This window comes from Chrysemys picta, chromosome 20 (genome assembly GCF_011386835.1).
Source record: "Chrysemys picta bellii isolate R12L10 chromosome 20, ASM1138683v2, whole genome shotgun sequence".
In the NCBI taxonomy this organism is placed as follows: Eukaryota; Metazoa; Chordata; order Testudines; family Emydidae; genus Chrysemys; species Chrysemys picta.
The window spans coordinates 3,701,206-3,771,197 of NC_088810.1; the positions used below are offsets into that span (position 1 = coordinate 3,701,206).

General features: G+C 53.5%; 3 protein-coding genes across 3 annotated transcripts; 2 read left to right on the forward strand and 1 right to left on the reverse strand.

The window, feature by feature from the left end:
- Positions 1–449: 449 nt before the first annotated feature.
- On the forward strand, positions 450–1,511 carry LOC103306787 (chemerin-like receptor 1). The gene has a single exon (XM_065574583.1). It carries the CDS (start codon positions 453–455, stop codon positions 1,389–1,391), a length of 939 nt encoding a protein of 312 aa, XP_065430655.1. The 5' UTR covers positions 450–452; the 3' UTR covers positions 1,392–1,511.
- A 1,516-nt stretch (positions 1,512–3,027) lies between these two features.
- On the reverse strand, positions 3,028–17,980 carry PPP2R1A (protein phosphatase 2 scaffold subunit Aalpha). The gene is made up of 15 exons (XM_065574582.1): positions 17,822–17,980; positions 12,831–12,921; positions 12,269–12,369; positions 11,825–12,057; positions 11,275–11,422; positions 10,934–11,089; positions 10,517–10,631; positions 9,867–9,937; positions 9,305–9,439; positions 8,796–8,969; positions 8,232–8,292; positions 6,107–6,261; positions 5,731–5,873; positions 5,375–5,466; positions 3,028–4,689 (listed from the first exon to the last, which is right to left on the reverse strand). Exons 1-15 carry the CDS (start codon positions 17,972–17,974, stop codon positions 4,673–4,675), a joined length of 1,845 nt encoding a protein of 614 aa, XP_065430654.1. The 5' UTR covers positions 17,975–17,980; the 3' UTR covers positions 3,028–4,672.
- A 15,274-nt stretch (positions 17,981–33,254) lies between these two features.
- Positions 33,255–48,883, forward strand: LOC101949319 (myeloid cell surface antigen CD33). The gene is made up of 4 exons (XM_065574639.1): positions 33,255–33,324; positions 47,362–47,523; positions 47,873–48,277; positions 48,411–48,883. The coding sequence occupies exons 1-4, from the start codon at positions 33,255–33,257 to the stop codon at positions 48,737–48,739; spliced, it is 966 nt and encodes a 321-aa protein (XP_065430711.1). The 3' UTR covers positions 48,740–48,883.
- Positions 48,884–69,992: the final 21,109 nt, after the last annotated feature.

Here is a 69,992-nt window from a genome sequence, read left to right on the forward strand (position 1 = left end):
GTTTGGGAACAAAGCAGGGACGGGGGCTTGCGGTCAATGCAACTGCGCCCATTAGCGTCACTAAGTGAGCGGGGCTTAGAGCGAGGGACGGGGGTGGGGGAGCCATCTCTCTCTCTCTCTCTCTCACACACAGACAGACACACACACACACTCTCCTTCCAGCAGGGGGACACACAGTGCCCACAACCATTAGTTTAGTTAGTACATGGGTAATGGTGGGGGTGGAGGTTCGGATCATCCCAGCATTCAACTGAGACTGGGACCTCAATGGTGGCCCAGTTAATGAGTCCTGGCTCCCAGCCCCCGCCAGCTCTAAGCTACCAGACCCCACTCCCCTCCCAGCGTCAGGGATAGAACCCAGGAGTCCTGGCTCCCAGCCCCCAATCCTACCCCCAGGGAGAGAACCCAAGCATAGGGCCTTTCACAACCTACACTGTCTCTTCAGCAGGGCGATGCTGCCCATCAACGCCACATCTGGGGAGGCCACACTGCGCCAGGCCATGAAGGTCACCACGGCTGTCGCCTTCGGCTTCATTTTCTTGGCCGGGGCGGCCGGGAACGGGGCAGTGCTGTGGGTCACAGGCTGGAAGCTGCGCTGGACCCCCAACACCGTGTGGTTCTTCAACCTGGCTGTGGCCGACGTGGCCTCCACCTCTCTGATCCTGGTCACCGTCCTGTACCTGGCCCTGGATCTGGACTGGCCCTTCGGCTCCGTGGCCTGCAAGTTGGCCAACTGCCTCTTTGGCTTGAGCCTCTGCAGTGGGGTCCTGCTGCTCAGCGCTATCAGCGTGGACCGGTGTGTGGTAGTGGTGGCCCCCGTCTGGTGCCGCAATCACCGCACGCCGCGGCTCAGCTGGGTGGCCTGCGCCGCTATCTGGGCCCTGTCGCTGGCCACCTTCGTGCCCAGCTCCTTCCTCTTCTCCGAGCTCTCCTTCGAGAGGAACCGGAGCTCCTGCAGCAACCTGGATGTCTTCCAAGATTGGAGGCGCCAAGAGGCCGAGATATTGACCGTGTTCATCTTCCTCTCTCAGTTCCTCCTGCCCTTGGTGGTCATCTCCGTGTCCTACTCCATCCTGGTGGTGGCCATGAGGCGAAAGAGGCTGGCCAAGTCCAGCAAACCCCTCTTGGTGGTCACAAGAGTCATCTTCTGCTTCTTCCTCTGCTGGTCACCCTACCATGCCTTGGCCTTAGCCAGGATCTCCACAGCCCAAATGCCCAGCGCCGTCCGCCTGGTGGCCATCCCCCTCTCCAAGTGCCTGGCCATGTTCAACAGCTGCATCAACCCCCTGCTCTACGTCTTTGCTGGGAGGGAGTTCCAGGACGCCGTGCGGAGGCCGCTGGTGCAGGCCTTCAAGGCAGCCTTCGAGGAGGCACCACCAACTCACGTCTGAAGGGGGAGCCACCATACTGCAGGAAACTGGCTGGGGGAGCTCTCCCCTGGCAGTCAGGGCTGGTCCTGGTGCCCAGCATGGCACTAGGAGGCGTGCTGCAGGGAGCTGGCTGGGGGTGCTCTCCCCTGGCAGTCAGGGCTGGCCCTGATGCCCGTGTGGTGCTAGGGGGTGCTGTGCTTCAGGGAGTGGGCTGGGGGGCACTCTCCCCCTTATGAACCAGAGATGCTGCCTGGGACATGGACATTTTCCCATGTCACCTACCCCGGGTCCTTTCCTCTTAGGCTGGGGGCAAAGACATGGCTAGAACCAAGATCTCAAGCCCCATGTCCTGCCTTATCTCTACCAGCCTCGGGTGGGAGCTGGCCAGGAAGCACAAGTGCGCTTTGGAAGGAAATCCCCCCAACTTGGTTCCGAAATGGAAACAAAAGAGATATATAAAGATACCAGATTGTGAAACTCGCCACAACATTTCTGAAAAAAAGAACCCCAAGGTTGGTTTGGATGCATTGAGACAATTGATAAAATACCAATTGTTTATCATATAAAAATAGACTATTGGCCAAAACATGACTGCCCCCCGTCCCCCCCCCCCGAAAATACAAAAACGGGGACTTGTTTGCCTTTTATGTATTACAAAAAAACCAATAGACCCCATTTTGGACTTTCCATTTCCCCCATTCCACAACCAACCCAGATCAGTCGCTGCTTTGGTTCCTGTCTTAAAAACAGCAAAATCATCAAATCCATCCGGCAACCAAAAAAAGGGTCGTTTTGAAATGAAACAACTCCGCTCAGTCCATTCCGTTCGGACTGGCCTCCCCCGCCAGGGAATTGTCTCCAAACAGACGCGTTCCCCAGCTTGTGTCGATTTCAATCGAGCTGCATTTTCTGACACAGCCGCCGCCCTTTGGAAAACCTCAGCCAGCTCTCCCGGAGGGGCCAGCCTCTGCTGTGGGTACGAAGAGCCCCACGAGGGGTGACAGACCCGCCTCTACCCCCAACAGTCACGGTACTTACAGGGAGAGAAGGAAGGGATTTGTTAACCCTAACAGGCTGATCTCCAGGTGATTGTGGAGGGGACTTTCCCCTCTAAGGGGTGCAGCCCCAGACTGGGGGACTGGCTGGCCCATGAAATGGGACACAAGCCCTTTCCCCTATAGGGGGCAAAGCCCCAGGCTGGGGGGGACTGGCTGGCTCAGAGGGGGTCCCCAGCTACTGCAGTACTTGTCTGGGAGGAGACAAATTCCAGGGAAAGGGTCACAAAACCCTCAGCGCTTGGCCTGAGGCCCTCGACTTGCCAGCCCCAGCTCAAATCCTTTCCACCGCCCACGAGTCCCCACGGGGACACGGGATTTTCCATTACAGTCTGTCTCAGCTGCCTTGCTCTGGAGCTGGATAAAGTTACCCCACCCCAGAGCTGGTCGCATCTCAGCACCGCGTGAGGGGTTCCTGTATAACCAGCCCGTGCCCCACCCCAGAGGTGGCTGCATCTCAGCAGCAGGTGAGGGATCCCTGTATAACCAGCCTCTGCACCCCACCACACCTAAAATTGCTTCAGCACTTTAAGATCCTTTTGCTCCACCCTCCACCCCGCCCTGAGAACCCCGCGGCTCTGTCCACACCACAACCACGCAGGAACGATCGAGCCTTTTATTAATCATGGAGAAGAAAAAAAATAATAAAACAAGTTTTCACAAAAAAAACCATTAGCTTGAAAGTGACATTTCACTTACGGTGTGGAGGAGGAGGGGGGACGGTGGGACTTGTGTTAAAGGGTGCGGGGGGTACGGATCCCCCTGTGTTTGCTCAGTGCATGACCACCAGGGCAGCAGCGAAGGGAAGGGTCACGCTGGGGCACAGGTGTTTGCGTGGTGAGTGTGAGGGGTCAAACGGAGACCATCCCATTTCCCCACTAGACAGGTCTGTGATGCCCCGCCCCTTCCAGGTGAGGGGCACAACCCCAGAGAACTTAGGACTGACTGACATGGGGCTAGGACCCAGGGGAAATCCTGATCTAATTCCTGCCCAGTCACCTGAAGGGTGGGGCCTTTTCCTTACCCCCGCTGAGAGGCCATGGGGTGAACTCTGAGCAGATTTTATCCCCCCATGACCCAGATCATGGTCATGACCCCTGACCTCCAACCCCAAACGTGGCCTGTAAAATCCCAGCTCAATTCTCCCAACCCAGCTCCCCATGGGGGCTGGGGAAAGGGGCTCAGACCCTTGTGAGGGTTGATGGGCACAGAGGATTTGAGAATGTCGGCTGACCTGCTGCCACACGCCCCCCCTCCCGCCCCATGTTCTAATCAGCATCTCACACCCTGGAGAGATCGCCCCAGGGGGTTTCAGGCTCCAGCGTTTGGATTTGAAAGCCCTTTGCCCCACGGCTGAAAAGCGTTGCCAGCCTCCCTGAGGCTGGCATCAGGCGGGCGCCTGCCCGCATGAACCTGCCCAGAGGTGAAACTGACAAAGGAGACCCCTCAACCCCTCCAGTGTGAAACTGACCAGCGCCAAAACTGACATTAAAGAAACCTGTTTCCACAGGGAGGTTTGGTCTCTTCTCTGCTTACAACTTGCCCCGGGGGAGAGGCGGTTCGGGGTTTTGATTTTGGGGGCGAGCACTATTTACTAACCCCCCCCTCAGAGCTGCGAGGGGCTCTCTGGGAGGGAAGGGGGCCTAGGTGGCAAGGCTGAGTCTGGAGGGTGTTTAATGCTGCAGGGGAAGAGGAGAACGAGGCAGATTTCAGCGGAGGAGTGAGAAAACAGATGGATGAAGGAAGAGGAAGGAGGAGAGCAGGGACACGGGTGGCTGTGAAATAGTACAGCCCACAGACAGAGCCTTCCATAAAACCAGCTGAAAGCAGCCCCAACCCCCCATCTCCTCCTGTGCCCCTCACACTCAGATCACAGGGTGGGCAGGGACTGCTGAGAAGGGATGCAACGAGCCATCCAGAGGGAGAGGCAGCGCAGGGATGGGGGACTCAGGGAGCAACGAGCAGCCCCCCAAACTGCAGTGTTTGAGTGGGGGGGAATACTGGGGGGCCGAGTGCTGCGCCCCTGGTGAGTGACCAGGCAGGAGATGAACTGTTGGAAGGGGAAATGCAGTGATGCCCTGGCGAGCAGGGGGCTGATCGGAATATGGGGGGGGTGTCTGTATTGGGCCGTCGGGCACCCCCACCCAACAGGGGTTCATACACATGCACAGAGGCTTGGGGAGGGGCCGGGGAGCGAGGGGCCGACAGCGGCTGGAGGTCAGGAGACGACAGGGCACATCCTCGGGGTCAGGCCAGCGCCAGCACTGTGGGGAGGAGAGAGAGAGAGAGGGGGGGGGGGTCAGATCACAGGGCCACGGCTCTCAGCCCCAGAGGCCCTCCCCCCCCTTTCTGGATGGGGGGGTTCTCCCTGCAGGCCCATCTCCCCACAACTGGAGAATCCCAGAAGCCAGATGGGGTATCCCCAAGGCACACCCCACACTTGGGTCAGAGAGGGGGAAACCCAGAAGCCCCCACCCCAGAGCCCTAATCATATAACGCTGCCCCATATCTGACGTGGGGGAGGGGGTCAAGGCAGAGCCCAATCAGAGGGGAGCAGGGAACTCATTCAAACATGGGGGGGCTGCTGATTGCCCCGGGGGGAGAAGAGGACATCTGGAACCTCCCCTTTGAACCCCAACACCACTTGGATGTCTCCCTGCTCCATAAAGGAGCCCCCTGCTACGGTCACCCCACCGCACACAGCAGAGAAGGGGTCTTTGACCAAGACACCCCCAAACCCCACGCTCCCAGCAGGTCTGAGTCCTCCCACAGCTGGGGAGGATTGGTGACAGGAGGTAATGATTACAGACCTCGCCTAGCACCCCCCACACCACACAGGGCCCCACGAGGCTGAATCAGTCGGGCAGGGCCCAGCGACACCCCACGCCCTCCAAGAGGGAGGGCCCCAGGGGGCTGAGTGTGCAACCCGACCCCAGCCCCTCCCCTTACCGGTCAGGGCCTCCTGTGCGAAGTATTTGACGTCAACGTCCTGGTCCTGCGTGAGCTTCTCCAGCACGGGCTTCACCTCATTCTGCAGGGTGCTGCGGGGTGCAGTGGGGCAGTTAGAGGGACCCACAGAGCAAGAGACATGGGGGGCAGAGCAGACTGGAACCCTGGCCCGGGAATTCCCCCCCCACCCCCATCGCAGCTGCTCAGGTGGAGGCGAATGGGAGCTGAGAGTCCTGCCTCCCCACCCCGGTGCCCCCAGCCCTGCCTCCACCATCCCCACTCCACTAGCAGATCCCAACCTCTCCTCCCCCATCCAACCCTGCCCAGTGCCAGGTGTCCCCGCCCCTTGGCTGTACCTGTTGTCCAGGATTGGTCCTATTTTCTGCAGGGACTTGGCCACGTTGAAGCGGACGTTGGCCACGGCATCGCCCGCCATGCGCAGCACAGTGGGCAGCATGTGTTTGGTGGTGATCTCCTGCCCGCACACCTCCGAAAGCACCTGGGGGACAGGGGGAGAGCGTTATGCCAGCGCTGAATCTGTGCCAATCACGCAAAACAGGAATTGAACACAGGAGTCCTGGCTCCCAGCAGTAACCCCTAGACCCCACTTCCCTCCCAGAGCTGGGAAGAGAACCCAGGAGTCCTGGCTCCCAGCCCCCCCGGTCTAACCCCTAGACCCCACCCCCCCACCCCAGGCATCTGGGTTCCCCCTGCCCCCAGAGGGGCACTCACATTGATGCAGAAGAGCGTGGTCATGCGGTGCAGGTAGTTGGGGTCGTTAGACATGGCCAGCACTTTGGGGATGATGGTGGCGTGGGCCCAGTCTTTGCCGAATTTTTCCACCAGTTTCTTCAGGTTGCTGGTGGCTGCCTCCCGGATGGCGTAGACTGGGAAGGGAGGAGAAAACGCATCACCGGGGGTGGCCGGGGCTCTGGGCCAATCCTGGCTGCAGGCTACCAACAGCGGCACGCTAACCCCGATCCCTCCACCCTGAGATCTGGGCTAGAAAGAGTCACCTTCTGGATTTTGAGTTTCAGGGGTTACAATTCACCCTGCCCCCACCAGCCCACGTTCACCAGGTGCCCTGTTTATTCCCCATTTTCGGCAGTCGCCCCACAAAACACTGAGGAAAACACAATATTTGGCGAGGTTTCCCTCTGTTTTTGGGAATTCTCATTTAAAACACTGGCACCTTCTGCTTCAGCTTTCCCTGCCGTGCAAGAGCTATTGACTGTCCATAACAATCCCCATCAGATGCCATTAGAAATCCCCACCAGCCCCAGGGCTCGGGGTTTCTCGTGGCCAAGAAGTGGCTGTTCTTCTTAACCAAGAGCTGGGATTTTTGCATGATCCAAGTCCAGAAGTGCGGAATTAGATCACCACATAGCGCAAACTGTTCCATTTCCTCCAGCTCCCCCCGGGTTGAGTCCTTCAACTTGTGTGTGGCTAAAAGCATCTTCCAGAGAGGCCTCCAGTCCGGACCTGGGCCTTACTTCTCACAGGAATTTTTCTGGTGGGGACAAGGTGGTTCCCCTCTGGGAAGAACCCGAGAAAGCCAGACTGAGCCACCCCCAGGAAGCAGAGCAGGCTCTGGGGGGAGTAGGGGGGTGGAGTCCCGAGACAGGGCCCACACGGACCAGGAAGAGATGACCTGCAGGAGTCGCTGGTGAAGGGAAGCAGCGGGAGAACGCTGCTGGAGAAGACGCAAGGTGAGAGACGCTGGGCCAGGCAAAGCAGCAGAGGATTTCAGTGGAGCCCGAAAGGGGCTGAACTATTAATTTGGGCACCTGTGTTGGGCTCTAAGCAGGACCTTTTGCTATCTCGGAAGGGGAGTGAAGGGACAGGCGGAGACCCGAGCCACCGACTCCCCAGAGATGGAGTTGGGAGAAGACCCCAGCCGGGACTGGAAACAGCCACCGGAGGGGGACGTGTAGGGTACAAGAGGCAAAGTCTTATGCAATGCCATGTTCAGACACAAGGGGTGCCCTAGAGCTGAGGATGCCCCACCATTTTCACCCCAAGCGGAATCACACACGCAGGTCTAGGATGCTACATTTCTACCCCTCTGTCCCACCCACTGCCCTGCAGCTGAGGGGAATTCTCACCTCCCCCGCCCCCCACATAACCCCTTTCAGGAGTGGTTTCCCCCTGCAGAGCCCCCCCATCCCCCTCCAGAGCAGTGGCAGAGTGAAACTGACTATGTCTTGCTCACCCCAGAGCATCAACCTGAGATACACAGCTGAAGAGCCCAGTCAACTGCAAAGCTGTCCTGAAACTGACCGGACTCTTGTTAATTGGATTTCCCTGGGGGAAAGTGACCTAGATCTTGTCACTGTCATGTGGCTGCGACAGCTAGGATCAAGTGGATGGGGCTATAAAACCCCAAGCAGAGGATCTGGGAGCCCTTATAAGCCAATAGACCAAAAGGGCAATTAATCAGTGAAGGTTAATTTGTTTGTATTCGAGTAGGATGCACAGCCTCTGTAGTGCCAGGCGCTGCTCAGACACCGCCAGAGACCGCTCTGGCCCTGAAGAGCGCAGTCTAAACGAACACAGGAAGGGGTCAGAGCCTTGATTTCTAAGCACACCCACGACTTGCTGGAGGGTACACCCCAGTCCGTGGCATAGCCATGAACAGAGCCCAGGAATCCGGACACCCAGCCCTCCGCGTGAGTCTCAAGACCAGCCTTTGCCTTCTAGGACCGTAGAGCCCATCTCCCACGATGCACCATTGCTCGGTCAGAGTTATGGAGCTCCACCCTGCAGCGGTGAAGTCCCCACTCAAGCCAAGGGCCCTGGAGCCAGCACTGGCCACTGGGGGAGCCCTGGGAGGGCGGGTCCCCTGAGCGACACTCACCATGATCCACCAGCCAAGCCATGCACAGGGAATTCAGCTTCTCGTCAAAGAACTCCACCCCCTGGAAAGGAAGAGACTGTTAGTCCTGGAACTCTGTGCCAGAGCCGGGACCTTGTGGGAGAGACGGGGCCCCTGGAAAACAGGCACTGTTCTTATTTCACAGATGAGATGCTCCTGGTGGAGAGAACCCAGGAGTCCTGTCTCCCAGGCCCCCTGCTCTAACCCACTAGACCCCACTCCCCTCCCAGAGCTGGGGAGAGAACCCAGGAGTCCTAACTCCCAGCAACCCCAGGTCCGATGAATTGAGCTCCCTGCACCACAGTGCCCCCTAGCACCACCCAGGGCATCGGGGCTAGCCCTGACTGCCAGGGGAGAGCCCCCACCCCGCCCCCTAGTGCTATGCTGGGGCACCGGGGCCAGTCCTGACCAAGTGGGAAGCCTGAACCCTCTCATTCAAATCCTGACCAGGTGTTTCCCTGCTTAGCAAGAGAGACACCACCAGCAGGGCCTGATCCTTCCAGGCCTTTGATCCCGAAGCCCCCACGCTCCCCATGGCCTCCTTACCAGCTGCCCAGCCAGCAGGGGCATGTACTCGATGATGGCCAGCCTGACGCGCCACTTGGCATCCTCGGCCAGCTCCACGATGGCCGGCAGCAGCGACTGCGACAGCTGCCGGATGCCGATCACCTCATTGACGCAGTCCAGGTTCGAGATGATGTTGAGCCGAACCTCAGGGCACTAGGGAGAGGGGTAGAGCTCAGAGCAAAGGCTTTCCACACAAGATGGAACCCAGGAGTCCTGGCTCCCAGCTCCCCCATACTGTAACCACTGGGGCCCACTCCCCTCCCCAGAGCCAGAACCCAGGAGTCCTGTGCTCCCATCCCCCCACAACTAGGCCCCACTCCCCTCCCAGAGCCAGGAATTGAACCCAGGAGTCCTGGCTCCCAGCTCCCCATGCTCTAATCACTAAACCCCACTGAGATTTCTTCCCAAAGAGAAAAATCGATACCAACAAGACAGGAGCACAACACAGTGGCCCCGAAATGCAGCCACCTCTGGGGTGGGGCGCTCACCTCGTCCTTGAGCTGGGCCAGGAAGAGCGGCAGCAGGTGCTCAATGGTGTTGTCCTTGCCCAGGATGGGTGACAGCCCCATGATGACGGAGGCCAGAGCCGACTTGACGTGCTGATTGGCGTCCGACACCAGCTCCTGCTCGGGGAGGAAGGGGGGGGGGGTTAATATAGACGGGCCAACGCCAGCCTGATGGCACTGAACTGCTAGGACTGCCCCCCCAAACCCCCTGTACTTCCCTTAAGCCCCCCATGCCTCCTCCACCCCCAAAACCTCCCACCCCATCCACTACCCTTCACACTCCTGCCCTTGGTGGCACCCCGACCCCTCCCCCCACCATCCCCTTACGCCCCTGCCCCCCAGGCCTTCTACATCCCTCTCCCCATGCTCCCCTGCCCTTCCACCGCATCCTGTGCCCCCCATTCTCACATCTTCCTCCCCCCCACACCATGCTTACCCCTATCCCATTGTGCCCCTATGCTCCCCTGCCACCCATCCACTTTCCCCCCCATGGGGGGGATGCCAGCAGCAAGGGGATCAGGCCGAGCCCCCCCCACCCCCGTACCTTGATGCAGGGCAGTATCTGGGTCATGATGACGTTCTCACGGCAGTCGGCCGAGAGGTTCTCGCAGAACTCTGGGGAGGGCAGATGGTGAACAGGGCGAGGGGTTAACGAGGGGGAAGCAGCTCCCATGGGGGGGCTGGCAGCTGCTTCAGGAGCTCAGCGCAGGGCACAGGGGACGGTAGTGCAGACATGCAGCAAGCGACCTCCCCCTCCCCACCCTTTTCTCTCTTCCCAAATCTATTTATTCCCTCCCAAATCTCCCCCCAGCAGGGGAAAGGGCCAGGATCATACCCACCATCCATTCCCCTCCCCATAAGACTCCCCCCCCCCCCCAAGGGGACAGGATCAGCCGAGATCATTACCCCACACTCGGCAGGGCAGGACCACCCCCTCTTGTCTATCCAGTCCATGAGACCGGCATGACCATCCCAGCTCCAGCCAATTACCCAGGGCTCCGGCCACGGGGTTCCCAGCCAGTCCCTGGGGGAGACTATATCCCACACACTCAGCCTCACCCACAACCCCCATCCATCCATCCTACCCAAAAGTTCCTCCCCACAATGACCCCCTCTGGCCGTAGAGATTGTTCTGGTCCTTCCAGAGGGCGATCCCAACCTCCCACATGGACAGAGGGGGGCACCAAGGCTGACCTTTGACCTTGTGGGAGGCAGCAGCCCGCACCTCGGCCTCACAGTCCTTCATGAGGTTCTGGAAAGCTGGCACCAGGTCGGTCTTGGTGATTTCAGGCCCGACGGCTTTCTGGAGCTGTGGGGGGAAGGGCAGTGGGTCAGCAGGGGATCTACATGTCAGAGCGTTCCAGGGATCCAGGCCCCAGACAGATGGGGAGTCACCAGATCAACAACAGCCCGTCAATTTCAGCACAGGGGAAATTGACAAGCATCGACACTGTGCACAGATCTCAATCCCCACCGGCAGTCCCAGCCCTGGGCTCCCCCCTCCCCCAAAGCTCTACCAGTGCCCCTCACTCCCGACCCACAGACCCCTGCTAGCCCACGCAACATTAGGTCACCACAGATCACTGGAGCGAGGAGGGAAGCAGCGCTCACCTCTGTGAACTTATCAGCCACCATGTACCGGACCCGCCATGATTTGTCCTCGGCCGCTTGCCGTAGCGTGGGCATCACCAAGGTCTCCAGGTCCTCCTGGGGCAGGAGCTGAGCGATATTGACGCAAGCCTCCACGGCTAGCAAGCGCACTGAGTCCTGCGGGCGAGAGGCAGGGATGGGTTAACGCCAGACCCCACTCTCCTCCCAGAGCCAGGACGACGACCCAGGAGTCCTGGGCCCCAGTCCCCCTGCTCTAACCACTAGGCCCCACTCCCCTCCCTGAGCCAGGGAGAGAACCCAGGAGTCCTGGCTCCCAGCCCCCTCCCCTGCGCGGCTCTCACCTGCTCGTCGGAGGCCAGGTTGGAGAACATGGGGATAATCTCGCCCTTCACATGCTCCAGCTCCAGGACCTTTGCGAACTCGCCCAGCTTGGAGGCTGCCGCCCGCCTCACCATGGGGGTGTCGTCAGAGCACAGGTTCCGGAAGTACCTGCCGGGGACGGGGGAGTGAGACGCCTGTAACAGCTCCTCCCTGGCACGGCGGGTCAGCCCCAGGGGCCCATCTAGCCCAGTATTTCACCCCCTCCCGATCAGCCCCAGGGGCTCATCTACCTTGATATCCCGCCCCGGATCAAACCAGTCAAAGGAGGGTGAATCTCAACTGACTCCAATCGGAGTGGAGGGATTGTGTGTGTGTTGGAGACTGATCCCATTTATGAAGGAAACTATGAGAGATAACAGGGACTTGTCCCATTGACCCGGGGTCCCTTCCAGCCCCGTGATCCACCCACAGGGGGGTCCCACTGACCCAGGGGCTCTCTCCCAGCCCCGCATTCAGCCCTGCGAGGGTCTCCCCCAGCCGCACGATCGGCCCCATAGGGGCTTCACTCACTGCCGGAGCTCTGCCTTGACCGAGCTGGACACGCGAGGGTAGCAGACGCTGAAGAGGCCACAGGCCGAGGTGCGGGAGGTGAACCAGTCGCCCCCCGCCAGGCGCTTCACCAGGGGCACGAAGTGTCCCTCCAGGTCCGAGGGCGAGTGCTCGTGGGAGATGGCACGCAGCGACTCCACCGCCTTGTCTCGGACCACCGTCTCCTCCACCGTCGCCAGGCTCTCCAGGGGAGGCTGCGGGGGGCAGTGAGATCAGGGATGGACTGATTCCACCCCGGCTTGGAGTGGGGCGAGAACCCAGGAGTCCTGGCTCCCAGCTCCCCCCCTCTCTAACCCACAACACCCCACTCCCCTCCCAGAGCTGGGGAGAGAACCCAGGTGTCCTGACCCCCCCAGTGCCCGTATGACGAGGCTCCATGCCCTAGGTGGCAGGGGTCTGACCTACCAGTAAGCAGTGCACATATTCGGGTCCCCCAACGAGAGCAGTGAAGGTCCCCAGCTGTTCAGCCAGAGCCAGCAGCACCTCGTCCTCATCGTAAATCGTGTCTGCAAGAGAAGCGGCAGGTGAGCAGGGAGAGGACGAGGCGGCGGACGCCTTCGAAAGCCAGACGCGTGGGTTCAGAGGGGCATCGAGAGCCGCTAGTTGACTGCACACAGGGCGCGGTCTCCCTGACTCACCTGGACACAGGGTTTCAGCAGAAGCGTTCCAGAGCCCGCTCCTGCCCTGAAGCGGGGTGGAAAGCCTACAGCCCTCGCTCCAGCCCTGCAAAGCCCCTGCCCCCACACACACCAACAGCCCTGCCCTCCGCCACCAGTGCTGGCTGTTGCTATCCACCATTTAAAAAACACAGCCATCGGAGGTAGTTTACCCAAGGTCAAAGTGGGGGAAGAACCCAGGAGTCCTGACTCCCAGAGCCCCCTGCTCTAACCCACTAGCCCGACTGCCCTCCCAGATCCGGGGAGAGAAGCCAGGAGTCCTGGAGGCCAGTTTGGAGCCCTCTGGTTACCTGTGAGGAAAGGCAGGAGCTCGCTGCGGGTCCTCTCCACGCCGAGGGCCAAGGCGATGGTGGAGAGTTTCTTGATGCTGTTGAGACGTAGCTGTGTGGAGAGGAGCGTGGGTGAGAACCAGGCGACCGGTGCGGACAGGGGAGGGGGACGCTGGGCGAAAACCTAGGTCAGACCCTGGTGCTCCGAATCCCCATCGAAATCGAGGCTTCCCACTTGGCGATTTAAAGCAAGGCAATCTGCAATGCAGGCTTTCCACTGGGTGATTTCAATTGCCTCGCTTTAAATCGTGGTTAAATCGCCAGGTGGGAAGCCTCGATTTCAATCATCACGTTTAATCAACTTTTCCATTTGGACTGCAGTGATGTTCTAAAGAAAGGCGCATTTGCCCTGGTTGATGGGACCATTAAAAAACGTCAATTACAGCTAAATGGAGCTGTCAGCGTAGACTCGGTGTATCTTTTTACTGCTTAGGAGGGGACATTAACTATATACGTTGATTTAAGCAATTCTAGAGCACAGTATTTTCAGATGCTTATTAATGACACTTGTAATATGTTAGAAAAAGTGACTGATCTGCGGCTCGTTCACTAGCTAATTCACTTCTTTCTCGTGATTTATGTGGAGCTGCATTAGGACGGCGAGTGGAATTTAATTACACACACAAAACAGCATGTACAATTTATTTGTACTAAATAATCTCACACAGAAGAGCAAGTCCTCGGCTCCCCACAGGAGCAAGTCCTTAATACAGTAGGTGACCCACTGAGGCATATTTACAGAGCTTAACTGCAGAAGTTAGATGTTTCCCCCGATTCTTTCGTTATATAGAAAAGCAGCTGTTCAGTCAAAGTTTGCGACAGACGCACAGATTCAGCATTTGTTTTTTATTTAAAAGTTTTAAGAGACTCCTTAGTTCAGGCCTGAACATATTAAACGTATAAAACTCATTTCATTTAAGCAAGTTTATTTGAAAAAAAATTATTCTAATTTAAACAAAATAAAAACACATCACTCCTTATCAACCCTGTAGCCACATGAGCATCGCTGCTGGGACAAGAATTGATTTCAACTCTTGATCTCTGACTGCAGCTACCTCAGACCTCCCTCCCGAGGGCAACTTTTTTGATATTGGCCCCTGCCCTGCTGGGAACAGCACTGATGACATGCAAGAGACAGTCAAAGGGCAGCGATTACACTTCTGGACACACATTTCTTCTTGTGTCCCTTTGCTTCCCTTATCAATTTTCTACAGTTCCCCTTTCTTCCACTGCTATATATTTTTTTATTTTTTATAGCTGCCTTCCCTTTCCTTCTAAATCACATCGGGTTTTTGTTTTGTTTTTTTAAACCAATATGGCTCTCTTCCTTGATGGGGGGCTTTTCAGGCATCCAGTGGGGTTCATAAACAATGCTTATTATCAGTCACATTTCCTAATTCAATTCCCCCTCCTCCCCCCCAGTTGATTTGGCTCAATTGTTTTTGGCTTTGTGAAACTGGCCCTTTTAAAGCACCAAATAAAATCTCTCACTGGTCTGGCCTTCACTGGTCTGTTTGTACATTATAAATGTGATCAAATCATGATCACTCGCACTTAAGTTACCACAAGTTTTTAGGTCTCTAATACAGAATTCCCCCACGTTGGATGCAACCCTTTTTGAGTTAGGAAATGGTCCTCTAACTTATAAATTCCAAGGATGTTTTAGTACTGGCAGCCTGAGCGCTCCAGCACACGTCAATCAAATTGAAGCCCCTCAGGATCTCACACTTTTTCCCCCTGCACATTATAGATCTGTCCTCCTGTTCCCCAGTGGGGTCTATAGTAAACTCCAACTAATATAGCATCTTGTGCTTCCTCTGTTAGGACATTTATCCATAAGCATTCAAGATCATTTTCTTCCGAGTTATCAGTGATTCAGAAACAGGTGATGCCATTTTGACAGTGCCCCTCCCCTCCTGCCCACTCGATCCTTCCTAAATAGTTTATAACAGGGGTTTTCAACCTTTTTTCATTTGTGGACCCCTAAAAATTTTCAAATGGCAGTACGGACTCCTTCGGAAATCTTAGACAGTCTGCAGACCCCCAGGGAACCATGGACCACAGGTTGAAAACCACCGTTCTATGGTAACAATCACCTTCTGCTGACCCCTTAAACACAGTCTGTGGATCCCCAGGGATCTGTGGACCACAGGCTGAAAACCACTGGTTTATGACCAATGATATTAACATTCCAGTTGTGCAAATCATCCCGCTGGGATACAATAATACCACCTCGATTGAGCTTTTGCTCATAAACAAGTAATTCCAATTCCTTTGGTTTGTAACCTAGGTGCCTAGCATTGCAGTAAAGGCAAGTCAAGAATGTCTTCTCTTCATGCCCTTCCGTTCCTTGATTAATTTTGTTCTCAACGTCTCAATTCTGTGCTCAGGGCTCGTATCTTCCCTCTTTTTAGCCTCCCCTTTCGTTACTAGTTTAACACCCTCCTGACTAATCCAGGCAATCCCTGAGAAGGTTGGTCCCCCTTCCAAGCTACACAGCTGCCACTCCCCATAGAAGTTGGGCCAATGTTCACATTCAGAAGGGAACAGAACCCAGGAGTCGTGTGATCTAATGCACTAGACCCCGCTCCCCTACCAGAGCCAGGGAGAGAACCCAAAAATCCTGGCTCTCAGGCCTCCCTCTGCTCCAACCCCTAAACCACACTTCCTCCCACATGCAGCCCAGAGCCCCTCCCCCTCACAAGATCTACTCCCACACCCCTTCCGCTGTGTCACCACTGGTGCATCCTGTCTGGCCAGTCCTACTCTGCCTGATATACCCACCCTGGGAGCCACACCCCGGAGATAGCCAGGTAGAAAAGGCCCCGTCATAGAACAGACACCCCACCCCCAGTACATCCCCACAGGTATGTGATTAGAGCAGGGGTGGACAAACTACGACCCAGGAGCAGCATCCAGCCCTCCAGACATTTTAATTTGGTTTTCGAGCTCCCGCCAGGGAGCAGGGTCCAGGGCTTGCCCCAGTCCGCAAGTCTCCCGGAAGCAGCGGCATGTCCCCCTTCCGGCTCCTAAACGTAGGGGCGGCCAGGGGGATCCACATGCTGCCCCTGGCCCAAGTGCCGTGCCCGCAGCTCCCATTGGCCGGGAACCATGGCCAATGGGAGCTGAAGGGACAGTGCCTGCAAACAGGACAATGTGCAGAGCTGCCTGGCCATGCTTCCGAATAAGAGCTGCTAGAGGCAAGCGCCGCCAGGAGCCTGCACCCCCGATCCTCTCCCATGTCCCAACCCCTTGCCCCAGCCCTGATCCCCCCCTCCTGCCCTCCGAACCCCTCGGTCCCAGGCCGGAGCACCCTCCTGCACCCTCAACTCCTCATCCCCAGCCGGAGCCCTCACCCCCCCCCAGCACCCCAACCCCCTGACCCAGCCCAGAGCCCCCCCCACACACACACACACCCTGAACTCCTCATTTCTGGCCCCAACCCAGAGCCCACACCCCCAGCCAGAGCCCTCACCCCCTCCTGCACCCCAACCCCCAATTTCTTGAGCATTCATGGCCCACCATACAATTTCCATACCAAGATGTGGCCCTCGGGCCAAAAAGTTTGCCCACCCCTGGTTTAGAGCCCTGTGGCGGACCTAAAATGCCATATGTTGATCAAATTACCCCTCCAGCCCCCCTCATCCCACAGACAACCCCCTCACCTCTGCTCCCATATCCTCCGTCCCCCACCACCCTCATCCTTAGCCTGAGCTCATAAGCTACCGGAGCACCCCCTGAACCAAGCCCGAGCCCCAGCCCCCTTTCCCCCAAAAAGGAAGAGATCAGAGGATTGTGCACTCTCTCCAATATACCATGGTTATATGGAACTTTTCCAGCCAATCACACAGCTGCTTCCTAGGCTAATCCCTGTATTGGTCCCCTGGGGGGCATGCCCACACCACACCACAGCCTTTCCCAGTCACTTGCATGCAGCAGCTCATTGAGGGGAGCCCTGAGATTGGTTTTTACAAGCTTTGGCCAGCATTAGTCATGGAGGAGGCTAGTAAGGACCAATCACAAGGTACTCATGACAAGGAAGCCCTAGGAATGGCTGTGGTAAATCACACTCTCTTGGGGTGTGCCAAGGCCAGCCACATTCACCATCTCCTAGGGGACGCCCAGGATTGGCTGCCACAGGTCACTTCCAGATCTACCACAGGCCAGTGGCAGGGATTGGCTCCCACAGACCGCGCTCCCCAAGACAGAAACTTCCCCCAGCCAATCACAGAGAGAGGTTGGCTCTCACAGGCCCTACCCCCACTCTATATAACACAGAGGAGCCCCCTTTGGCCAATCCCCCATGGAGCCCCCGCTCAGTGGTATATCAGGGTATAGCCTGCAAAATACACTTTTAAGAGCCTCCCTGATTGGCTCCCCGACTCCCCAGTACACCATGTCCCCCCCACCTCCCCCAAATCTGGCCAATCAGCAACCTCTTGTCATCCACCTCATCCTTGGGGGATAAGGCATGGCCTGTGATTGGCTACAGGGGATATACCTGGGAAGGAGCCAGCCAGGCACCCCCTCACACCACACCCCAGGTCACGTGAGCCAAACCCCATAACTGGCTCTACAGGCACCCCACAGCCAATCAGGGGTCAGGGGTCATTGATCCCAGGGAGAAGAGAGGCCCCACTGGAATGAATGGGGGAGACATTCAGCCAATCAGCGGCCATATCTCCTCTGACCCACAGGGGTGGTGGTTGGGGGGAGGGGGGTGGGGAGTCAGACAACCCCGCACACACACATTGGCCCCCAGACTCCCATTCAGCACAATGTGGCACTCCCATCCAATCAGGCGTCTCCTCTCACGCCCGCAACGCGGCTTTGGGGATGAGAGGCGGCCTGTGATTGGACGCCGGACCCCGGGCTCCGTTCGCTGTGCGGATCCCCGCAGCCCAGCCTCCCCCCACCGGCCGCGGCCCGACCTCCCCAGCCCCGGCCAGCACCTGGACGTCCTCGTTGCGCAGCTCGTCGATCAGCACCGCGATAGGGTAGAGCGAGTCATCTCCGTCGGCGGCCGCCATTTTAGCTCCCAGCTCCGGCACTAAGGAAAACGCGGGGTGGCCTCCGCCGCTTTGCAGGGGCGGCTCCGCGCTCATTGGCTGGCGTTAACAATAGTCCCGCCTACTGTCGCAGTTCATTGGCTGATTAGGCACTGGCCTCGCCCTTCCTGTCACGCCATTGGCTGGAACCCGAAGCTGTACTGGAATCCCATTGGTTGAGAGTTTAACCAATCCTCTGAATTATTATTGGCTAATGCCACGCCTTCCTCCCGCCCATTTTCTATACTCATTGGTTCTCGGTGCACTCGCCCCGTCTCCTCCATAACGCCATTGGCTAATTCCCCGACCTAATCCCACTTTATTAATATCCAATTAGATGAATGATACCCAGGACTGCCTGCTCTCCAATCCCATTGGATACTGTGTCACTGTCAATCCAGCCTCCTTCTTAATCCTATTGGATAAAAACCCTTAAAACCGCCTCCCCCCTCAGCCTATTGGCTTCGATCTCCGTTCCTCTTGCCCAATCTCCCAGCCTATTTGTTACTTTCCTCGAGTGACAGACATCAAATCCCGCCCCCACATGTGCCCTCGATTTGAATGCCGTGTAGGGCAACTCAACTTGGTGGTGAGGGCGGGCCCTGAGGGCGGAGTGCATACGCGTTGCCCCGAGCAACAATGGTGTCGGCCATCTTGGATCCGTCCCCATGGCAACGGCATTCACAGTACTAGCCAGTGATAAGGTAGGGTTACCATATCTCATAAATAAAAAAAGAGGACCCTCCACGGGCCATGGCCCCGCCCATTTCCCCACCCATAGCCCCGCCCCAACCCCGCCCCTTCTCCACCCTAACTCCGCCCCCTCCTCCCTCCCACTCCCAGCCAGGGGGAAAGGGCTGCCCCAGTGCTACCAGCTTCACGGTTTCCCGGGCAGCCCCCAGACCCTGCGCCCCCGGCCGGCGCTTCCCCAGCGCAGCTGGAGCCCGGGAGGGGAAGCGCCCAGCCGGGGGCGCAGGGTCTGGAGGCTGCCCAGCAAACCGTGAAGCCGGTAGCGCTCGGGCTTTGGGCAGCCCCTATGCCTCCGGACCCTGCGCCCCCGGCCGGGCACTTCCCCTCCGGGGCTCCGGCGGCTCTGCGTAACTTACACTGTATAAGTTACACAGAGCCGAAGAGGAGCAGAGCCCCCGCAGCTGGAGGCTCTGCTCCTCTTAGGCTCTGTTTAAGAGCTGGGCTGCCCCAGCGCTACCGGCTTCGGGCAGCCCCCGTGCCTCCGGACCCTGCGCTGCTGGAGCCGGGGAGGGGAAGTGCCCGGCTGGGGGTGCAGGATCTGGAGGCATAGGGGCTGCCCGAAGCTGGTAGCGCTCGGGCAGCCCGGCTCTTAAACAGAGCGGGGTCGGCTGGAGCCTCCAGCCGCCGGGGCTGTGTGTAACTGACATAGTGTCAGTTACACAGAGCCGCAGCCGCTGGAGGCTCTGTTTAAGAACCGGGCTGCCCGAGCGCTACCGGCTTCGGGCAGCCCCCCTGCCTCCAGACCCTGCGCCCCCAGCCGGGCACTTCCCCTCCCGGGCTCCGGCGGCGCAGGGTCTGGAGGCACGGGGCTGCCCGAAGCCGGTAGCGTTCAGGCAGCCCGGCTCTTAAACAGAGCCGCCATTTTCCCGGACATGTTCGGCTTTTTGGCAATTCCCCCCGGACGGGGGTTTGACTGCCGAAAAGCCGGACATGTCCGGGAAAAAGAGGACGTATGGTAACCCTAGATAAGGTCATCCACCTGTGGCTTCATAACCCCCCACAATGATGTCACACAGCGTCTGATGATGTCATAACACACCGTGATGTCACAGCACAACAGCCTCTAATACGAGGTCTCATGCCCGTGACGCTGTCACGCAGAAACTATGAGGCCATGGTGCCAGTGATGATGTCACAATGCCCACCGTGACGTCACATCAGCAGCAATGATGTCATGACGCCCACCGTGGGGCGATGGCGCTCTGGCGGGGGCAGCATGCGGGGACCCCCTGCCCGCCCCGGCGCCTGGGGCTGGACATGCCGGTCCCTTTCGAGAGCCGCACGGAGCCGGGTAGGGAGCCTGCCTGAACCCTGGGAGCCGCCTGAGGTAAGTGCCGCCCGGACAGAGCCCGTACCCCGAACCCCCTGCCCCAGGTCAGAACCCCCTCCCCCTCCCTAACTCCCTCCCAGACCCCACATGCTTCCCACCCGCACCCCGAACCCCCTGCCCCAGGTCAGAACCCCCTCCCCCACCCTAACTCCCTCCCAGACCCCACATGCTTCCCACCCGCACCCCGAACCCCCTGCCCCAGGTCAGAACCCCCTCCCCCACCCTAACTCCCTCCCCGATCCCACCTGCTTCCTACCCGCACCCCGAACCCCCTGCCCCAGGTCAGAACCCCCTCCCCCTCCCTAACTCCCTCCCAGACCCCACCTGCTTCCTACCCGCACCCCGAACCCCCTGCCCCAGGTCAGAACCCCCTCCCCCACCCTAACTCCCTCCCAGACCCCACATGCTTCCCACCCACACCCCGAACCCTCTGCCCCAGGTCAGAAACCCCTCCCGCACCCTAACTCCCTCCTAGACCCCACACCTCCTCCACCTGCACCCCAACCCCCTGCCCCAGATCAGAACCCCCTCCCCCTCCCTAATTCCCTCCCAGACCCCACATGCTTCCCACCCACACTCCGAACCCTCTGCCCCACGTCAGAACCCCCTCCCCCTCCCTAACTCCCTCCTAGACCCCACATGCTTCCCACCCGCACCCCGAACCCCCTGCCCCAGGTCAGAAACCCCTCCCGCACTCTAACTCCCTCCTAGACCCTACACCTCCCCCACCTGCACCCCAACCCCCTGCCCCAGGTCAGAACCCCCTCCCCCTCCCTAACTCCCTCCTAGACCCCACACCTCCCCCCCCCTTGCACCCCAACCCCCTGCCCCAGGTCAGAAGCCGCTCCTGCACCCTAAATCCCTCCTTTAAGCATTGGGCTTACCATTAACCAGACCTTAACCATTTACCCTGGTAGCCAGCTGGTGGGCCAGAGGGACCTCATCCATGGCTGGGCCGGCGGGACCCCAGCCCTGGCAGGTGGGCTGGAGCAGCCCCGGCCACTCGGGCAGGCTGGAGTGGGCCAGGCAGGCTGGAGCGGCCCAGCTCCAGCCACGCCAGGACAGCAGGACACCAGCCCCTGCTGCCCCACGCCAACCCGCCTGACGGACCTCGGGTAACGGTTAACTGATATAATTTTAACAGTTTAACCGGTTCACTTTTTTAACCAATATTTACATCCCTAGCCCCTCCTGCATCCCAAACCCCTCAGTGCCGGCCCCACCCCAGAGCTCAGGGTGGGGTACCGGGCTTGATTGTCCCAAGGGGCTGCTCTTGGGCAGCAGTTAGGGGGCGGGATACCAGGCTAGATGGGCCCTGTCACAACCCAGGGCTGGCTGCACCCCTGCCTCCTTCAGCAGCTCTATCCAAGTGCTCTCTTCCAGGCTTTAATTCGCCAGCCTGCACCTGCTGGGGCTGGAATCGCCCCATTCCCCCTGTAACCCTTCTGCCCATCTAAGTTGGCAGCAACAAGGGCCGGGTTCTGTATCTAGGGGTTCCGTTTCAATAACGCAATGCAAAACCGGCTCGAGCCCCCACCCAGTGACCTGGGACAATTACATACCACCCCCTGGGTGCCTCCAAGAGGCAATACTTCCTCTCTCGCAAGCACGGAGTCTGAGTGTAACAGAAAATGTTTAATAACATGAGGTAAACGACATCAGCATTAAATTGGAAAAACACCACAAACAGGATTCGTAACACAAACCATGAGCAAAAAACCCACCCCAGCAAATTGGGCTGTGTCCTTTCCCTTTGGTTCTTGAATCCAGCAACCCAAAAATCACCCAGAGTCCCCAAAGTCCAACACCCCCAAAGTCTCTTGGGTCCAGCAACCACCCAAAGTCCCACAGACCCCAAAGTCTCTGTCCCTGGTCAGTGCAGCCCCAGAGTAAAAGGGGGGGGCACGCAGGGTGTTAAGGAGCACCTTACGTGATCCGAGGCCGGCTGGCCGGCTCTCCGTGAGGTTCTGCCACAGCCTTCACCACGAGCCAGTCCACTTCCTGCTGTCCCACAAACTGCTCCGCTTTACAAGCTGCTCCGCTCACCGACCTGTGAGCTGCTCCAGCCGTTCCCGGAAACAGCTCCGCTCGCCGTTCCTTGGGCCGCTCCAACCGGCCCCGCAAGGCTCCGCGCTGCTCACTGCTCCTCTAGTCGTCCCCACAGATTGCTCCACCAACTGCTTAGCAATATAGGTTCAGGCTCCCCCACTAGTCAACACAGCACTCAGTGATCTCAGCTCTTAATAACTTTAGCTCTTTTGTGATTTCAGCTCTTAGCAATTTCAGCTCATAGTAGGGGAGCCCCAGTGCTAGTGCACCATTGGCCCAAAGTGAATTCAGTTCAGCAGCCTGTAAGTAGACTCTTAATGGAATCAAAGTTAACTAACATTCAACAGTGGAGAGACAACAAGGAGTCTGGTGGTACCTTAAAGACTAACAGATTTATTTGGGCATAAGCTTTCACGAGTAAAAACCTCACTTCTTCAGATGCATCCAAAGTAGTGAGGTTTCTACTCACAAAAGCTTATGCCCAAATAAATCTGTTAGTCTTTAAGGTGCCACCAGCCTCCTTGTTGTTTTTGTAGATACAGACTAACCCAGCTACCCCCTGATACTTAACAGTGGAGAGAAACAGTAGTACAATAGCTGTTGCAAACCCTCAAAGGGGACCCAGCCCATCAGATACAAATACCTGTCCCCATCCTCTCTCTCAGTATCATTCCAATTTTAGTATATGTGCTGCCAACAATTCACTGGGTTTTATAACCCATGCCCCTTGTCAAGCAAGTGCTACTTAGGTAATGGTGAAGGACTCACTCAGTCCTGTCATACAACAGTTCCACTGGCCTTGATTCACAGAATCAGGGTAACAAAACTTTATTCTTCCTGCCCCAATAACAGAGAAACTGGGGATCCCACACCAGCCAAAGTAACCACTTTGAGTTGCTGTTGTTTCATGCCAGGCGAGTGGGTGTGCCTATGCAAACAAGATCAGCCCCTGGAGTTCTTTTCCACACTCGCCATAATTCACCACCAGATGTCAGGGGAGAGCTCATCCTGACTCTGCTTACACCCTCTCTCAGAGCAAGTGCCAGCCTGCAGCCTGTGGACCCCAGCCGTGATTGCTCAGCCAGGTCTGACAGGCTTCAGGACCCACCTGCTTTCCCTTGGGGAGCCAACACCAGAGCGTGGACTCGGGGACAGGAAGCAGCAGCCTTTTCCAAACAAGGGGTACGTCCAGACAATATATAGTCATAAAAATATTACAGGCAGCTTCCATGTGCTTCCAGGTTCATGGACAGATCTGGGGCAGCAGGGAGGGGGCTGGATACTGGGCTAGATGTGTCTGAAGCAGGGCGGCCATCCCCCAGATGAAGTCTCGTTTCTCATTTCCCCTTTCCAGTGAGATTCCATTTTTAGCTCGGCTTTTCCGGTAGCAGAGGAACGGCCCCCTCTACACGCCTGAGTCAGTAACTACGGATTTCCTGGCACCAGGTCTGCCCTTGCTTCTGCTTCCACAACAGCAGCTGGGTATTCTGAGAGAGAGAAAGGGTGGGGGAGGGGGGGTATATGAGGAGAGAGAAAGAGAGATTGAGAATGTGCATGGATGAAAGTCTGGCCAGTTGGCTAGACAGGTAGGTAGGTAGGTAGTTTGTTAAATAGATCGGTCGGTCAGTAGAAAAGGAGCCAAATAGGTAGATAGGCTGGTGGGTATGTAGGCGGGTGGATGAGTAGGTTGGTAGGTAGGTAGCTAGGCAGGTTGGTAGGGAGGTACATAGGTAGGTGGATGGGTGAGTAGGATGTTAAGTAGGCAGCTAAGCAGATTGGTAGGCGGGTAGGTGGGTAGGTGGGTCGGTAGCTGAGTTACCATCTGTAACAGAGCAGGGTGAGGTAATAGGCCAGGACGAATCCAGTCGCTACGAAGACGAGTTTGCAGCTGATTTCGATAAATGCCCGAGTGAGGCCACTCACGCCTGTGGGAGCAGGAACACGCTGAGAACCTGGGATAGATCCCTGCAACCCCTGCCCCGAGCCAGCCAGCCCCTGTCGTGTTGGAGCTGCGCCCCCTAGAGGGGAAAGGCCCCATGCCCCATTCCCCACCCCCTGAGCCAGCCAGTCCCTGCCCTTGGGCCGGGTCAGAGCCGGCGCCCCTAGAGGGGAGGGACTCTCACCTGTTTCCGGTGGGCTCAGCAGTACAGAGTACATCCTATGGGGGTTGGAGCTGCGGCAGAAGATCCGGGGCCCCCGTCCCCACTCAGCTCAGGGTGCTGATGGCCTCGTCCCCCTGGGCCCAGGAGCTGACTTGCAGGGCCCCCTGCGAGCTGTTCCCAGCCAGGGCCTCCCCATCCACCTGCCATTGGAGCCGGGGCAGGGGGTCGGAGCGCAGGGAGCAGCTGCAGCTGGGCCCCTGGCGCTGGCAGGATGCATTCAGCCTGGTCTCCAGCCGGGGGCTCTCTGGGGGGCACAGGAAACATGGTGACAACAGTCAGAGAGAGAAACCCAGTGGCAGGGAGTCCCATAGGTTAACCTGCTAATATGAAGTGGCAGGGAGTCTCTGCTAGCTCTGGAATGGTGAATTACAGAGTCCTCACTAGGGACTGAAATACCCACAGCAATAGCATTAAATTGGAGAGCGCCCCCCACCCCCCATTGGTCCCCATGCCGGTAAGATCTGAATCTCTGGCTCCTCTGTCAGCCCTGAGACATGGGGAGAGGGGAGAGAATCATCATGTGACATGAGGCCTTTCCTCCCTAATCTGATTGGCCCGAGGGCGGGGACTGGCTGGCTCAGCGGGCCAAGGAATTGGGCAGGGGGCTTTTCCCCTCTAGGGGTCACTGGCTTCATTCTAGCCCCATTCTAGCGGGGTGGGGATTGGCTGGCTCGGGGGGGGGGGGGCGTGAGGAACAGGTCATGGGGCCTTTCCCCTCTTTGGGGCACTGGCTCTGACGATGGAGGGAAACTGAGTCACAGCAGCCCATTCTGTGAAAGATGGAGCCATCTGCTGCCAAGGATGCAGTTTCTCCATGGGTCTCTGCGCAGCTGGGAATGGGTCTGAGCCCCAGCCAAGTCATTGCATGTCGGGGGTCAGGCAGTGGCACTCAGGGGTCTGACATCCCAGCTCCCTTGGGTCCCGCCGGGCCGAGGCTGGAGGAAGGAGCTGCTGGGAATTTCCTCTCGTCAGCTGAAGCGTCGGGGTTAATGGGTTTTCACTGGGCTTTTCCTGTAGGGAGGCAGAGCAACTCAGACAGGGATGGAAACGGATGCAAGCCACTCGCTGCAGAGATCAACCCCGAGCTGTGCAAAGACCCAAGCTGTTTACACAGGGATCTCTCGTCCAGCGCTGAGATGCCGCCACCTCGGGGGTGCAGCAGCTGGCTAACAGCCACACACAATTTGGGACAGGGTGTGAAGGAGAATCCTGTAGCTGGGGGATTTGATGGATGCAGACCAATGACACCCAGCTGGGGATATCACCAGGATACTGCGGTTCACACGCCAGCTTGGGGGGGAACTTGCCCAGGGATCTCTGTGGGGCGTAGCTAATGGTCTGTGCGGCGCAGCCAGGTGGGGACTTACCCATAGGAACTCACCCACAGGAACACCTGGTGATACGCCAGGAGGAATCCGGCCGCCATAACGCCCCCTTGCAGACCCACGTGATGACGGGTGGAAGCTGCAGCGGCTGGACCGGGAGCCTGGCTGCAATGAGGGGGGAGCCGGTTAGCAGCTCGGGGCTTGGAAGCGAGTCCCCCTTGATTTCCTGTTTCCCATTTGTTTCTGGAGCTGGGTATTATACTGCAGATGCTAAAGCGTTTCCTTTCCCCTGCTGTCACCACTTGACCCCACTCCCCTCCCAGAGCCAAGGCTAGAACCCAGGAATCCTCGCTCCCAGCCCCCCAGTCTAATCACTAGACCACACTCCACTCCTGGAGCTGGGGGTCACTCACAGCCAACCTGGAGCCAGAGGACTCTATGGATGGAGACCCCGATCGCAGGGCATGTGACACTGCAGATGAGCTCTTTGCCGTGGTCCCCCGGGGCCGCGTGAAGCTGAGCATGGAGCTGTAGGAGATGCTGCTGTTCGCCAGGGAGGTCCCTGGCTCTGGGGTTGAACCCTCCCATCCTGGTGATTTGGGGAGGGGTCCCAGAGCTGGTCTCTGGAGCCTGGCTGGTCATGTTCATTGGCTGCTGGGCAGCAGCACCTCGGGGACCCCCAGCACCAGCTGCTAGGTCAGCTCTGTGAGATCAAGTGGAGGACGGGGATTAGCTTGGGAGATGAGACCTTTAGTTTTCACTACTAGGGGGCACCAGCTCCAATTCATCCCCAGGGTAGGGGGTTGGCTGGCTCAGGAATGGCAATGGGACACAGGGCCTTTCCCCTCTAGGGGGCACTGGCTCCAATCTGCCCCAGGGCAGGGGACTGGTTGGCTCAGGTGGGATACCTGTAACAATGAGTGTGGGCTGTGTTGCTCAGTAGCTGTGCTGGAATGAATTCCCGCTGGCGATGTGCAAGATAACAGCAGCCTTGGTCCCTGTCTCTCACATCTTTGATGCCCAGCGAGCAGCCCACCTTCTCCAGATCCCTCAGCAGTGGCCCCGCGCCTCCTCCAACAACTCCCTGTAGAGGATGTCGGCAGCGATGGTTTTCCCCCAGAAGACGTCCGCTTGCTCCACGAAAAAAGACAGATCGCCTCTCCGATCCAAGGTTGGTTGACGGCCTGAACATGCAGGAATCCTGCATGGCAGAGATGGGACAGGAGGAAGAGGCTGTTCTGGAGGGATCCACCGGATGGCGCAGTTACATAAAGTCATACCAGGTCTTAGCGTGTGAGCAAGTGTTCAGTCTTCGAAGAAATGCGGAATCAATTATGTTCATTATTTTATGTAGATATATAGATCTATCTCTATAGGTGTATCTATCTATCTATCTATCTATCTATCTATCTATCTACATACATTATACTATAATATTACTATATATTTACCCATATATATACACATACACAAACACGGTTTATAGAGAGCATCTAATTATTCTTACCGTTATGTTAATATGTAGAGAGAGGGAGACTGTGTGTGTATATATATATATGTATGTTGACTATTATGGTATGATATATTTTATATAATAATGTTAATTAAGTTGTCATGGGATAAAAGGGAAGGTCCTTTCATGGATTGAGAACTGGTTAAAGGACCAGGAACAAAGGGTAGGAATTAATGGTAAATTCTCAGAAAGGAGAGGGGTAACTAGTGGTGTTCCCCAAGGGTCAGTCCTCGGACCAATCCTATTCAACTTATTTATAAATGATCTGGAGAAAGGGGTAAACAGTGAGGTGGCAAAGTTTGCAGATGATACCAAACTGCTCAAGATAGTTAAGACCAAAGCAGACTGTGATGAACTTCAAAAAGATCTCACAAAACTAAGTGATTGGGCAACAAAATGGCAAATGAAATTTAATGTGGATAAATGTAAAGTAATGCACATTGGAAAAAAATAACCCCAACTATACATACAATATGATGGGGGCTACTTTAGCTACAACAAGTCAGGAAAAAGATCTTGGAGTCATCGTGGGTAGTTCTCTGAAGATGTCCGCGTAGTGTGCAGAGGCGGTCAAAAAAGCAAACAGGATGTTAGGGATCATTAAAAAGGGGATAGAGAATAAGACTGAGAATATATTATTGCCCTTATATAAATCGATGGTATGCCCACATCGAATATGCGTACAGATGTGGTCTCCTCATCTAAAAAAAGATATACTGGCACTAGAAAAGGTTCAGAAAAGGGCAACTAAAATGATTAGGGGTTTGGAACAGGTCCCATATAAGGAGAGATTAAAGAGGCTAGGACTCTTCAGCTTGGAAGAGAGGAGACTAAGGGGGGATATGATAGAGGTCTATAAAATCATGAGTGATGTGGAGAAAGTGGATAAGGAAAAGTTATTTACTTATTTTCTTGACCTGCTGCTCACAAACAGGGAAGAATTAGTAGGGGAAGCAAAAGTGGATGGGAACCTGGGAGGCAGTGACCATGAGATGGTCGAGTTCAGGATCCTGGCACAAGGAAGAAAGGATAGCAGCAGAATACGGACCCTGGACTTCAAAAAAGCAGACTTTGACTCCCTCAGGGAACAGATGGTCAGGATCCCCTGGGAGAATAACATGAAGGGCAAAGGCGTCCAGGAGAGCTGGCTGTATTTTAAAGAATCCTTATGGTTGCAGGAACAAACCATCCCGATGTGTAGAAAGAATAGTAAATATGGCAGGCGACCAGCTTGGCTAAACAGTGAAATCCTTGCTGATCTTAAATGCTAAAAAGAAACTTACAAGAAGTGGAAGATTGGACAAATGACCAGGGAGGAGTATAAAAATATTGCTCAGGCATGCAGGAGTGAAATCAGGAAGGCCAAATCACACTTGGAGTTGCAGCTAGCAAGAGATGTTAAGAGTAACAAGAAGGGTTTCTTCAGGTATGTTAGCAACAAGAAGAAAGTCAAGGAAAGTGTGGGCCCCTTACTGAATGAGGGAGGCAACCTAGTGACTGAGGTCGTGGAAAAAGCTAATGTACTCAATGATTTTTTTGCCTCTGTCTTCACGAACAAGGTCAGCTCCCAGACTGCTGCACTGAGCAGCATAATATGGGGAGAAGGTGACCAGCCCTCTGTGGAGAAAGAAGTGGTTCAGGACTATTTAGAAAAACTGGATGTGCACAAGTCCATGGGGCCGGATGTGCTGCATCCGAGGGTGCTAAAGGAGTTGGCGGGTGAGATTGCAGAGCCATTGGCCATTATTTTTGAAAACTCATGGCGATCGGGGGAGGTCCCGGATGACTGGAAAAAAGCTAATGTAGTGCCCATCTTTAAAAAAGGGAAGAAGGAGGATCCGGGGAACTACAGGCCAGTCAGCCTCACCTCAGTCCCTGGAAAAATCATGGAGCAGGTCCTCAAGGAATCAATTATAAAACACTTAGAGGAGAGGAAAGTGATCGGGAACAGTCAGCATGGATTCACCAAGGGGAAGTCGTGCCTGACTAACCTAATTGCCTTCTATGATGAGATAACTGGCTCTGTGGATGAGGGGAAAGCAGTGGATGTGTTATTCCTTGACTTTAGCAAAGCTTTTGATACAGTCTCCCACAGTATTCTTGCCAGCAAGTTAAAGAAGTATGGGCTGGATGAATGGACTGTAAGATGGATAGAAAGCTGGCTAGATCGTCGGGCTCAACGGGTAGTGATCAATGGCTCCATGTCTAGTTGGCAGCCGGTTTCAAGCGGAGTGCCCCAAGGGTCGGTCTTGGGGCCGGTTTTGTTTAATATCTTTATTAATGATCTGGAAGATGGTGTGGACTGTACTCTCAGCAAGTTTGCAGATGACACTAAACTAGGAGGCATGGTAGATACACTAGAGGGTAGGGATCGGATACAGAGGGACCTAGACAAATTAGAGGGTTGGGCCAAAAAAAACCTGATGAGGTTCAATAAGGACAAGTGTAGAGTCCGGCTGGGATGATTTAGTTGGGAATTGGTCCTGCTTTGAGCAGGGGGTTGGACCTCCTGAGGTCCCTTCCAACCCTGATATTCTGTGATTCTATGATTCTATGATTCCCATAATACAAGAACTAGGGGTCACCAAATGAAATTAATAGGCAGCAGGCTTAAAACACATACAAGGAAGTTCTTCTTCACGCAGTGCACAGTCAACTTGTGGAACTCCTTACCTGAGGAGGTTGTGAAGTCTAGGACTATAACTGTGTTTAACAGAGAACTGGATAAATTCATGGTGGTTAAGTCCATTAATGGCTATTAGCTAGGATGGGTAAAAAATGGTGTCCCTAGCCGCTGTTTGTCAGAGGATGGAGATGGATGGCGGGAGAGAGATCACTTGATCATTGCCTGTTGGTCCACTCCCTCTGGGGCACCTGGCACTGGCCACTGTCGGTAGACAGGATACTGGGCTAGATGCACCTTTGGTCTGACCCGGTACGCCCGTTCTTATGTTCTTATGGTGGGATGGATTGCACCCTCAGCAAGTTCGCGGATGACACTAAGCTGGGGGGAGAGGTAGATACAGTTTTAGTAGTAGGATTTTATGTTTGTGTTTTGTATGATTTAGAATGAAGGATAAAGAATAATAAGATAATAGTGTAGCATGTATTAAATGTACTAATATATGATTTGACTATATCCTGCCAGCTACCCTTTTTGAATAGTAGAAAGGAATGGCCTAATGTGCCATTGGTAAAGATGCATCAGCAAGAATTTCTTTGTGTCTGGACTGATTTAAAGGGCCTTTGAGGGTCACCACTTTGTTGTAGGTTTAGCATTTTAAAATAAGTAAAAGAATGTCATAATTGTTTTTCTTGTAAATTGTAACTTGATGTTCCTGCTCAAAATGTTCTGCGTAAATGAATTCTGTTTTGTGAGTGAATGAGGAATGTGTGTTAAGAGATAAGTGTGAAGGCCATCACTGAACCAGATGTTCTAGGGAGGAACTGAAGACAGACACAAGGGCGCCAGGAGGTTCTAACATGGCCCCTATTGAAATGTCAGAAGAGGGCAGATTGACAGCTCTAAAGATGAAACAGACACCTATCAATGGGGACAAGATAGCTGTGATCAAAACCAGTATGGGATAACTCCCCAAGATACTTGATGAAAAAACAAGATAAAGGATGAGAAGGACAATTAAAAAGACAAGCACTCGTCAAACAACAATTGATTACAGCATGACGGTGCAAAACTCATTGGTCCCAGTGAAGGAAGATCACTATATAAACAGGTGCTTTGGATAGTAATAGGGGCTGTTCCTATGAGTGGCTCAAAAGATTGTACTGCCCAGAGGGCTGCCAGGCACTCATGTTCACAGGGATCAAAATGTATTTCTACTCCTTGTAATTTCCTAGATTCATATGCTACTGGCACTAGCTTTCCTTCTTTATTGTCTTGCCAGGAAACTTTGGATTCATCCTGCCAAGACTTCCCCGGAGCATTGTGTCGCGACCGACAAAACTCAGCTCCTAACTACCTGTGATCAACCTAGCTAGCCACTAGATTGATCCAGACTCTGGACTGGCAACTATAACATCGGCTGGCGGGACAGTGTGTGTGTGGTGTGATTGAATGCATATGCTAATTGTTGTATCTTCAATAAATGCGGCATATTGCCTTTTCCCCTGAAAAAAGATCCTGTGTGCTTCTTATAAGCATAACACGCTGGAGGGTAGGGATAGGGTCCAGAGTGACCTAGACAAATTGGAGGATTGGGCCAAAAGAAATCTGATGAGGTTCAACAAGGACAAGTGCAGAGTCCTGCACTTAGGATGGAAGAATCCCATGCACCGCTACAGGCTGGGGACCGACTGGCTAAGCAGCAGTTCTGCAGAAAAGGACCTGGGGATTACAGAGGATGAGAATCTGTATATGAGTCAGCAGTTTACCCTTGTTGCCAAGAAGGCTAACGGCATATTGGGCTGCATTAGTAGGAGCATTGCCAGCAGATCAAGGGAAGTGATTATTCCCCTCTATTCGGCACTGGTGAGGCCACACCTGGAGTATTGTGTCCAGTTTTGGGCCCCCACTACAGAAGGGATGTGGACAAATTGGAGAGTCCAGTGGTGGGCAACAAAAATTATTAGGGGGCTGGGGCACATGACTTACGAGGTGAGGCTGAGGTAACTGGGCTTGTTTAATCTGCAGAAGAGAAAAGTAAGGGGGGATTTGATAGCAACCTTCAACTACCTGAAGGGGCGTTCCAAAGGGGATGGAGCTTGGCTGATTTCAGTGGTGGCAGATGACACAACAAGGAGTAATGGTCTCAAGTTGCAGTGGGGGAGATCTAGGTTGGATATTAGGAAAAGCTATTTCACTAGGAGGGTGGTGAAGCACTGGAATGGGTTACCTACAGAGGTGGTAGAATCTCCATCCTTTGAGGTCCTCTAGAGTCAGAGCGGGGAGATGATTTTCCCCTCTGGATCTGGCCCTGGTGCGACTGCTGCTGGGATCCTGTGTCCAGTTCTGGTGTCCGCAGTTCTAGAAAGACTGGAGCAGGGGGTTGAACTAGATGACCTCCTGAGGTCTCTTCCAACCCTTATATTCTATGATTCTATGATCTGCAGATTTAATGATCTGCAGAGTCTGCTCCCTAGTCCTACATCCAAGTCATTAATAAGGACATTAAACAATATTGGACCCAAAACAGATCCCTGTGGAGCCCCACCTGAGACCTCCCTCCAATCCCACATCGTTCCATTAACAGTTTCTCGTTGTTTGCGGTTGTTTAACCAATTATATATCCACTTAATGGTAGTTCCACCAAGCCCACATTTCTCCATAAGAACGGCTATATTGGGTCAGACAAAGAGTCCATCTAGCCCAGAATCCTGTCTTACAACAGTGACCAATACCAGGTGCCCCAGAGAGAATGAACAGAACAGGTAATCATTAAGTGATCCATCACCTGTCACCCACTCCCAGCTTCTGGCAAACAGAGGCTAAGGACACCATCCCTGGCTTGTTGTGCTTTGATTTATAATCACTTAAAATCTATCATTTGTAGTTAATACATTTATTTGTTTTGCTGTTTGCTTTTGTTTCATTTGACCAAATCTGACTTGTTGTGCTTTGACGTATAATAATTTAAAATCTATCTTTTGCAGTTAATAAATTTGTTTGTTTATTCTAGCGAAGGCAGTGCATTTGGTTTGAAGTGTGTCAACGACTCCCCTTGGAATAACAAGCCCGGTACATATCAATTTCTTTGTTAAATTGACAAACTCATATAAGCTTGCAGCATCTAGCGGGCATAACTGGACACTGCAAGATGAAGGTTCCTAGGGTTGTGTCTGGGAGTGGAGATACTGGCTAGTGTCATTCAGTTGCACAATCCAAGCAGTGGCCAAAAGTGCTCACTCATGTGCTGGGAGCAGCTTACATGCTAGAGACCGTGTGTGAACAGCCCAGGAGTGGGGGTTCTCACAGCAGAGTGAAGTAAGGCTGGCTCCCAGTGTCGAGGATTGGAGTGACCTAGCAGATCACCGGGCCAGATAACACCAGGGGAATGTCACAGTGGCTCATCCCGCACGGTACATGTGTGGTTTGTTACTCCAAGTGGAGTTCACGCTTTAAGCACTGATATTTGTGATTTTAAGTGAATCTTAGGTTCAATGGCTAAGAGCACTCAGGAGGAGGTCACCGTTTTGTTATTTTCTGTTTGTTTATTTCGGGTGAGGGAAATAAGCACAAGAAAGGAGAAAAATGACTACCAGTGAGGCAGCTACAAAACTAGAGCTGGCCAGAGTGGAAGTGGCAGAGAAGGAAAAGGACCGTGAGTTTGAAATGTGGCAGGCAGAAATGAGGCTCAAAGAAGAGGAGGGTGCACACAGAAGGGCTATGGAGGCAGAGGCAGTCAGGGAGGAGACTGCATACATTGGCTATGGCAGAGAGAGAGAGAGAGAGAAAACACCAGCTGGACCTGCTAGAGAAGCAGACCAGAGGCCCACAACCCCCAACCACTCCCATCAGTCCAAAAATCCACACGTGGGAACACTTATGTCCTGCATACAGAGAGGAGGACGATATTGCTGAATATTTGACTACCTTTGAAAGGCTGCATGTAATACATGAAATCCCCGATGATAAGAGAGTTCCTGCCCTTATTGAGAAATTAACTGGTAAAGCTCGAAATGTATTCAATGGAATGCCTATTGGAGAGGCTTTAGACTATTGTAAATTTAAAAATGCTGTTTTGTGAAGTGTTCAGATTACCCCTGAAACATATAGAGTTAAATTTAGGAACCTTAAAAGGGATATTGGGATGAGTAATGGGGAATACGTAAACAAAATGAAAGATTTGTTGGGAAAATGGGTGAGGGGGAAAGAGGTGGCAAGTTTTGAGGGAATGTTGGATCTTGTTGCTTAAGCATATGTAAGGCTGATGTAAAGCAGTGTCTATGGGGCAAAGATGTAAAGTCATTTTGTTCTGTCTGTTACTACTTGGAACCACTTAAATCCTACTTTCTGTATTTAATATGGGGGCTCATCCTGTGACGGGTTAAATCACAGACCCTCCCCTGGGAGCTGCCACCTGATGTGCCAAGACTACTTCTGCCCCTGCTCTCCTGCCCTGTCAGTTTAGGACTTCAGTGCCCTGCCTGGTTTGAGCCAGACTCGCTAGCCTGCTACAAACCCAGACCCAGGTCTGAATCATGTCCCCTAACAGCTGCAATCTTACCTGAAAGCAGCTTACAGACGTGTTCTTGTCTTTAACACTCAGATGCCCAACTCCCAATGGGGTCTAAACCCAAATAAATCCGTTTTACCCTGTATAAAGCTTATAGAGGGTAAACTCATGAATTGTTTGCCATCTATAACACTGAGAGATATGCACAGCTGTTTGCCCCCCCCCCTCCCCCCAGGTATTAATACATACTCTGAGTTAATTAATAAGTAAAAAGTCATTTTATTAAATACAGAAAGTAGGATTTAAGTGGTTCCAAGTAGTAACAGACAGAACAAAGTGAATTACTAAGTCAAATAAAATAAAACATGCAAATCTATGTCTAATACAGTAAGAAACTGAATACTGATAAGATCCCACCCTTAGAGATGTTTCAATAAGTTTCTTTCACAGACTGGACACCTTCCTAGTCTGGGCACAATCCTTTCCCTGGTACAGTCCTTGCTCCAGCTCAGGTGGTAACTAGGGGATTCCTCATGATGGCTCCCCCCTCTTTGTTCTGTTCCACCCCCTTATATATCTTTTGCATAAGGTGGCAATCCTTTGTCCCTCTGGGTTCCCACCCCTCCTCACTGGAAAAGCACCAGGTTAAAGATGGATTCCAGTTCAGGTGACATGATCACATGTCACTGTAAGACCCCAAGCCTTCATTTCTCCCAGCCTGACTCATAGGCAGGCTTGCCTGCAAACAGAGCCATCCACAATCAATTGTCCTGGTTGATGGGAGCCATCAAGATTCCAAACCACCATTAATTGCCCACACTTTGCATAATTACAATAGGCCCTCAGAGTTATATTTCATATTTCTAGTTTCAGATATAAGAGTGATACATTTATAGAAACAGGATGAACACACTCAGTAGATTATAAGCTTTGTAATGATACCTTACAAGAGACCTTTTGCATGAAGCATATTCCAGTTACATTATATTCACTCATTAGCATATTTTTATAAAATCATATACAGTACAATGTGACACTTGTCACCCGGTCACCAGTCATTGGGGTGTCCATACTCCCGGCCGTTTGCTGGCCCTCTGTAACAACAAACTTACCTCTCCCACCACCTCGCTAAACCAGTAACTCCCAAGGAAACTGAGTCCCACCCCCTCTGCATGCAAACCATTGCAAAAACCAAGACCTTCCTCACCCCCCCCCCCCACTTCATGCCATCTCTCCCCGTTTTGAGTCTGAACTGAGAGGGGTCACTTAGCCAGTTACCTGGGGAAGTTCAGGGGCCCCAATAAAGCATTGGCTATAACATTGGCACTCCCCCTCACATGGCCCACTTCCATGTCATACCCCTGGAGGAGCAGGCTCCATCTCAGAAGCTAGGCATTAGCCCCTTTCATTTGGTGCAGCCACGTTGGGGTGAATGGTCAGTGCACACTCAGAAAGATACATCTGCAGCTTTTTAAGGGCCCATCCCAAGGCCAAGCATTGCTTCTCTATGGCTGCATAGTGCTGCTCCCGGGGCAGCAGCTTCTTGCTCAGGTACACAATGGGGTGTCTCTCCCCCTTAGTATCAGTTTGCATCAGCACCGCATCCAGCCCGGTGTCTGAGGTGTGAGTGAACACCAGGAAGGATTTGTTAAAATCTGGGTTTGCCAGCACCAAGCTACATATGAGAGCCTCCTTCAGTGCCCAGAGAGCCCTCTGACACCGCTCGGTCCAGACCACACTGTCTGGCTTGCCCTTCCTACAAAGCTCTGTAAGGGGAGCTTCCAGGGAGCTAAAATAGGGCACAAACCTCCAGTAGTACCCCGCCAACCCAATGAAAGCCTGGACCTGCTCCTTAGTCCTTGATTGTCTCCACTTAGATGGCTCTGGCTTTAGGTGGCCGCTCCCCACCTTGTGGCCCAGGTATGACACCTCTGCCATCCCCACCTTGCACTTTCCAGCTTTTATAGTCAGTCCTGCATGCCTTGGGCCCTGGCTAAGTTCTCCCTGGCCAAGCCTATGAGCGCAGTGAGCTTCTCTGGGAAAGTCAGTACATACTCCACCACTGACTCTTCATCAGGAGTGGTCTTCCCCTCCCACTCATCCTTCATAAAGTCCAGGGGTCCCCTCACTCTCCTTCCATACAGCAACTCGAACGGGGAGACCCCTGTGGATTCCTGGGGCACTTCCCTGTATGCAAACAGCAGGTGGGGTAAATACTTGTCTCAGTCCTGCGGGTGCTGGTCCATAAATGTTTGCAGCAGCATCTTTAGGGTCTCATTGAGACTCTCCACAAGCACGTTGGACTGCCGTATGGACTGCAGCCCCTTGGATTGTTGGTGCCCGCTCGGTCTCCTGGAACTGCACCTCTCTGAGCCTTAGCACACTTGTCTCTCGCCGTGGGCCCCCTCAGGGAGTTCACTTGCTCTGGACCCCCGGGGTCTCCACTCCCAGAGGGAATAATGCAACCCTGATCTCTAGCCAGCAGTGACTCTCAGCCAGTGTAAAAGAGGAGGGTTTATTGAACGTCTGAACACAGCACAGGAAACTCTCAGGGCCTCAGGCCTGGCCTCCCTCAGCACAGCACATCCAAGTCTCCCCTGCATCCAGGTGGGCTCTGCCTGCTCCCTTTCTCCAGCCCACAGGCCCGGTGCTTCCCAGCTGGGCATCCAATATCACCGGCCCCAAGCCCCACCTCTGTCCATTGTCTTCTCTCCAGGTAAACAGGGTTGCCTGGGCCTCCTCTCCTCTCAGCCTCTCCTTTCATCTGTCCTCTGGCTGGAACCGGCTGGTCAGGTCACCGGGGTCCTCTTTCCGCAGCCCATTGTCCTCCCACTGGCCAGAACCAGCTGCGACGCCTGAGCTGGGCCTCCGGGTCGCCAGGTGACCAGTTGCTGTGGTATCCATTCTCCAGGCCATTGGCTGGGGTCCGAAGTTCCCTTGCTGGGCCTCTGTAACAACAAACTCCCTCTCCCACCACCTCGCTAAAGCAGTAACACACAGGGAAACTGAGTCCCCCCACCCCGCATGCAAACCATTGAAAAAACAAAACAAAAAGCCCTGTTTCATCACACCCGTTCACCTGCTCTCCGCAGGTCTCGCCCAACCCCGAACTGGGGTCTACCGGCTGGAGGTAGAGCAAACTCACCAATTGGAAACTTCCTGTTGTACAAGGTCTTCTCTGCAGCCAGCATCCCAGCAAAGCCACTGGTGCCCACACACAGGGGGGCAGAGCTGACATGCCATTGGCCTGGGGCAGAGTGGGCCTGGGTCTTGATGGGGTGTGAGACTCGGGAGGGCCCGGCCATCGAGGCTGGTCCCAATGTCCCAGGGGGGCACTGTGTTTCTTTTAGTTATAGGTTTCTCCCAAACCCTTGCATATCTCAACACTGGGCGAGGAGTCCTTGTATAAACATGCCCCACCCCAGAGGCTGCCACATCAGCACTGGGGAGAGGTCCCTGTGTTAACAGCCCCCTTGACCCAGGCCAAATTTAGCTGCGTGTCAGTTCTTATGTCGAAGGATGGATTCTGTGGTGGGCTGTGGAATCCAGCTGCCTCTCCGTATACAACCGATGACCCAGGTCCCATCACAAGGGACTCCCCAGACTCAGTGACCCGGGAGGCGTTTAAGGAACTGAGACACAGAAAACAAACATCTGTGCTCAATGAACCAGCTACAATCTGCTGGTGTCTCCCCTGCTGAGAGACCGAAGAGGGGAAAGACCCCTGGTCCCATTCCCACCCCCCAGAGCCAGCCAGTGCCCCACCCTGGGGTAGATCGGAGCCGGTGCACCCTAGAGGGGAAAGGCCCTATGCTCCATTCCCCTCACCCTCAGCCAGTCCACCCACGGTGTGGCCGGAAGCCGGCTGTCTGTGGGAGCTGGCCTGTATCTGTGACAATCTCCGTCTTGCATCGATGGCACTGAGATCTCCAGCCACTGGAACGGGGCTTCTGCAGGACGGTCTAGGGCCAGATTCATATGCTGACTTCCCCTTCCTGTCTTGAAATCTCACGTCTCGCCTCAGCCCACGCCCTGACACTCGCACCCGCTCTCTCGCAGGCAGATCTCCACATGCACCCGGCTCTTCCCATTGGATTCGGGATTCCCTAGCCATCATAACCAGGTATCTCCTGTTCCAGTGCACTGTTCCCAGCCCCCCGACCCCAGAGGCAGACACATCTTTGGTCTGGGTGAGCAACCCCCGGGCTGTGTTGCTGTGTGGCTGTTCCCCAGCTGTCCCACCCCGGAGGCAGCTGCATCTCAACTTCTGGTGAGTGATTTGGGTCTGCAGCATGTACAATACGAGAAGAGGTGTGAGCTGCTAGTGTTAAAATATTATTGTGTTACTGGAAAAAAACAGTAATAAAGGGATAAAGCTGAGATGGGAGGCAGGTAGCCAAGACTCCTGGCTTCCATCCATGGCTCTGGGAGGAGACTGGGATGTAGATGGTCTCAGAGCCAGGTGTGATGGGTTCTGTCACAGAGATCCCCTTGGGACAGTCACCGGATGTGCTGAAGTGACCTCTGAGCCCGTTTTCCACTGTCAGTTTGGGTTTCCAGAACGCTGCCTTGTTGAGACGGACACTCTAGTCTGCTGCAACACAGAATGAGGTCTGGTCCACGCTCCCAAAATTGCAGAGTTTAACCAAAAACCACTCAGCAGATTACCTATCTCCAGAATCCAGTCACCCAGTTCCCAATGGGATCCAAACCCCCAATATATCTGTTTCACTATGTATAAAGCTTATACAGGGTAAACTCATAAATTGTCCGCCATCTATAACACTGATAGAGAGATATGCACAGCTGTTTGCTCCCCCAAGTATTAATCACTTACTCTGGGTTAATTAATAAACAAAAGTGATTTTATTAAGTATAAAAAGTAGGATTTACGTGGTTTCAAGAAATAACAGATAGAACAAAGTAAGTTACCAAGCAAAATAAAAGAAAACTTGCAAGTCTAAGCCTAATATGTTTAAGAAACTGAGTTCAGCTTAATCTCACCCTCACAGATGTTCCAATAAGCTTCTTTCACAGACTAGACTCCTTCATAGTCTGGGCCCAATTCTTTCCCCTGGTACAATCCTTGTTAGTTCCAGCTCAGGTGGTAACTAGGGGTTTTCTCATGCCTGCAGCCCTCTTTGTTCTGTTCCACCCCCTTTTATGGCTTTGGCACAAGGTGGGAATCCTTTGTCTCTCTGGGTCCCCATCCCTCCTTCTAAATGGAAAAGCACCAGGTTTAAGATGGATTCCAGTACCAGGTGACATGGTCACATGTCCTGTGAGACCCCAAAGCCTCCATTCCTTTTGGCCTCACTCACAGGAACACAGGAAGTCTTACAAGTAAACAGAGCCATTTACAACCAATTTTCCTGGTCAGTGGGAGGCATCAAAATTCTGAACCACCATTAATGGCCCACAGTTTGCATAATTACAATAGGACTTCAGAGTAATACTTCATATTTCTAGCTTCATATACAAGAATGATACAGTCATACAAATAAGATGGGTTTCAGAGTAGCAGCCGTGTTAGTCTGTATCCGCAAAAAGAAGAACAGGAGTACTTGTGGCACCTTAGAGACTAACAAATTTATTAGAGCATAAGCTTTCGTGGACTACAGCCCACTTCTTCGGATGCATATAGAATGGAACATATATTGAGGAGATATATATACACACATACAGAGAGCATGAACAGGTGGGAGTTGTCTTACCAACTCTGAGAGGCCAATTAATTAAGAGAAAAAAAAAACTTTTGAAGTGATAATCAAGCTAGCCCAGTACAGACAGTTTGACAAGAAGTGTGAGAATACTTACAAGGGGAGATAGATTCAATGTTTGTAATGGCTCAGCCATTCCCAGTCCTTATTCAAACCGGAGTTGATTGTGTCTAGTTTGCATATCAATTCTAGCTCAGCAGTCTCTCGTTGGAGTCTGTTTTTGAAGTTTTTCTGTTGTAATATAGCCACAAGCAGGTCTGTCACTGAATGACCAGACAGGGGCTCGTTCACCTGCACATCTACCAATGTGATATATGCCATCATGTGCCAGCAATGCCCCTCTGCCATGTACATTGGCCAAACCGGACAGTCTCTACGCAAAAGAATTAATGGACACAAATCTGACATCAGGAATCAAAATACTCAAAAACCAGTGGGAGAACACTTTAACCTGTCTGGTCATTCAGTGACAGACCTGCGGGTGGCTATATTACAACAGAAAAACTTCAAAAACAGACTCCAACGAGAGACTGCTGAGCTAGAATTGATATGCAAACTAGACACAATCAACTCCGGTTTGAATAAGGACTGGGAATGGCTGAGCCATTACAAACATTGATTCTATCTCCCCTTGTAAGTATTCTCACACTTCTTATCAAACTGTCTGTACTGGGCTAGCTTGATGATCACTTCAAAAGTTTTTTTTTTCTCTTAATTAATTGGCCTCTCAGAGTTGGTAAGACAACTCCCACCTGTTCATGCTCTCTGTATGTGTGTATATATATCTCCTCAATATATGTTCCATTCTATATGCATCCGAAGAAGTGGGCTGTAGTCCACGAAAGCTTATGCTCTAATAAATTTGTTAGTCTCTAAGGTGCCACAAGTACTCCTGTTCTTCTTTTTACAAATAAGATGAACACACTCAGTGGATTATAAGCTTTGTAATGATATCTTACAAGAGACCTTATGCGTAAAGCATATTCCATTTACATTAGATTCACACTCATGACATTATTTCCATAAATATATGGAGTGCAATGTCACACCAGGACTCCTGGGTTCCGTCCCTGGCTCTGGGAGGGGAGCAGGGTCTAGTGGTTTAGAGTGGGGGGTGGAGGCAGGCGTCAGGACTCCTGGATTCTTTCCCAGCTCTGGGAGGAGACTGAGGTGTAGACGGGCTCAGAGCTCCGATTCCTGGGTTCTATTTCCTGCCCCACAAGCAATATGCAGTCTGCCCCTGTTGCAGGGAAGCCGAGGGCAGCCCCTGCCAGATGGAGGGGAAGTTGGCAGGATGTTGGTGCTGCGCTTTCTGAGACAGCATCTTCCCCAATGAACCCCGTTAGTACCCACTTCTGCTTTCAGGTTACTGTGAATGTCAGCTCCCTAGGCTCTGAGTCACAAACAGTGGGGAACCCGGGCCACAGGGTCGGAGAGCCAGGTGCCAGGCCCCCCTCTGCAGGTCTAGGGGTGAGTGGAACTAGGGTGGGGGAGGGAGCTGGATGGTCTGTGGAGACTGGGGGGCCCTTTAATCCCGACCAGCAGCCTTTGCTATCCCAGCTCTGGGCTTCCCCCACGCCAACTCTGCCGGTGCCCCTCAAGCCTGAGCAGCATCCCACCCCAGGGCTTCCCCACCATGGGGACCACACTGGAGGCATCAGCTCAGGGTGCCACGTACAGCAGGGTGTTCCCCAGCTCTCATCTCTCCGCCTCCTTCCCGAGAGCACCTGAGGTTATCAGAGGGATGGCGGGAAATGGAACTGCTGCCTGTTTCCCCTTCCCCATGGGGGCGGTTTTGGAGGGAAGGGAGGGCGTTGCAGAGGGGGCAGTTATGTTATGCTTATAAGAAGCACAAGGCATCTTCTTCAGGGGAAAAGGCAATACGCTACATTTATTGGACATACAACAATTAGTATATGTATTCAATCACACATACCCCGCCCCCCCACACACACACAAACTGTCCCACCAGTCGATGTTATAGTTACCAGTCCAGAGTCTGGATCAATCTAGTGGCCAGCTAGGTTGATCAAGGGTAGGGAGGAGCCGGGTTCTGTTGGTCGCAATATGATGCTCCTGGGAAGTCTTGGCAGGACGAACCCAAAGTTTCATGGCAAAGCACCCTGTTTATATAGTGACAGGTTTCAGAGTAGCAGCCGTGTTAGTCTGTATCTGCAAAAACAAGAACAGGAGTACTTGTGGCACCTTAGAGACTAACAAATTTATTAGAGCATAAGCTTTCGTGGACTACAGCCCACTTCTTCGGATGCATATAGAATGGAACATATATTCTTCGGATGCATATAGAATGGAACATATATTGAGGAGATATATATATATATCTCCTCAATATATGTTCCATTCTATATGCATCCGAAGAAGTGGGCTGTAGTCCACGAAAGCTTATGCTCTAATAAATTTATTAGTCTCTAAGGTGCCACAAGTACTCCTGTTCTTCTTTTTGTTTATATAGTGATCTTCCTTCATTGGGACCAATGAGTTGTGTACTATCATGCTGTAATAAATCGCTGTTTGACGAGTGCTTGTTTTCTTAAATTGTTCTTCTCATCCTTTATCTTGTTCTTTCATCAGTCTCTCAGGGAGTTACCCCATACCTGTTTTGATCACACCTCTCTTGTCCCCATTGATAGGTGCCTGCCCCATCTTTTAACGTCATCAATCTGCCCTCCTTTGACATTTCAATGGGGGGCGTGTTGCAATCTACTGGTGCCTTTACGTCTATCCTCAGCTCCTTCCTTAGAACATCTGGTCTGGTAATGGCCTTCACACTTATCTTCGAACACACACATTCCTCATTCACACGCAAAACAGGATTGATTTACACAGAACATTTGAACAGGAACATCAAATTGCAGTGTAGGAGAAAACAATCATTGCAGTCTTTTACTTATTTCAAAATGCTAATTTTAAACCTACAACAAAGTAGGTGACCCTAAAGGCCTATTGCTGCCTTGAAATCAGCTTCAGAGAAAAGATTCTGGCTGATGCATCTTTACCAATGGCACAGAGGCCATTCCTTCCTGCTTTCAGAAAGCGTGGCTGGGAGAACATCGTCAAATCCTACATCAATACATTTAATGCACGCTACATTATTATTCTTTGTCCTTCATTCTAATTTATACAAAATTCAGAATCCTGCTACTACAGTTATAGATACCCCAGGGGGAGCACATACGTGCAAACTTCTCCCCCATCCTCCAGCTGCGCTCACCCCATTGCCCCCCATGGGGCTGTGTGGACAACAGACCCCCTGGGGCTCTCAGACACTTCACAGGGCAGGGCAACCCCGCACAGATGGGGATGGAGGCTGGATCTCTTGGGGCTGGCCCCTGCCCCTCCAGCCCTGGGCAGCGGGGCCTGTCCCACCCTGCTCTGGCAGGGGGATGGTGCATGGGCCATGGGGGATCCAGGCTTAGACCCACCCAGCTCACTGCACCAGTGACCAGCCCAAGGCTGCAGAACTCCAGCCTTGCCCAGAGGGGGAACCCCCCTCTGATTGGCTGCCATGCCCACTTGCCCCGCCTCCTGGAGAAGGGCAGTCAATTAGGGTGCTGCAGGAGGGAGGCAGCTCCCCCCTCAGGAGCGGAGAGGAGTTTTTAGGTAGGGGAGGGAAAGGGGGGAGCGGCCTGTACCATTTTCATGGGGGTGCGATGAGCCATTGTCCTGTACCATTTGCAAAGAAATGGAATGGGGAGGAGGGGAGTGGCTCATACCATTTTAAAAGGAAAGGAGGAGTGAGGAGTGAGTAGTCCACACCATTTTCATAGGGGAGGAGGGAAGGAGAGTGAGTGGCCCATACCATTCTCACAGGTGAGGAAGGGGTAAGAGGGAGAGGCCCAAATCATATTAACAGCTGAGAAGGGGGGGAAGGTGTGAGTGGCCAATACCATTTTCAAATGTGAGGAGTGGGGAGGAGGCCCATACTATTCTCACAAGAGTGTGGTGCGGGGGGACTGGCCCCTACCATTCTCAGAACAGTGGGGAGGAGGGAGTGGCCAGTACTATTTTCATGCGGGGATGAGAGTCCAGATAGCAGGAGGAGCAGGGTGGAGTGGGGGCGGGGGAGACAGCTGTGGGGCAGGGAGGGCAGGATTAGTGCCCTGCCCTGGCTGCGGAGGGGCGAACCATCAGCTCTCTGCTCCCTCCCCCTGCCTCGTGGATGCTTTATCCACATCTGGGCCATCCAGCTCCACTGGGTCCCTGCAGAATGGAGGCACTCACCACGTGGAGGCGACACCAGCACTGTGGGGTGAGGGGGGGGGCGGTATGAGCCAACGGGCTGCAAAAAACAAGGTGTTTGGAGACAAAGCAGAAATCTGTGGATTTTAAAAGCCAATCTCAGGATTTTTAAAGCAAACCTTGGGATTTATTAGCGAAATTTTGGGGCGGGGGGTGGTCATGATGTTCACATTAAATCTCGGGATTCTTTAGCGAATCCTAGAATCACAGACCCACAGGGTGAGAAGGGACCGCAGGGGTCACCTAGTCCAACCGCTGCCAAGATGCAGGATTTGTTGGGTTTAACCCATTCCAGACAGATGCTGTCCAGCCTCCGCTCGAAACTCTCCAGTGAAGGACCTTCCATGACCTCCTTGGGTGTCTGATCCATTGTCTGACTGCTCTCACAGCTGGGGAGTTTTCTCTGAGGTTTAATCACAATTGTCTCTGCTGTACTTTGAACCTGTTGCCCCTTGTCCTGCCCTCTGGGGCGAGAGAGAACAGCTTTTCTCCAGCTTCTCTATGGCAGCCTTTCAAGTATTTGAAAACTGTGATCATGTCCCTCTCCCCCAATCTCTTTTCCAAACTAACCATGCCCAGTTCCCTCAGGCTGTGCCCCCAGGGCTTCCATTCCATCTCTTTGATCATCTTTATCCCTCCCCTCTGGATCCTTTCCAGTTTCTCTACATCCTTTCTATACATTGGTGACCAAAAGTGGACACAGTCCTCTAGCTGAGGCCTAGTCAGCACTGAGTAGAGCGGTACTGTCACTTCTCCTGACTTGCATGCTCTGCCTCTGGTAATGCAACCTGAAAATGCATTTGCTTTTTTTTGCAACAGCATCGCATTGCTGACTCATGTCGAGGGTGTGATCCACCCCAACACCCAGCTGCTTCTCAGCAGTTCTGCTGCCGAGCCAGTTCTTCCCCATCCTGTATTTGTGCATTTGGTTTTTCTTCCCTAAGTGGAGCACCTTCCATTTCTCCTTGATGAATTTCATTGTGTCATCTACAGCCCAGTTCGAGATCCCTCTGAATTTTAGCTCCATCCTCCAAAGTGTTGGCAACCCCCACTAGGTTGTGTTATCTGCAGATTTGATCAGTCTGCTCCCTAGTCCTACATCCAGGTCATTGATAAAGATGTTAAACAACACGGGACCCAGAACAGATCCCTCTGGAGCCCCACTCGGCACCTCCCTCCAATCCAACTTCTTTCCAGTAACAGTTACTCTTTTGCGGTTCTTTAACCAATTATGTATCCACTTATTGGTAGTTGCCTTGAGCCCACATTTCTCCATAAGGATGGCCAGACTGGATCACACCAAAGGTCCATCTAGCCCAGTATCCTGTCTTCTGACAGTGCCCAATGCCAGGTGCCCCAGAGGGAATCAACAGAACACGTCATCATCAAGTGATCCATCCCCTGTCACCCATTCCCAGCTTCTGGTAAACAGAGGCTAGGGACACCATCCCTGTTCATCATGGCTAATAGCCATTGATCGATCTATCCTCCATGGATTTCCCAAGTTCTTTTTGAACCTTGTTAATGTTTTGGCCTTCAGAACATCCTCTGGCAAAGAGTTCCACAGGTTGACTGTGTGTTGTGTGAAGAAATACTTGCTTACATTTGTTTTAAACCTGCTGCCTATTAATTTCATTTGGGGACTCCTAGTTCTTGTGTTATGGAAAGGAGTAAATAACACTTCCTTATTTACTTTCTCCACACCAGTCAGGATTTTATAGACCTCAATCATATCCCCCCTTAGTCGTCTCTTTTCCAACCTGAACAGTCCCAGTCTTATTAATCTCTCCTCATATGGAACCTGTCCCATGGTGTATGGTGCCACCGGACTCCTTGTTGTTCACCGGTATCCTTGAAGCTGTTCCACACCCCTAATCTTTTTGTGATTTTGTGTGGCCTCTAATTGCTGGGATCACCTCCAGAGCCTTTTTAAAAAATTGGTTTCACATTCGCTATCCTCCAGTCATCTGGTACAGAAGCTGATTTAAATGATAGGTTACATAACAGAGTTAGTAGTTCTGCAATTTCACATTTGAGTTCCGTCAGAAGTCTTCTCCAGCTTACTTATGAGAATGTCATGTGGGACTGTGTCAAAAGCCTCGCTGAAGTCCAGATATATTATGTCCACCGCTTTCCCCCAGCCTCCAACCAATTACCTCGTCAATTTAGGAAATCAAGCTGGTTTGGCAGAATTTGTTCTTGATAAATCCATGCTGGTGATCACCCCTTCGTCCTCACAAATTGAAGGTTTTATACATTGCTTTAGTAGCTTTCCATGTGTTGAGGTCAGGCTGACTGGTCCGGGGCCGGCTCCAGCTGTTTTGCCACCCCAAGCAGCGAAGTGAGAAGAAAAAAAAAGATAAAGCCGTTCGGCGGCAGCTCAATCGCGCTGCTTCATTCTTCTGTGGCAATTCGTCGGCGGGTCCTTCGCTCCCTCTCTTCATCTTCGGTGGCACTTCGGTGGCAGCTCAAAGAGGAAGAGAGGGACTGAGGGACCAGCCGCCGAATTGCCGCCAAAGTCCCGGATGTGCCGCCCCTTTCCATTGGCCGCCCCAAGCACCAGCTTCCTTCGCTGGTACCTGGAGCTGGCCCTGGACTGATCTATAGTTCCCCGTCTCCTCCTTTTCCCCATTAAAGATGGCCACTCTGTTAGCCCTTCTCCCATACTCTGGGACCTCTCCTGGTATCCATGAAATTGCAAATATTATTGCCAGTGGCTCCAAGATTTCTTCAGCACCCTGGGTTGAACAGCTTCCTGCCCTACTGATTTGAATTCAAATTGGTCAGAAGATCTCTGACGTGTTCTTTACTTATCCCAATCTGCAGCCTTTCCCCTTTGTTGTCTGTGGTAACTTCACTGGTGGCCTGCTCACATGTTGGTTTTTGTGGGAAGACTGAAGCAAAGCAGGCACTGAGCAGCGCTGCCTTCCCACCATCTTCTGTCACCAGATCAGGATTTTCTGGCCAATCTCACAATTCCTGGAGAAAATCTCAGGGTTTTTTGCCAATTTAAGGATTTTTTTAGCTTACGATCTTTCGGGACCATCTGGTGATTTGGGGATTTGGGGGGGGGGTCACTGCATTGCCAGCAGCCCCAGATCAGCCCCCTGCAGAGCCCAGCAGTACTGATGGTCCCCCAGGCAGATCTGTCCCCCCCAAACAGCCTCTGCTCTCACACTTCTCACCCCCCGTCTGTCTCTAGGTCTGTCCCAGCCGGAAGCCCCAGCCATGGACAGAGCCCTGCTGCCACAGCAGGATGCCGGGGAAGGAGAGCTCCCGGCTCAGGGCCTGCCCGGGAGAGCAGGGGGTCCTGCCCTCCCTGCAGCCAAATTGAGGGTCCTGATCTTTGCCCTGCTCTGGAGGGGTAAGTAAGCAGCACCTGCAGCCCCAGTGCAGGGGGAAGGGCAGAATCCGTGCTAAGCGGTGCCAGGTCTGTCCCAGAACTTGGAAGGGAGACTGGCCGGAGAGGGAGAGGAGCCCAATTCCCCAGAGTGGTGCTGGGGGTGGGGGTGGGGGCTGAGGGAGCGGGCAGAGGGCTCAATGTAGGGAAGGCTGGAAAGGAAATGGAGTGAGAATTGGTCAAGGACCCAGGGCTGGGCTCGCAAGGGGCTGCAGGTCGGGAGTGAGGGGAACCGGCAAAGCTGAGGGGTGCAGCTCAGGGTTGGTCTCTGCTCTCTATGGGTCCCACTTCAATCTCTCTCCATCCCCTGCAGGGTCCCTGTCCCAGCAGCCCGGATTTACCCTGGCAGTGCCGCAGTCAGTGTCGGTGCAGGAGGGTCTCTGCGTTCTCATCCCCTGCACCTTCACATTCCCAGCCTCGCTGGACACCTACAATTCCCGGGCCCGGCTCTACAGATACTGGTACAAGGATCCGGCCATTGTGGACTCTGAGCCACCCGTGGCCAGCACTGACTCCAGCCGGAGGGTGTCGCAGGAGACCCAGGGCCGGTTCCGGCTGGCGGGGGATCTGCTAAGTGGCGACTGCTCCCTGCAAATCAGCGATGCCCAACAGATGGATGCGGGGAGATATTTCTTTAGATTCGAGAAAGGAACATTGAAATACAATTACCGCTCCAATTCCGATGGCACTGACGCAATGCTCACAATCTCCGTGCCAGGTAAGAGAAGCCGCAGTCACCGCTCAGCAGCCCCCCCTGAGCCAGTCAATCCCCGCCCTGGGGCCAGATTGGGGCCGTGCCCCTAGAGGGCAAAGGACCCGTGTCCCCGAATGATTCTCTCCCCATGTCTCAGGGCTGACGGAGGAGCCAGAGATCCAGATCTCACCGGCGCGGGGGCTGCCAGCGACACTGGTGGCTGGGGAGCCAGTGACTGTGACCTGCACGGCCCCTGGGCGCTGCTCCGGGCCCCCTCCCCGAGTCACCTGGACGGGGCCGTTCAGCGACACAGCCCGGGACGTCTCAGCCCCGCTGGGGAACGGCACCTGGGCCCACAGCTCTGTGGTCAGCTTCACGCCCAGCCCGGGGGACCACGGCAAAGAGCTCATCTGCAGCACCAGCTACAGGCCACCATGGGGACCTTCCACCCACAGAACCATCCAGCTCCATGTCGTCTGTGAGTGACCCCCCCAGCCCCTCCACACCAGCTCCCAGCTCCCTCTGCTGGGATCTACACCTCTGCCCTCCAGCCCCTCCACCAACTCAGCCCTGTGCTGGGATCCCCACCCCCCACCATGCACCCTCAGCCAATTCTACTCCAGGCCCCTTCCCTCCACACCATGCAGCACCTTCTCCCTTGGGATCTTCACCCCTTCCCGCCCCCCTTGGCTATAGCTCCCCCCTCCCATCCGCACCCCCAGGTCCCCAGGCCTTTCTCTTCTCAGATCCTCTTTACCCCTGCCCTGCCCTGCCCCCAGAATCCTCCTGTGCTGGAATCCACCCCCCCATTCCAGTCCCCTCTTGCTGTTCCACCGTGTCTCCTCCCCCCTCCCCTTTCTGCCGGGATCGGTGGATGCTCTATATGGGGCAGAGTGTTAATGGGACCCAGTCACTGTCCAGCACTAAACACGCTCCGTGCTCGATGCCCAGAGACCTCGGCCTGCCCTGCCCCAGGGCAACCCCCCGTTAAATGGCTGTGACCCTCACGCTGCAGATCCAGGCCAGAGGGGAAATCAGTGGCCGCCTTTGCGATGTGAAGGATCAAATCAGGCATCAGTGTATGGACAGCCCTTGTTACCATCGGACTGAGGGAAACTGAGGGAAACTCCCCCCCCACCCCCTCCACCCCCTGTGTCTGACCCCAGCCCTCCCACCCCAATGTCTACACAGGCCATGGAGGCAACGTCCGCGCTGCAATCGGAGACCCGCAGCCCGAGCCCCGTAAGCCCGACCCGACGGACCCAGGCTCTGAGTTCTGGGTGTTGCTTTTAGCCACTCCTCTGGGCGCAGCCAGGCATCTGGGGTACAAAATATCCAGCCTGGCTGGCCAAGCCCGGGGGCAAAACGAGAGGGCTGGAGACAGATGAACCGAGGAGGGAAGGCAAGGGACCCACGAGGGGGGTGTCTGATGTCTTTGGTGGTGGCTGGGGCTCTGCCAGAGTTGGGGAAGAGGTTATTTAGACCCCTGGCTCTGGCCCACTCTTGGGAGGACATGTTTGGGAGCAGGACGCTGAACGCCCGGGCGCCCAGCAGATGGGGGCACCGACATTCGCTCCAGTATCCAGGCCTGAGCAGCCCGGCTCCTCGTTAGTGCCTCCACCAATTAGGCTGAATTTTGACCCACTGCTTTTGGTCCCTTGGGTTTCGATTTCCCACGGTTCTGGTTCCCCGGCGCGGCCCTAACCCAGCCCCTGGGTTCCGTCGGGCGTCTGTCACGGAGTGTGGGGGAACTCGGGGCCCTGCACCCCCGGCTTCCTGCGATTCACCATGACTCCCAGCCAGCCAGTAAAGCAGAAGGTTTATTTAGATGACAGGAATACAGTCCAAGACAGGTCTTGCAGGCACAGACAACAGGACCCCCCTCAGTTAGGTCCATCTTGGGGTCCCAGGGCATCCCAGCCCCCCTTGGGAGGTCAGAGCCATCTCTGCCTCCCAGCCATCTCACCAGCCAGCTTCCAAAACTCTGCCTTCAGCGACCCCTCCCACAGCCTTTGTTCAGTATCCCGGGGCCAAGGTGTCACCTGGCCTCCAACCCCTTCCTGGGTTCTCATGTTACACGCTCAGGTATTCTCCTTCAGGCAGACTCCCATCCCCCAATGCAGACTATCCTAGCCACACTCCCCTGTCAGCATTCACAGACCACAGTAAGAACAGTCCCAGTTCGTCACATCTCTCCCCCCTTTGAGACCGAACTGAGCAGGGTCACTTTAGCCAGTGACCCGGGGAAGTTTGAACCTACCCCCGTTCCCATGGATGCCCCCGCATCCCTCCCATTCCTTGGTGAGAATTACACCAGGCCCCTCCAGTTTCACGCCCCCCCCCTTAGGTCGGGGGGTGCTTGATGGCACTCGCAGTTCGCATGTGGGAAGGTTTATGCGGCCTGTGCCCTTTTCCCACCCCAATACCCCTGGAGTTCCAACTGGGCTGGGGTCTTCTCCCAGCGCTCCAGTCTGGAGGTCTGTGCTTCGGGCTCTCCTGGTTCAGAGCCCCCCTTTTAACCTTGGCCACCCTCCGGAAAGGATCCTCTATGCTGGGCAAGGGTCCTAAAGCTGTTTTCCCCTTGTCCCAGGCCTTCTTCCCCCTCTGACAGGGGTCACAGGATCCGCAGTACTGTCGGACAGTAACAAAGACCCCAGGCCAGTAAAAGCTCCATAGCAGCCTCTGCTGGGTACGCCAGGTTCCCTGGTGCCCTGAGAGGGAAATGTCATGGGCCCGGCACAGCAGTTGGCAGCGATACTTCTGGGGTACCACCAGCTGCCTCCTGATCCCCCCTGACTCCATTTTCCCTGGGGGGGCCCATTCTCGGTACAGGAACCCCTTCTCCCACAGGAACCTTTTCCGGCCACCTCGTCCCATGGTCTGTACCGCATTGAGGTCGGCCAGGTCCCTTATCTTCCGCAAGGAGGGGTCTCTCTGTAACTCGGCCTGGAACTCAGCAGCTGGGACAGGGATGGCCACCTGCTCTTTCTCGCCCGCTGGGTCTGAAGCTGCAGCCTCCCTGAGCCGTGTCCCTGGGCGTTCCCTCCCCACCAGGTTAGGGTCCTGCGCCTCAGGCAAGGCACCCCCCCCAAGGCCAGGGCGCAGGGCCCCTCGCCGGCTCTGACTGCGGGTCACAACCAGTGCCTTTTGGGGGTTGCTTGGCCAGTCCTCCAGGTCCCCCCCCATCAACACCTCAGTGGGCAAATACGGGTGTACCCCCACATCCTTGGGGCCCTCCTTGGCCCCCCACTTCAGGTGTACCCTTGCCACGGGCACTTTGACTGGTGTCCCGCCCACCCCCGTCAGGGTCAGGTAGGTGTTGGGCACCACCTGATCTGGGGCCACCACCTCGGGCCGGGCCAGCGTCACCTCTGCGCCCGTATCCCAGTATCCATTGACCTTCCTCCCATCCACCTCCAGGGGAACAAGGTACTCTCTCCGGAGGGACAGCCCTGCGCCCACCGTATAAACCAAAAACCCTGAGGCTGGAGCATCCAGCCCCCCAGATGAGCTGGCCTGGAGCTCTCCTCCCTCCTTAGCAGGTGGTACTCTGCCAGCCCCCCTTCCCTGGGAATTCTGCCTCTCGCCTGGTTGGGTCTCTACCCAGTCAACCCTCTGTGGGTTCGGTCTGCTCAGTCTGTCCCTGAGCCTGGGGCACTGGGCCCGTATGTGGCTTTTCTGGCCACAGTGATAGCAGCCCATGTCCCATGGGTCCCCTTGAGTGGGTCGGATGGTCCTGACGCCGGATGTTCCCCTTTGATGGGGTTTTTCTGTATTTTCCCACGGGGAGGTCCCACGGTGACTCTCTCTCTGCGTTGTGGTGGGACTGTTCCTTTGGGACTCCTCCCTGTTATCCCCTGACCGGCTCTTTACAAACTCATCGGCCAGCCGGCCTGCATGTCGCGGGTTCTCTGGTTTTTTGTCCCTCAACCACAGCCTCAGGTCGGATGGGCACCGCTCATACAGTTGCTCCACTACCAGCAGTTTAACCAGGTCCTCCTTCGTCTGGGCCCCATCTGCCCACTTGCTGGCGTATCCCTCCATGCGGACGGCTAGTTGCAGATATGAGATCTCAGGGGTTTTATCCTGACTCCGGAACCTTTCCCGGTACATCTCAGGAGTCAGCCCAAACTCTCGTAGCAGGGCCTTTTTGAATAGTTCGTAGTCCCCTTTCTCCGCCTCTTCCAGTTGGCGGTACAATGCCACGGCTTTGGGGTCCAGTAAGGGGGTAAGGATCCGGAGTCTGTCCGCGGGATCAACCTGGTGCAGCTCACAGGCCGTCTCAAAGGCATCCAGGAAGTCATCCATGTCCTCCCCCTCCTTACATGGGGCCAGGATGCACTTATCAAAGCTCCGTGCAGTCCTGGGTCCCCCCTCACTCACCGCAGCCTGGAGTTCGCTGCCCCTCAGTCTCGCCAGTTCCAGTTCATGCTGACGCTGTCTCTCTTCATGCTGTCTCTGTCTCTCATTCTCCTCCCGTTCATGCTGCCTCCGTTTCTCTTTCTCCTCCCGTTCATGCTGTCTCTGTTGTTCACGATCCTCCAGCTCTCTCAGTTTTAGCTCTTTCTCCCATTCCAGCCAATTCCACTCCACGGATGCCGAATGTCACCGGGAGTATCCCCTGCTGGCCGGGGGGGTCACGGCGCCCTCGGTATTTGCTGGGCTCCTCCCCACCCTTCCCCTAGGCATAGGAAGGAGGGGTCTCGGGAAGCCCTCAGCAGCCGGCTGACCACTCCCAGCTGGGACAGACACTGGGGCCTGCGCTGCATCTGCCAGGCTGCTTCACTGAGACACAGGGATCAGTTCATTCGCGCGATCTCCCGCCTCCAGCTGGGCAATGAGCTGTTCTTTGGTGAGCCTCCCACTGCGCAGCCTCCTCTGCTTGCACAGCTCCACCAGGTCGCTCTTATGCCGCTTGGCATACATCTTCCTGCTGGCCACTCACCGGCCTGTGTGCTCACCGCTCCCCACAGTTCCCAGGGAGACCCCTAGTGTGCCAGCCCTTCTCGAGGTCACCACCTCTCTGCCAGGGTCGAGCTGCAGACTCCTCCGCCCCTGGGACCGCTCGCTGCGATCCCCCCGGGGGACCCTGTTACTGCAAAAGTCCTTCTCGCTGGTCACACGCTCCCAGGGGTAATAACCGTCTCTCTCTGACTCTTCAGCACGCCTGGTCCCCGTCAATCCCCCTTCGTTTTACTGCTCCCCAGTCACTTACTGCAGGAAGCGCCGTCCACGGGGTGCAGTAGATCCCACCTCTGCCACCAGTTGTCACGGAGTGTGGGGGAACTCAGGGCCCTGCACCCCCGGCTTCCTGCGATTCACCATGACTCTCAGCCAGCCAGTAAAGCAGAAGGTTTATTTAGATGACAGGAATACAGTCCTAGACAGGTCTTGCAGGCACAGACAACAGGACCCCCCTCAGTTAGGTCCATCTTGGGGTCCCAGGGCATCCCAGCCCCCCTTGGGAGGTCAGAGCCATCTCTGCCTCCCAGCCATCTCACCACCCAGCTTCCAAAACTCTGCCTTCAGCGACCCCTCCCACAGCCTTTGTTCAGTTTCCCGGGCCAAGGTGTCACCTGGCCTCCAACCCCTTCCTGGGTTCTCATGTTACACGCTCAGGTATTCTCCTTCGGGCAGTCTCCCATCCCCCAATGCAGACTATCCTAGCCACACTCCCCTGTCAGCATTCACAGACCACAGTAAGAACAGTCCCAGTTCGTCACAGCGTCTCTTCGGTGGGGCTCAGTTGGGTCTGTCGCTTCCCTTCCCCGCCCACGGGTCTTGTGTCACTCCAGGGACTTTCCCGTCCCCCAGCTGAGCTCACAGCGAGGGTCCATGTCTAGGCTCAGTGATCACTAGTGACCCCCACCCCGGTGCTGTCCAGTCCCCCTGATCCCCCCTGTCTGGTTTGTGTTACAGACCCGCCCGGGCCCCCCAACATCACCGGGAACCTGACCAGGAACGGACGCCCCGGTGAGAGGCTGCGCTGTGAGCCCCGGGAATCAGTGACCACCTCGTAGTCACCCTCTGCCCGCGCTCAGGGCCAGGTGCCAGGCTCAGCCGGGCCAGGCTGGTCTGTGCCCGGAGAGGAGAGCCCAAGGAAACTGCACGGCTGTGGGGAGGGTGGTGGGAGGAGCGGGCCCGGTTCCCTCTGTCTACAGACCCCAGGGTGGCATTAAGGGGACGCTGGTTAGTGTGGAGCAGATGGGTTAGGGACCAATCTCTGCGATGGAGACCTGCTGCCATGGAAAGGTATCCACTCTGGAGGTGGCTGCATCTCAACTCCTTTGGAGGGGATCTCTGGCAGGGGGGCCTAACCTATCTGCTTGTCTCTTCAAGGACTGGCCCCATTGGGCGCTGAGGGCGACATTGTGTCTCTGGAGACCCACGAGGGCGACTCCCTGAACCTGAGCTGTGAGGCTGGGAGCAGACCTGAGGCCACCCTGAGCTGGGCCAGGACGAACAGGTCCCTGATCCCTGGCCAGGGAAGGGACCGACACTTGGAGCTGCCGAATCTCAGCAGAGGGGACGCTGGGGAGTATCGGTGCTGGGCAAAGAATTCCTATGGATCAGCCAGCCGGGCCCTGCGTGTGCACGTGCAGAGTAAGGCGCTAGGGGGCTCCCTGCCGCCAGGATCAGGACAGGGGTTCAGTGCTGTGCTGCAGGGGGCTGGGTTGGGGCTCAGCAGGGGGCACTGGGGTGGAGGGGGCGGGCAGGATCCATGGAGACTACTAGGCTGCAGGGGGTGTGGGGAGCACTGGGGGGTGCTGGGCTGCAGATCAGGGGCTCAGTGGGGAGTGCTTGGCTGTGGAGCAGGGGGTCAGTGGGGGGTGCTCGCCAATCTAATACGTAGCCGTGGGTATTTCAGCTCTAGAGAGGACTCTGCAAATCACCGTCTCCAGAGCTAACAGGAGCGACCCCCAGCTATTCCAAGGTATCTCTAGGGGGTGGGGAGTGGGGCACGGGGCCTTTCCCCTCTAGGGGGCGCTGGCCCCGATCCGGCCCCCAGGCAGGGACTGGCTGGCTCAGGCTGCGAGTGGCTCTGTGTTATTCCTGTTCCCAGATCCCGGCACCTCGGTGGCCAATGGCTCACAGCTCACGGCCCGGGAGGGCGACTCCCTGCGGTTCCTCTGCTCTGTCGCCAGCAGCCCCCCCGCTGCGCTGGGCTGGGTGAGGGGGGGCCGAGTGATTGAGGGTGCCCACCCCATGGGGGAGAATCAGCTGCGGCTGGAGCTGCCCAACGTGACGGCCGAGGACGGGGGGCTGTACGGGTGCTGGGCCCAGAACAAGGAGAGCTCTGCCCAGGGGACGTTCCAGCTTCTCGTTGAGTGTGAGTGGAGTTAACCTGTGGGACTACCTGCCCCTGGATATTAGTGGGGTTAATCCACACAACTCCCTACCACTGGGTGTTAGTGGGGTTAACCTGCGGTACTCCCTGCCACTTGGTTTCTCTCTCTGACTATTGTCACTGTATCTCTTGCTCTCTGCAGACAGCCCCCGGCCAGGGACCAGGCTGAACTCGTCCTGCCAGCACCAGGGGCCCAGCGTCAACTGCAGCTGCTCCCTGCGCTCCCACCCCCCACCCCGGCTCCAGTGGCAGGTGGACGGGGAGCCCCTGGCTGGGAACGGCTCATGGGGAGCCCTGCAGGTCAGCTCGTGGGCCCAGGGGGACGAGGCCGTCAGCACCCTGAGCTGGACGGGGAGTGGGGACAGGGGCCCCCGGATCTTCTGCCTCGGCTCCAACCCCCACGGGACCTACGCCGCCCTGAACTTTGAACTCAGCCCCCCGCAGAGAGGTGAGACATTCAGATTCCTGGGTTCTGTCCCCAGGTCGGGGAGTGGAGTGGGGTCTGGAGGGGTTGGGGGGGTCTGAGAGCCAGGACTCCTGGGTTCTCTCCGAGCCGTGCCCCGTGCTGTGTGTTTTTGCAGGTGCGGAGGAGCCTGGCAAGCTGCTGGGCGTCGGGGTGGCCTGTGGGATGGGGGTCGCCGTTGTCTTCTTTCTTCTCAGGCTCTGTGTGATCAAGTGAGTCTAACACCTCCCCAGTTGCCCCTCCAAGATCCCACTGAGATCCCCTGCCATGTCCTCTGGGGTATTCCAGCCCTTCCCCCCCCCCCCCCACAGTGAGATCCCCCCCAGCCCCTCTCCCTGGTCTATCACAGTCCCCTGTGCTCGAGCGTCCCCCACTCGTGTTCCCACTTTCTCCCTCTCCATCGGGCTATTCTGTCCCCCGCCAGTCTCATTCATCTATCCTGATCTGTTTCCCTGCAGGCTGTGGGGCCAGGATCTGGTGCCCCCCAGCGCTGAGGCCGGGGAAATGGCTAACGGGGGCCAGGACGAGCACACAGCTGATGATGCCAGCCTAATCTACATTAACGTCAACACCATCCCCATAGTATGTATCTGGGAGAGCAGGGCACCTGCCCTTCCCACCCCACCCCTTCTCTGCCCCCTCCACTTCTTCTCATTCCCACCCCCTTAACGAAAGCATGAATATAAGCCAGGCTTTCAATGGGGCTCCTGACCCCCCACCCATGGCCGGTGCAAGAAATGCACCCCTGCCACCAGCCTGGGCTCCCCGAACTGCGTGGGATCAGCTCCTGCATGCAGAAAATGAACCTCATCCCTCAGGTCTTGCTCAGAGGGGAGGACATGCAGCGAATGCATTCATGTGTATTCACAAAGTGCACGGGACTAGATTGGGGCTGCAATGCTGCCAATCCCTGGGCATCACCCGAATGCACGAGCTGGGAAAGAAATGCATTTCTGCGGCTGCCTGCTATGGTATTAGGGGCATATACTCAGACAGTGCATGCAGGCTGCACCGTGTCTGTTGCGAATATATGCACCCTGCAGAAAATGCAATGAATGCATCAGAATAGTCTATGCAACCATAAGATGCATGGGATCAAATCATGCATGCACAGTGCATAAAATGCGCACAGCCCCATGCGTCTTGCTAATGCATGGCTAGTGCAGGCAATGCAGTGAATGCATTGACTGAACCAGTGCGGCCCCAAGCTGCCTGGGAGCAGTTCATGCATCCTCGGTGCATGAAATCCAGTCAATACATTTGCTGAACCTGTTCTGCGATGAATTGCATGAGATGAAATCCTGCATGCGCAGTGCATGAAATGCACACAGGTCCATGCATCTTGATAATACATGGCCTGTGCAGCTGAGGTGGTGGTGGTATGGGATCGGTTCATGTGTGTAGAGAGTGTGAAACACACCCAATCCCCCGTCTCTTGCTAGTGCACGCCCGATGCCGGAAATGCATTTGCATGGAGGGTGGGGGAAACGAGGCCTGGGGCAGCCCATGCGATCAGCTCAGCAGGGTGGATGCAAGTCTCTGCCTGGTATCTCTGCCTTGCTTCTCATTCAGGATCACAAGACTCCAGCCACCCACCGGACCAAAGGCGCCCAGGACGGGGCTGCCACAGCACAGGCCCCGCTAGGCCCCGGGGAGCCAGACGAGCTGCAGTACGCCTCCATCAACTTCTCCAAGCTGCAGCGCAAAGGGGGGGAGCCTTCGGAGGACCCGGACACAGAATATTCTGAGGTCCGGCTGAAATAGCCCCCTCGCGCCATGGGCCCAGGCTGGGTGTCTCCGGCTCGTCCAGTGGAAGGGCGGGGGTCACAGTGAGGAGGGAAGGAGGCAAGGGGTCGGCCCAGGGCTGGACCCATGACATTGGAAACCTGGGTGCAAATCCCTGCTTGGCCCCGGACTCAGGGCGGAGTCAACTAGGCCTTGGAGATGCTGGAGCGCTGCATTGTGGGGAGGTATCCCAGAGTCCTGTGCAGCCGGGTCCCAAAGCCTGCCCCCTCCCAAACCCCACTGTCCCTGGGGGAAAGAGCCTCTCACCCCTCAGCCATAGATCATCTCTCTTCTACACTGCCTGAGTCCTCACCCCCTCGTTTCACAGATGGACAGGATTTTCAAGCGCGGGGGCAGCAGTTGGCAGGAGCAGGGGGATGGGCTTGTGTCTAAGGTGCTGGCCTGGTACTTAGGCTTCCTGGCTTCTAGTCCCTGCTCCACTGAAACTGCTGTAGGTGAGGTTGGGCCAGTTGCTGCAACTGTCTGGCCTCAGTTTCCTCACCTTGAAAATTGGGATAATAATGGTGCCATGGGCTAGTTATGTTATAAATTCTTAGGGGCAGGGACTGTCTCTCGCTGTGTGTCTGCCCAGACACACAACGGGCCCTGGTCTCTGTCTAGGTCAATTAGTGCCATGTTATTGTAACTTCTTAATAACAATGTTCTATTGAAGGTAACATGTTCACTCCAAAGCGAAAAGCATCCGACTGTAAAATTCCCTGTTCACAAACTGTTACTTGAAATAGATTTTCATGTGTCATTTTTTGTCACTGCTGCTTTTTAAACAAAGGGCCACTAACAACTCTGACTTATTTGTGTCCAGTAAAGAATCAGTTTTCACGTCTGCCGTTCCCCGGGAAGGCCCTGATTGCAGCTGGTTTCTGGGCAGGGCCGGGCATAACACGGCCCCAATTCCAGCTGGGGCAGGGCCTGTCCCCTCACTGTGCCTGGGCAGCGCCCGGCATGACGGGGCCCTGATCTCAGCTCGGGCAGGGCCAGTCTCTCGCTAGCACCCAGCTGTCATGGACTCACAGGACTCATCTTTGCTTGGCTACGTATGGCCCCTGGGAGTAACCCTCCTTCGGCGTGACAGCCCCCCGGAACGGTTTCACTGTCTCTCTCTCTGGGGTTAGGCACTCTGGCAAATCCTGGGAATGCACCTCTGAGCTGGCCTGTCTCTGCCGTGGGCCCCCTCAGGGAGTACCTACTGTCCGGACCCCTGGGGCCTGATAATGTGTTGGAGGAGATCGGCTTCCGTTACCCCAGCTTGCCAGAACCTGCAACTACCATCACGAGAGTTCGCCAGACCCCCTCCAAGCAGCTGCATGGACTGTTGGCGAGAGGGACTTACAGGCTGCCACTCACCTATCCGAAGTGATGTATCCGAGTCACGGCACCAGGATGTGAGAGGGCTTATTCCTTCACCCTCCCACTTCCCTGGTCCTTCTCGCATGAACAGAGAGCAACAATACCCAAAGTCCGAAGGAATATTCTCAGATATACCTTAACCAATCATTTTACTGAAATCTAACTAACCAATCCTAACATAATTCTCTAACCAATTATATCCCACTACCCTAATTAACTTACACCTAGCAACATTAATTATACAGCAGACAAACAATTAGAGAACCAGGCAGATTAACAATAGAAAAGTGGGGGCCATAAAGATAAAACATACTGAAATGAGGGTTTCACAACCACAACCATTGAGAAGTGATTTCTTGCCAGACAGGATGCTATCAAACTAAGTTTTCTTTTATCATCTTTCTCTGGAGGTGATGGGCATTATCAGGACGGGATCGTCTTCCTAACAGGCCAATAGCCCCTTATGTCAGTGTGGCTGGTTTGGGATGTGAGGATGTGACCGTTCACTTCCTGGCTTATAGCTGCCCCTGCTGCTTGGCCAAAGGCCTTAGCCTAAGAACCAGGCCTCAGACTGTCACAGTAAGAGAAGGCCCTGACACAGGCAGACTGTGATTTTGATTCTTTCTTTTATACCTCCATAACTAGCTAAATGTTAAACATATACCTCAATTCTTAAAGTCTAGGCCTTTACAGACAGGCCTGAATATCTATATCCTAACACTCTACCCCTGTTTTTTTCCTTTTGGGATCTTCCTGCCCAGGTATCCCTGGGAAAGCATAGGACATATGGCGACACATTTCCTGATAGGGCCAGGCATCAAGGTGGAATATGTTGATGCTCCATCTGTCCCACTGCCCCTGGTGTAGTACAAAGCCCTGCACCTTCTCTGGTACGGGCATACCACACCTATTCCAATTAGTGTTCCAGACTTCCCATTATAGTGGGCCCGAGAAGGTTGGGTCAGGGTTGTCTAGTACACTGGGGGGGAGGGCTTACTACATTACTTATAGGTTATAATTAGTGGCTGTTCTCTAGGGGGTTGTGCCCCCCCTTGATCGTTTCCATACGCAACGTAACACAAATACAGTTAACAATACACCAGCTGCTATGATCATCCACAACAACACCGAGAGCCCTGACCACTGCAGTATGGTCCAACATCCTGGCCACCACCAAGAACACTGCTTCTCCTCCTTTGACAGGGTTAAAATGTTGTCAGCGCCATCCTGTAGTGTGTATTGTAAGTGTGTCCAACTGTTGGCACCTGCAGCAAGTTGCTCTTGTAATTTTTGTGTACCTTTGTCCGTATTGTGTGCGCATTGAATATCCACAGTGAAATCTGGCATTGTCCAAACCAATTCAACTACTTGGTACAGCATGGGGTAGTAACTGCTCACCCCTGCGCCGCCTCCTGCTGGTTACTTCTGGGAATTAGCTCATCCCAGCTCCGGAGCGCCCTCTGCAGGCCGGTGATCCACCTTATCGCTAGCCCCCATGTCACTCCTGGGACCCCGGTGCCCCTTTATCTGGGGGGCTGCCCCCTGGCAGTAACCCCTTTCTCTTTGGGTCTCCCCTCCCCAGGGAACCCCCACCCACTATCCCCACCTTGCCTCAGAATAAGGCCACTGCCAGTCACCACCTAGCCCCGCTCCCTGGGGCAGACTGCAGTATAAGCCACCCATCATCGGCAAGGCTGGGTTTGGACCTGCTGCCTTGGCCTACCCCTGGGCTGCCCTCTGCAACCCCCAGTACCTTTTAGCCCATTGCTAGGCCGCAGCCTGGGGCTTTCCAGGCTGGAGCTCCCCAGCTCCTCTGCCTGTCCCCAGCCCTGCTCCACTCAGGTACCTGTCTCTAGCTCCCTGCAGCCAGGCCCGTCTCTCTCTGAATGCAGAGAGAGACTCCTTCAGCTCCTGGCTTCCCTGGCCTTTATAGGGCCTGATTGGGGCGTGGCCCCCAGCTGAGGCTGCTTCCCCCAATCAGCCCAGCTTTTCCCCTGCCACAGCCCTCTCCCAGCGCTGCTGTTAAACCTTTCAGGCCAGGAGCGGGTGACCACCCCGTTACACCGTCCAATTTACCCCATTCCACCCCCCCCCACCTATTTCCTAGTGGCTCCCAACGCACTCCCCCTTCCCTAGTTACTCCCATAGGGTTTAAGGGGACCATCTTATTTGCTTTTCCTTTACATGGTATCATAGTAACAATTACACAAGAACTGTCCCCGCAGGTCAGGGATGTTATTTTCCTGGTAGATGGGCATGTTTTTCCAATTGTGGATAAATATGGGTTAGCCTCCCAATTTAACACCGAAGGCCATTGTTCTGACCAAGCATTTCTCATAATATCCATTAACATTATTAACTGAGTATTTTTAATAGCTACACGTACTTCTCCCCATGTTCATCTTTTGAAGCCATCCCCCACCCATGTCACCAGGTCCCCTGCCCAATGAATTAACTGCAAGTTTACCTCTACTGCTGTCCTCCACCTTGTGGCAACTGCCGATAGTTGCTGTGCCATTCATTCATTAATTCGTTGTTGAAATCTCACATTTTGGCTTACTAATTGATTGGTTACCCACTTGTCCCCCAGATTCCATGTACCCAGCATAGTGTTCCCCGCTGCACACAATCCCCTTTTCCGACAACGATTCCAGGTGTGTCCCCTCACCCACCAATTGAATTGTTGTTTCAATCCTTTTATGTACATACTACAATGAGGATGAATTTGGTCCACCCACCATTCCTTGAGGGGTACCAGCCATGGAATAGAGTGAAAGGACACGTTAAAAAGTGCTGGCTGCACCCGCTCCCACAATGGCTCCCATACATTTGCTCGTCGGGGAATATTCTTGCCCCCAGGCTGTGGCCACTTTACATTTGGATTCTTCCAACTTGGCATCCATATCACCTGTAGGGTTACATTCTGCAAAATGGTTAACTAGTGTGGAAGCAGGGAAAGAAAGAGAGGGTTTAAGTGCAGCCATTTAAGTGTCAGAGACAGAACAACTGTTGAGCTAAGTCTTAGCCTAATATCGCGAGATCTGTCGAAGCAGAGCTCACGTCAGAAGTGAGTGAAAAACAGCAGACTAGTCAGTGTGACCGAGCCTTGAGATAACAATGTTTTTGAGAAGAGAAAGTGAGAAAATACTGGACTAGATAGCAAATAGTCTAAGTAAAATGTAGATGTTTTTAATTTCATGCACATCACAAAGAGGTATAAATGCTTGTGTGATGTTGCTTGTACTTTGGAGAAACTGAGGCAGAGATGCTCTCTGCCAGGTGTATTCTTCCCCTGCAATTGCTTGAATAAAGCTGTCTCTGATTTTGTTGCTTCCAACCTGAGAGTGGAGTTTTGTTTCTTTCACAATATTTGGTGCTGTGACTCGGATTCGAACCGATGTTGCTCCTAAAAAAGGAGAAAAAAAAAAAAAAGATGAAAAGAGGAGAAAACCAATGCATCATGGTATGAAGAAATAGAGGCCTTGGTGTGTGTGTGTGTGTGTGTGTGTGTGTGCCAACCAGTGTGAATGAGGATCATCGAAAGACGCCCAGAGCTCCCCGTGAAGCCAAAAGCTCATGAACGAGGATGTCTCTAACGCAAGCTTGGTGACTGCATCTTAGTGGATCGGTAAAAGATCCGACCCAAGGCGGGCTGTCTCTGCATGGCATGACCAGCGAGGAGGCTGCCTGGGTCTAGGATTGTATGACCACATCTTTCCTCCCCCTCTCCTCCCTGCCTGAGCCACTGACTGATCTGATCACCTTACCGGAGGCAATTAGAGTACGCGGCATCATCTCTTTGAGACTAGACGACGCTCTTTGCTGAAAGGAGGTGTAGGAGGGTCGTGGACATCCTCAATAAATCTTTCCTGTGTGAGTGCCCGAGGAGTGATGTGGTAATTAGCTTTATGAGCTTCTGCATCAGACAGGGCACCCCCACACGCTTAGAGAATGGCTGAAAATCAGTCCAAGACTACTCCCGCTCCACCGAAAGGCACGCCTGCTTATTTTATGTATGTGCATTATGGTCCCGGGACGTGTAAGTACTTAGAGAATTGGAATTTTTACACGCGTGATGTTCCATCTAAACCATTCACACTAGAAGGTACCTTCGATTTAAATAAGATTGTCCACGTCAGAGGCACTCTTGTGTCACCTAAAATCCCTGATGGGCAGTGGGAACAGTTTGTTTATTGGTGGGAGGAAACTACCAAAAGACTCCATGAGTCTGGGGTGAGACGTTTAAAAGATTCCCAGGAGAATTTAAAAACTCAGATGCAGGAGTTAAAAACCAGGTGTAAGGCATCTGGATGCTTTCCAGCCAGAGCAATCCCATTACCTCCCTCAGCTCCTTTGTATCCCCAGTTAGTTAAGACTGAGAGTGAAGAGGAAGCAGCTGAAGACATTATAGACTTTTTCAGTGCTGCTCGGCAGCCTGCAGTGCCTCCCCTTCTTCCTTCCCCTTCACAGGCTGTGCCGCTTAATGATTCTCAGGCAGGCGGCAGTATTTTACAGCCAACTTCCTCTCTTCACCCACAAGCAATTCCCTCATCAACACTTCAGGATGCAGAATTGTCCTCACTGACAGGGATAGCTCAGTGGTTTGAGCATTGGCCTGCTAAACCCAGGGTTGTGAGTTCAATCCTTGAGGGGGCCACTTAGGGAGCTGGGGCAAAATCAGTACTTAGTCCTGTTAGTGAAGGCAGGGGGCTGGACTTGATGACCTTTCAAGGTCCCTTCCAGTTCTAGGAGATGGGATATCTCCATTAATTTATTTATTTATTGATCCTGCTCTGAGCAGGTGGTTGGACTAGATGACCTCCTGAGGTCCCTCTTAACCCATATATTCTAAGTACTGGCTTTGCAAGCCATTTTCTTGGGGGGGGGGCAGGGAGTCTTCCACTTTACTGCCCAATCATCATGAATCAGGGGCTGTTCCCGATTCATCCAATATTCTGCTTGGCTCTGAGACTATTAGCCCGTCATTCGAACATACTAGGAGTCATAACTTAAGGGTATTCCAGGCTCCCTTAAGACAATTGCCTGGTCAAGGCGATAATTTGGTCACAGTGCATGCCCCGGGACACCGGGGGATCTTAAAAATCTGGTTAAGGAGTTCCCTAAAATTAGAGAGGCGCCAGAAAAGTTTAGAGAGGAACTCCGGACAGTGATTCAGTGTTATAATCCATCATGGGCTGACATTAATCAACTTTTGCGAGCAGTTATACCATTGGAAGTGCAACAGCGACTAATTGCTAAAGCCCCGTGGCCCCTACCGATCCAGGACAGGGGGATGCCCTGACTCGAACTAGGGAAAATCTAGCGGCTGCCATTCCAGAACTCTGTCCTAGACAGACAGATTGGACAAAGATTAACAACTGTAAACAGAATAAGGGCGAGTCCCCCGCCGATTATCTAGACAGACTAGCAAAGGTGTTTGAACAGCATTCGGGAATTGCTCGACCAGCTGATAATGCTAAGGAAGCCGTAGGGGCTGTTTTTGTTCAGGGACTCTCGCCAAAGGTTCAGCAGCAGTTGAAATTAATATGCATCGGCTGGCAAACTACGCCTCTTTCTGAACTGGTGACAGTTGCTGACCACTGTATTGCCTGTATAGAACAGAAAAAGGAAAACAATGAAACAAAACTTTTGGCCCTACAGCTGCAAATTTATCAGCCTAAAGGCTGTGGGAAACAGAGGAGTGGATGAGGAAGAGGGAGAGGGAAAGGTCCCTCATATCTTTCCCCGTCAGGGAACACCACATGCAACTTTTGTGGCCAGGAGGGGCATTGGAGAAACGAATGCCCAAACCGACGACCTCTGAACCTTCCACCCCCTTTCCCAAACCCTGATACACCTACCTTTGCTCCACAAAATAATCCTTATTAGGACAGCCTGAGGGAACGTAACTGCATCATGAATCCTTTGCTTCCTATTAATCAAGAAGGCCTGTACATAAATTGTGAAATTGCAGGACAATCTGTTGCTTGGCTTGTAGATACAGGTGCTAGCAGATCTGCTTTACGGTCTGCTGAGTTTTCCTCTGTTCCCTTGTCATCTTCTTCTGTTAATGCAGTTGGTATTTCAAATCAATTTGTTCCCCATCCTGTTACCAAAGCTCTCTCTATTTCTGTGGGACCTATTATGGACCAACATGCATTTTTGCTTAGTCCAACTTCTCCTGTTAATCTATTAGGAAGAGATGTATGATGTAAATTATGTTGTACTATCTATTGTCCACCAGATGGCGTATTCTTAGAAGTTCCTAATACAAATACTAATCTGGTACTGGCCACTCTCCAAACTCGGGAGCCAGTTCAAGTAAACACATTTCTCAGCAATGATCTTGCTAAATTGTTATCTCAAGTGCCTGCTTGCCTTTGGTCTCAGCATGCAAATGAAGTGGGGCAGATTCAAACTGCGGAGCCAGTTAAAATCCTGGTTGACCCTTCTAATCCCCTTCTGACGGTACCACAGTACCCACTGCACCCTGATGCAGAGCAAGGGATAGCCCCAGTAATAGATTCTTTGTTACAGCAAGATATGACTGTTCCTGTGATTAGCTCTTGTAATACTCCTATTTTCCCTGTAAAGCAGTGGTCCCCAACCTTTTTCGTCTGGCGGGCGCCAGACGACGAGCCACCGCGGACCGTGGCGGCGGACGAGCATCCGCCAAAATGCTGCCGAGAAGCGGCAACGTCAATAGGCGTCGCCGCTGAAATGCCGCCGACAAGCAGCGTCATCCAGAGGCGCCGAAATGCCGCCGAAGATTGATGGATGACGCTGCTCGTCGGCGGCATTTCAGCGGATGCTCGTCCGCTGGCCAGTACACGGGCACACATAGATGCACCGGCGGGCGCCCGCGGGCACCGCATTGGGGACCACTGCTGTAAAGAAACCAGGGAAGAACACGTATTGCTTTGTTCAGGATCTCCGTGCGATTAATGCTGTTGTGCTGCCATCTTTTCCTGTGGTTCCAAGCCCGGCAACTATTTTATCGTGTATTCCCTCCACAGCTACTTATTTAATTGATGTCGATCTTTGTTCGGCTTTCTTTTCTATTCCTATTCACCCTGGGAGCCAGTATTTGTTTGCCTTTACCTATAAGGGACGCCAATATACCTGGACTCGCTTCCCCCAAGGGTATACAGAATCACCTTCCTTGTTTTCTCAGATCCTAAACAAGGATTTGAATGATGTGGTCTTTCCAGGAAAATCTAGGCTTATCCAATATGTGGATGATCTTTTGCTTGCGTCTCCTTCCTTTGATTCTTGTAGAACTGATACTGTGGTTCTTTTGCCTGCTCTTGCTTTAAAGGGTCACAAGGCCTCTCGGGAAAAGCTTCAGTTGTGCCAATCTAGAGTGCACCGCTTAGGTCATGATATTTCATCTGGTTTTCGTCATCTGTCAGACCGAAAAATGTTTTTGGAGGGTTGCTGGGTGCATCTTGCACCCTGATCACCTTTGGTGCTTCTGAGACGGCCGCCCGGTTGCCCCAAGGCTGCTTCTGCCCTATCTTGCTCGTGTGCACCACGGGGTGGTGCACGTGAGCAAAGGGGGGATGCTTGCTGCAGTGGGACATGATTGGTATGCCCCAGGTTTTCCTTCTGTGGCCCAACACTACTACCAACAATGTTCAATCTGCCAGCCACACAATGTTGGTAAAGCTGTTAAAACCAGACAATCAAAACCCCTCTGTGGGTTCCATTTGTAAATATTCAGATTGATTTCATTCAAATGTCTAAATGTTGTAATTATGAATATGTATTGGTATTAGCTGAAGTTTTTTCAAGCTGGGTTGAGGCTTTCCCCTGCAGGAGGGCAGGTGCCATGTCTGTTGTGAAAATTTTGCTCAAAAACTTTGTACCAAGATTTGGTATACCTGTGTGTATCAACAGTGGCCGTGGCACTCATTTTACTGGACAGATTGTAAAAGAATTATGTGCAGCCTTGCAGATACAACACAACCTCCGCTGCCCCCACCATCCACAATCTGCTGGGACAGTGGAACGTCACAGTGGGATTCTGAAAAACAAACCGGCTAAAATTTGTGCAGAGACAAATCTCAAATGGCCAAATGCTTTGCCATTAGCATTGATAAGCATGAGGGCCACTCCCAACTGAAAGACTGGACTCGGCCCACATGAGATTTTGACAGGGCGCCCAATGTGACTTCCAGTAGCGCCCCCACTGGCCCTTGCTCAGATGGACATTCATTTGATGGATAATATGATGCTTAATTACTGCCAGGCACTAATAAAATGTGTTAAGTCTTTTTACTCACAGGTGAAAGAAGCATTACCCAAGGACCCTGAACAGCCCTGCCACTCCTTGGAACCAGGAGATTGGATCTATGTAGAGCTCCACCGGTGAAAGACTGCTTGGCTCCATTCTGGAAAAGCCCTTACCAAGTCCTGTTGACTACCAACACGGCTGTGAAGTGCCAAGGACTGACCACCTGGACCCATGCTCGTCACTGCAAAAAGACCCCTCCGCCTCAAAATAATTCTACATCAACTGCTGATCAGCTTGTTTCTACTTCTGGTACTTCTGCTCCTCCTCCTGAGCGGCAGGGGAAAAGGACAAGGTAAAGTGCTAGTAACTTCTCCCTTGTCCACTAATAAAATCATTGTGTCATCCGCATTTGCTACAGAAACCACAGCACTACAAGGTAATGTGCTAAAACCTCTCCCCTCTACGATGCTAAACCACGTCAGTTCCAAGAAAGAAGAAGGAACACTTGTTCTGCCGAAACCACCAAGGTCCAGAAGTTCCTGACTACAAAAGACATTAAGAATTGGCACTGGTAAAAAAAAAAAGGACTATTATAAATTAGCAAAATAAAAGTATATAATATTACCACAAATGACTCTAAACATTTAAATTTAAGATCAATGGGTTTTATGAAGAGGTTGATATAATGGCCATTGCAGGGGTTTGTAGTGTATTGGAAAAAAGGGGCCCTTATTGTTATTTAGTTACCCAATTAGTAAATAACCAGACTCATACTCAAAGAGTATGTTCTACCACTGGAAAGTTTACCTGTACCAAAATGATCCCAGTAACTAACAATGTAACCTGTACCATCTTACAATATACTCTTATCATAGAACATCAGCATTGGAAGGGATCTCATGAGGTCATCTAGTCCAACCCCCTACTCAAAGCAGGACCAATCCCTAAATGGCCCCCTCAAGGATTGAGCTCACAACCCTGGGTTTAGCAGGCCAATGCTCAAACCACTAAGCTAACCCTCCCGCCCATTAGTAATGTTAATGCATCTCAAAAATATTTAAAAATAATCAAACAACAGATGTGGTATAATGCTATCCCCCCCAAAAATGTACTAGGACATCAAATAACCATAATTAATGCCACATTAAGAACTGTAAAATTCACCCTGCCCTTATCCAGTTTCCAAATCACTTCCATGTATCCAAATTGCACAAAGGGGGCTGCTATTCGGCTAGCGCAGCAAAGGGCACAGGTCTCCTCTAAAAAAAAAAAAGAGGTTTAGCCGGACACCTACGAAATGGTGCAAATAGTGCAGCAGCAATTTAAAATATTCTTAAGGGCCAACTACATAATAAAAATTAAAACAATTAAAAAAGCCACTGGTCTTATTACTAAAGCACAACTCCCCCCGGTGCAAGCTGAAATTGGTAAATTACATGTTATTTCCTCCCTTAGTTCAATGACCCAAAAGCTGTTAACAAAAATGGTATTAAATATCACTAAGGCAAAAAAAATTGCAATGGAATCTAGCATGTTCAAAAATTCAGGATTTCCTGAATGACCACCTAATGGCCGTTCAAAATGATCTTGAGCATCAGGTGTGGCCCACTGCCCTTACAAATACCTCAAAAATGCCATCTGATTAGTGGCCATAAAAACATACATAAAGATTTTCAAAATAAAGTTGCAAATACTTGCAGTGCTCCTTCCAAGCATATGGGCCGGTTGGGGTGTGTGGGCTCCCACATACCAAATCCTGCCGGGTCCATGGGGAGGATGCATGTGGGACTGAATTATTCACCGTAACATCTAAAAAATTAGACCACCTAGTATGCCTAGCCAATCTGTTGTTAGTGCTCCTAGAATAACACACAATATTTAAATTAAAATAAAAAATCAGTGAACATTATGGCCCCTGAAACCCGCGCAGCTTCAGTGCGTAAAAAAATTAAAGCAAGAAAAGTTGTCACAGTATTTAACAAAGTTTGTTGGGAGGGTATGGGACAAGAAACTACCCTGACAGGACAGTTGCTGTTCCAAGCTAATGATAGCTGTGTATATGTTAAAGCCACCACTTTGCTAAACATGCATTTTAATCTCACTACAACTGCAGGAAATCACACTATTTCTTGGCCTGCAAACAAAGCCCTACAATTAAACCTTAGGTATCAGATTTCTTTTACTTGAACCACTTTAACACCAGACCGGTTTCAAAATTTACGCTCACTCCTACCAACGGTTCAAAAAATTTCTAACTTACACAGTCAAATCCATGTGCTTCCAAATATATATATCAAATTAAAAAACATACTTTTCATACATCCTATGAAGTGTCTACTTTGTGTACTAATTATAATGCAATGTGCTATGTAATTAAGGCAATAAAACAATCCCAGCATATTATTACAATGGGGACATTACTGCTTGTATTGCTTTTGTTTAATATAAAAATATGTTATTGTTGTTGTAAAAAATGTACTAACAAAAATGCCCTTCATGTTCACACTAATCATGCATTATCGTTATATCCAGTTAAGTC

What these genes read in the sequence shown, in the direction of transcription:
- LOC103306787 (XM_065574583.1), top strand. Translation starts at nt 453, where the DNA reads ATGCTGCCCATCAACGCCACATCTGGGGAGGCCACACTGCGCCAGGCC.
- PPP2R1A (XM_065574582.1), bottom strand. Translation starts at nt 17,974, where the DNA reads ATGAGCGCGGAGCCGCCCCTGCAAAGCGGCGGAGGCCACCCCGCGTTT. An exon ending in GCTCCTGCCTTTCCTCACAG is followed by an intron (nt 12,370 to 12,830) that starts GTAACCAGAGGG and finishes CTTCTCTTGCAG; the next exon opens with ACACGATTTACGATGAGGAC. An exon ending in TGGCCCAGCTCAAGGACGAG is followed by an intron (nt 8,970 to 9,304) that starts GTGAGCGCCCCA and finishes CCCTCTCCCTAG; the next exon opens with TGCCCTGAGGTTCGGCTCAA.
- LOC101949319 (XM_065574639.1), top strand. Translation starts at nt 33,255, where the DNA reads ATGACTACCAGTGAGGCAGCTACAAAACTAGAGCTGGCCAGAGTGGAA. An exon ending in CTTTGCCCTGCTCTGGAGGG is followed by an intron (nt 47,524 to 47,872) that starts GTAAGTAAGCAG and finishes CATCCCCTGCAG; the next exon opens with GGTCCCTGTCCCAGCAGCCC. An exon ending in GCTCACAATCTCCGTGCCAG is followed by an intron (nt 48,278 to 48,410) that starts GTAAGAGAAGCC and finishes CCCATGTCTCAG; the next exon opens with GGCTGACGGAGGAGCCAGAG.